This window comes from Artemia sp. Qi Xiang Cuo, chromosome 6 (genome assembly GCF_049724085.1).
Source record: "Artemia sp. Qi Xiang Cuo chromosome 6, ASM4972408v1, whole genome shotgun sequence".
NCBI lineage: Eukaryota > Metazoa > Arthropoda > Branchiopoda > Anostraca > Artemiidae > Artemia > Artemia sp. Qi Xiang Cuo.
The window spans coordinates 70,166,652-70,235,684 of NC_142799.1; the positions used below are offsets into that span (position 1 = coordinate 70,166,652).

At 36.3% G+C, this 69,033-nt stretch overlaps 1 protein-coding gene across 1 annotated transcript; it reads right to left on the bottom strand.

Moving 5' to 3' along the window:
• Window positions 1–30,792: 30,792 nt before the first annotated feature.
• LOC148951558 (phospholipase A and acyltransferase 5-like) lies at window positions 30,793–60,430 on the bottom strand. Its single transcript, XM_089090330.1, has 5 exons — window positions 60,306–60,430; window positions 58,090–58,307; window positions 53,812–53,947; window positions 51,135–51,232; window positions 30,793–30,969 (listed from the first exon to the last, which is right to left on the bottom strand). Exons 1-5 carry the CDS (start codon window positions 60,412–60,414, stop codon window positions 30,874–30,876), a joined length of 657 nt encoding a protein of 218 aa, XP_088946456.1. The 5' UTR covers window positions 60,415–60,430; the 3' UTR covers window positions 30,793–30,873.
• Window positions 60,431–69,033: the final 8,603 nt, after the last annotated feature.

Here is a 69,033-nt window from a genome sequence, read left to right on the forward strand (position 1 = left end):
GAAATAGTGATAAATCACTAGGGGTGGCAATCCTGCATGAGAGGAAATAAAGAATGAAGGTTTGAATAGATTGTGATTGAGGAGGAGCATACATGGGTTTTACTTGCCTCAGGCAGCTCAGTGTTGTAGTGAGTTGTCATTAGCAATATCAATCTTAAATAGCTTTATCTGAACAAACACACAATGAACCATCTGATGTCATTACTTCTCTGCGGGAACTATGTTAAATACAAAATTATCGATGTTATAACTTACTTTTGGGGCCTCCCTCCAAAGGTAATACCCTAGGCAGCCACTCCCATTGTGTAAAAAGTAAATACAAATCTGTGTCTGCATAGTCGGATATTTTCTTTGCGATTTAAGATTGGTTCTTGGAACAATATGTTGCCTTCGACAATTGGATCTATACGGAAAAGCATATCTCACAAAACCAATTCTCTCAGGGGATGGTGTGCTAAGTCTAGGTCAAGGTAATGATTAAACAAAACAATTTGCGGCCATGCATCTACTACTATTACTACTAACAACTCACCGCAGCACCAAACTGCCAGAGTCCAAACACAGCTACACATACTCCTCCTCTATACTAATCTATTCAATGCCTCCCTCTTATCAACTTCCAAGGAAGTTCTCATTTCCCTTAAATCTTTCTTTGCGACTGCCTCCCACCCCAACTTCGGACGAATTGCTTTCGGTTTATCCCTAGACGGTAGGCCGAAAAGGACAATCTTCGGCAATGTGTCATCCTTCATGCATCTAGACTACTATTAGTCAACTAGTGGCGCCTAACGGCTTAACCACAATAGTCAAAGCTGTTGCACCAATCGGGGGGGGGAGGAAGGGCACCGTGTCCTCCTAGTTATTTGCCCCCCCCCCCTAAATTTTTAAAAAAGCCTTTTACAGGAAACTTTTATAGAAAATAACCTTTTTCGGTTTGCGCCCCTTTAGACATAAGGAAATATATTTGCCCCATCCCCCTTAATTCTCATGAATTAATACCACGTATTAAAAGTCACGCCTGGTAGTCGACGAAAGCAAAGCACCCACCTACCTCCTAAATTTTCAAAATTTTTACGGTTGTCCCTTACTTTCCTAAAAACCATACAAATTGCTTTTTATTGTGCGTTTCTTTTTACTGCCTCCCTCCCTCCAAATATCCTCCTTCGTATGTACATAGTTGTCTACTCCCTTATTTAGACTCTTGCATAATAAAAACAAATTCGCAGAATTTTATCGAGTCATTCGGATCCCTTGTTTGAGATCCTAATTGAGATCCATGTTAATAAATCCCTTGTTTGGAATTTCGGATATATCTAATCTTAGTAGAGGAGTGATAGCTTCTAGTTGACTACATACCACTGATAGCATTTAATCTGTAAAAAATAAAAATATCTTTTGGCCAACAGGAACACTATCTTCGAAGAATTTCCGTCTAAAAATACTGCCACAAGGGTACAACAAGTTGAACATTCCTGCATTAGAGATTTTGAACAACACCCAAAATCAAGGATTTTTAAGCCGGATTCTCCAATTACTTATTTTTCTCGTATGATTGAGTGCCTATTTGTGAGGACTGTCAGGCAGGTTTTACACTCCTCGTTGCATTTTGCAAATTGAATTAAAAGAATCATTATGAAATTTGCCTATCTAGGATAAAGATAGAACATTCTATTTGCAAAAGGGATAAAACCTACCAAACTTGCAATTTTGTGTCAGAAAAAATATTTAACTATTAATTAAAGATAAAAAATCCTATAAACCAATGAATTAAAACACCCAAATTATATCGTAGAAAGAAAGGTCAAAATATGGTAAAGAGAACTATTTGATAGAAATAAGATACTCAAAGTTGGGATAAAACTGAACATTTAAAAAAGGAACATAAACACGAGACGAAGGGATAACAAACGGAGTAAATCCCTGGAATCGCTGGGTATTGATGTTTTTAGTAATGGCTTTTATGTTTTTTAGTAATGGCTTTAGTACGAAGCTTTTGCTATGCCTGGATATCCTAGCGTAAACTTGGCTTAAACTTTGGTTATGGCGGAGCTGCATTCTATATGGGCTATAAAGGGGGGTGGGGAGCATTTTTGTACTTGAATTTGACATTAGTTCAGGATCAATTTGCAAAAAAGAGCATTTTGCCCTTTTCTAAGTGTCTATGGAAATATAAGCCTTAGGTATCTGCTTGCGACACAAATTGTGCCACAGTATAAATTTTTAAATTTTTCTGTTTCCACTTATTAAATTCTTAGCGAAATAAATTAATATTTAGAGGTTTCAAGAGATTTTTTTTTATTAAGCCCAAACAAGTTATTTTTTTTTCTTGATATTCCTCTTAAATCCGACTTTTTCATAATTGAGAACACTCCTTTTGTGACCCCCCAACATTACGTTTTTCAGTTTTTCTTGATATTCCAACATTTTAACGTTAATATCGTCTTTTGTCATGTTTTACATCATAGAATACTGCCATAGAATAATTCTTCTTTAATTCACATTTTCTACCATAAATTTTTACAGACTATCAATCCTTAAGATTTTTCTATTCCCACTCATTAAATTCTAAGCAAAATTAATAAACTTTTAGAGGTTTCGCGAGACTTAATTTTATTAAGTTCAAACAAGTTTTCTTTTCTTCTTGACATTAATCCTAAATCCTACTTTTTCCCATTAGAGTACACTCATTTCCACCCCACACGTTAATGTTTGACTTTATGTATACCCCAACAATACTTTTTCGGTTTTTCTTGATATTCCAAAATTTTTACGTTAATATCGTCTTTTGTCATGTTTTACATCATGAAATACTGTTCAGTTAATCAATAACTCACATTTTCTAGCTTAAATATCTACCGAATATCAATTTTTAAGATTTTTCTGTTTCCTCGAATTAACTTCTTAGTAAAATGAGTTCACTTTTAGAGGTTTCGAGAGACTCCATTTTATTAAGTCCAAACAATTTCTTAGTAAAATTAACTAAAAAATCAAGTTTTTCCAACTGAAAGTAAGGAGTAACATTTAAACTTAAAACGTACAGAAATTATTACGTATATGAGGGGGTTGCCCCCAGGGCTTCCACTCTTAAATCTTGAAATTCGGGGACAAGCCTTAAAAACTCGGGGAGTTTTCGGGGACAAGTCTTCAAGATTCGGGGAATTTTCGCGGAAAAAACAAAATGGAATTACGTCGCTAGAATTCGGGAGCAAAAATAGGTTTTAGCTTCGGTTTTAGGCTCAATTAGTTCTTGGATCCGCGTAGTAAATCAAGCCTTTTACAGAGTAGGTTTTAGAGCCAGCGCATAGGATTGGAAACCATAGCTGAAAACGCTTGTTACTGATATTGTAGCACAAACTTCAAAATTGTAAAAAAAAGAAAAAAAAAATAGTGAACACATGTGAACTGTAAATACCAGCAGCAGTTTTTCATTCAGTCATTAATCTCAGCAATTCATTAGTAATATTTCAAAACAAATATTGTTTGCGGTTTCTAGATTTGTAAATTAAATAGACAATATTCAACCTATAAGTATGGGGCAACATTAAAACTTAAAACAAACAAGAACTAAATTAAACAAGTAAATTTAAACTTAAATTAAAAAGGATTTATCCCCCAGAAAATCCCCCTGCGGAAAAAACCGGAAAGTACGCCCCCCCCCTCATAAAAAATACCCTCGTAGAAAATACTCCCCCTCTGAAAATACCCCCGTGGAAAATACCCTCCACGGAAAGTACCCCTTTGGAAAATACCATCGGAAAACACCCCCCCCCCGGCGGAAAATACCCCCTCGACGCATACATTTTTTTTCATTGTTTTTTTCTACTATGCTTTCCTTTCTTTTTTTACCTCATAATTACTATATAGTCACCGATTAACCCCCCACCCCTTCCACCAACCCCCTGACCATCCATTTTTCAAATATAGTGCTTATTGCAGTCTCATTTTTATATTAGCCCATCTAATGCCTGGACATGATAGATATAGGCTACAAATCAGGTAAAAGTTACTTATTCTTTTTTTTCACACTAACATTACTTGGCATTATTAACCGACAGTTCGTGGTAAACAAGTCCGAAAATAATATAAAACTTGACAAGAAGACAATATAAGCCTAATAACCAAATTTGTACTTTAAGCTGATATGGAAATTTTCCTATGAATAATATTTTTGGGGTCACTTCCGTTTAAATCCCCTATTTCCCGACCTTGTACATAGTCTATAGCTAAATTTTGTCTCGTTAGGAGGGGGAGGGGGTTGTGCATTTTTTACGGTAAGAATAAGGTATTAAGGAACAGTTCTTCCGATAAAATAAATTATACCACAATTTCTTTAAGTTGTTTTGTTTTTATCTCAGAATTAGCCTTCATACAGGGTTACTAAAATTGTTCATGCATTAGAAGTTGGAAAGGTAGGCATAGACATTTAAACAAGTTTACTTGGCTATTCCGACTTTGAGCAGAACATATTTTCAGTAAAAATTTCTTTCGCCTAACTAACAGCTTTGCAAAACTGTAAAAAGATCCTAAAACTGCAATTTGAAATATTACGCTCACTGAAAATACGACACAGGTGAATGGGCGAGAGCGATAATTGGGATGGGAGCCCTGAGGATCATAAATCTCTCGCCAAAAAGAAAAGAACATAAAATGTACACATCGAATGAAAGAAAAAATTTAAATGGTAAGAGTTCCTGGCACAAAGATCAATTCCTTCAATATCTTATGCCTTCATTCATTAAGTATTAAACATTAATACAGTATGTTCAAACCCCAAAATAGCAAAAGAAAACAAAAATTAAACTTATGATTCGGCTTTCAAAACAATTCTCCCTCTTTAGAAGTTCAATTTCAAAACCCAAAATCCAACCAAGTGTTAAACAACTTTAAGTAAAATTCTTGTATAATTTTGTCAAGATTGTCTTGACCACGAATGACATAAATATAAGAATCTTAATAGCATTTGGAATACTGTATTAGAAATGGTTTAATCTAAATACAGGAAAATGATAGTTTTGTGGAAATATGAAGAACCGTCTATACTTAAATTGTATCGGTCTGGTTATTATGCAAAGTAACGAAGGAGACGAAAATTAACGAACAAGAGAGTAGTGAAAAACTATTGTATGTAAAGTAATGTTTGCTAGGGATAGTCACTAGGTATGGGGTGACACCCTGATTGGTTGATTTTCGGGAAAATTTCGGGGATTCGGGTAACCAAATTTTTTTTCGGGGAGATACATAGATTTTCGGGGAAATCCCCGAAAATTCGGGGATAGTGGAAGCCCTGGTTGCCCCCTCTTTAACATCTCGCTCTTCACGCTAAAGTTTTTCCTTTATAAATGTTTTTCCTTTAATATAAATGTTTTTACTTTTATAACTTTAATAAATCAAATAATATTAACATTTTGATTACTAAATATTAGTATATGTATATTAAACTGACAATGCACGTTCATTTGTATTTTTTCAGAAATGTGCAAATTTTGTTCTGGCCTTGGGAAGACATAGGGGTTTTGCGCCCAACTTGTGATAATTTCTGCTCGTTTTGAGTTTGTCTCGGTTAATTATTGTAATTTCTGTTCGTTACGGGCTTCATTTATTTATCAATGCTGATTTTTTGTAGATTCACGCTTGTTAGATTATTTGATTTTAGTTTAGCTCATTTTTTGTATAATGGAGTTCTTTACTTTTCTTTGAAAATCTGATTTTGTGGAAAAAGTTTTATTTATTAATTTCTGTTCGTTTTATATTGACATAGTCTTTTCAGGGAAAAAGAAAATAATACTTTAAATCTTTCTGTTTTTTAAGACTTTATAGTTTGGCCTGCTATTTGTATGACGGAGAAAAATTTTCAGCAATTTTTAACAGCACACACCCTTTTAAAAATCTGGAAAATCTGGACACAAATAGTACTGTTTAATTTAGTTTCATAAATCCTCTAGTTGCCCTGTAATGGAAAACTTGATACCATTCGCAAAAAAATCTGTTTACTTTATTTGATAGCTTGAATACACTTACGCTATTTGGTTAAATTTTAAGAGCAGAAGTAGCCCCAAACGCTTGAACATAATACCCACAGTCGGTCTTGGGCACAGTTCATATAATTATCCAGTAAGCATATCGCAGATCATTTCTGGTCTTCGTTCTCGATGCGAACAAAAAGCTCCTCCCACTTCTTTCTGCATTAGCGGGTTAGTGTGTTGACTCAATGAGAAATGGTTACAACGTGCATTATTCATAATTGCGAAAGCAGAAAAAAACTTGGTGAGCCAGCCAAGTGGTTTGCAAGTGTCCCATCTCACAGGTATGACTTAACTTATATAAAAATTATGAGTTAATCTATTATTTACATACAGTGGACTCAAATGATTGGCCTATGTAGGATTTTGTAAAAAAGGAGGCGGGGGGTTGATGAAATTTGTGAAAATAAGGGATTTTTTTTTCTTCTAATAACTGGTGGAATAGGTGTGATGGTTTCAGGGGCGGATCCAGGATTTTTTTAGGGGAGGGGGGCGCAAAGTAGGTTTTCTGATGTTTGTAGTGCTCTATGTCCTAGCGCTTTAGAAATATTTTTCAAAAGCTTCTAAAGTAAAATTTTGGATAATTTGGAGTTTGGGGGGGAGGGGGATTTCAAAAACATCTTCCCATGATATAAATTACCCCCTAAAGTCAATTCTGATGTTTGTAGCGCTCTATGTCTTAGCGCTCCGGAAATATTTAAAAAGCTTCTAAAGTAAAATTTTGGAAAATTTTGAGTTTGGAGGGAAGGGTGTTTTCAAAAAATTAGTCTGCATAAAGAATTTCCCTCTCCCTCTCCCTTACTTTCTATGTGACGAAATAGTTTGTTTTTTCAACTCGCAACGATGGTGTTAGAATTACTCCCCCGTCTTACATTTTTATAAAAGCCTCTTAATCATCAATGAAACCCCATATGCATTCATCAAATAGAATATATCTCCTCGAATTTGGCCGAAAAACAATCTATTTGTGAATGTGTCTTGAATCCCAAAGACATGTTGCATTAATCTTTGCGATAAGACGTGTGAAGTTTCGCTCCAAAAGGACCCTTTTCACTAATTATAAACACATGCGGTCTTAGACCGGAAAAAGACGATAAATCTTAAATACACAATTGGGAAAAGGAACATTTGGAACGAGATAACTAAAACTACATATTTATGCTCGTAAACAGAGCAGTGCGGGATGGGTTTTTGTTTACATAATAGAAAAAAGAGCGTACTTTGCGTTTTCTAACGAGTATACTTATACTATTGTATGGGTTTGTATTGTTGGAGGGGAGGGGGGCCTATGCCCCTGAAATTTGAATTTACTGGTAAAATGATTTTTATTTGGAAATAAATTCAGAAATTCAGTAAACTGTACTCACATTGAAAATTGAAGTATCCACTGTTTCAAAGTTAATAATATTCAGTGTACTATCTATGATACGTTAAATCATAATGAAAATTAAATCGTAAGGTATGAACATTTTATACAAAATCTCAAGGACGAATAAAAAACCAGTCCTTTTATTTTTAACCAATCACCGCTCGAGTTATCGTATATTGAGCAACCTCTAATGTCTCTGATTGGCCTCCTAAAAAACGGATTTTGGCTCGAAAAACAGTCTGCTTGAGTTATATAATGTCGACCATACTCCCAAAACATGTTGGACTACTTTATACCATGCCAGCTTTAAAAAAAAAAAAATTTCCAAGTGAACTTACGACACACATTCCTTGTGCAATTGACAACAATAATGCAATCTTTTGTACCGGGAGTAAAAGGCGATATATTTAAAATACAAGATTCCTTCCTTCTAAAGATGATTCGGGCAGAAATTAAACGTCCCCTAATTGAGTTCAAATAACTCTTCCAAGAGTCTAAAAATTTTAATCAGCAAAAAAAAAATTGCGTTCTAGCTTCAGTCAAACAACGACGCTAGTCGTTCGAATTTCGCTAAGATAATTGTAGCAAAAAAAATGCTATGCACAACATTTCTAAGAAAGTTTAAATGGCAAAAAAACCGTGTGAATGCTTGAATCATCAAAAACATTTAAAAGAGACTATTGGACGAAAGATTTACATCCTTGGTCCTCTTGGGCTAATGGCGGGCATTCCTTACAGCGCAGGACAAAAGGACTGCGTTTGGGAGCGGGGTAAATATGCTTTTTAATTTGAATATTAAGTCAGATCAAAAACAATCAGTACATCAAACCTAGAGAGATTCAGACGAAATTATTGTATTTTGGTCACCGTTATTGTCATAGAAGTGACCCGTTCCTGTGCAATTAAGTATGTAATTTCAATAAATATATTGTCTTTTTTATCTGTGTTTTTTTCATGTATATGTGTGCGCGCATTGTGATAATAAGCAATTAGTCCGTAAATTTCTAAGGCTAATGCTCCCAAAGCAGTCTGCTCTCCAGAGAGCTTATGAAAAAAGAGGCTACATTTAAATGCCTGCATATTCCATTTTCTGTCATTAATTGAGAGCGGCGCTAGCCTAGTTGACACAATCTCCAGCGCTATAAGCGGTGCTATCGGAGAAATTTCTATCGCCACAAATATCAAATCTTTTATCGCTACAAATCTTTTATCGCTACAAATCTTCTATCGCTACAAATGGCGCGGCCTGTAGGATTTGAACCTACGCTCCCAAAGGGAATCTGATTTCCACTCAGATCTTGTGCTCTAATTTTTGTGACATATTTTCGCAAGTCAGTCACGTTATATCTTACCTATACTGACTCAGGTCCCCTCGAATTTCTTATAAAAAATTCGAGGGGACCTGAGTCAGTATAGGTAAGATATAACGTGACTGACTTGCGAAAATATGTCACAAAAATTAGAGCACAAGATATGTCATAGATAAACCAATGAAATTAAAGAATATTTTTGTCACAGAACTATAGAACAATGATCTCTCTGTTATTGTATAAGTCAAAGATATAAACTAATGAAGTTAAATTTTTTCGTCAAGGATCTAAAGACATTAATGTATCTGTTTCTCTTTGGAAGTAATGTTTAACACAGAGCTGTAGGACAGCATACGTCATAGATATAATATAATGAAATTAAAAGGCTTTTCTTTTTTTTTCTTTTTTTTTCGCCTCGGAGCTATAAGAAAGTAAACTCTCTGTTTCTCTTTCAAAGCATTCTGATCTAAAAAACGAAAACTTAACTAGCTCACAGAAGTTTCTATTCAAGCTTTAAGTATTGTTTTGAATGGCCCTGATTGGCATAAAAATACTAATTTCTTACACTTGAAGGACTGAGAAATATCCCTTCCTACGGTCGTTTACAAAAAAATTAAAAAAAACAAACATGGGCCTTGAGTTACTCCCCACGCTTCCCACAAAACGTGGTCCAACGCCAGGTGTGGTTTTCAGTCGACCACGATCTTCCTACCTTTGGTTGTTATCTGTTCCAACCTTTCTCTCTGACCACCAGTGTTTTGAAAGTACTCTTATTATTATTATTTTTTTTCATTAATATTGACTTGGTTAACTTTACTTGCACGCTGTTAAATTTATTATGGTGTTAAATTTATTATCTTTGAAATTTGTCTTTACATTAATTAGGGATATTTCCATCTATCGGGTTTTTTAACCGTTCTACCTGACTGTGTCGTTATTTTCTCATCTGTTTCTTGCGCTTTTTTCTTTTTCGGTTTTTCTAGCGAAATAAGGTCAAACTTTTTGTATTGTTTTTTCAAAAATTCTTGCCCTTTTAATTTCGTTTGTTTCCCGTGTGCGGCTGCTGAGGTCGGCCTTGATTTCTCTATTTCTTTAGCTACTATATGGTCTGATTCACCATCAGACTCTTCGGAACTAGTTTCCGACGAATCCGGATTAGAACTTTTAGAGGTGGCACTTTTTGAGGTGTCACCTGCCCTTCCTTCGTAAATTTCTACTCCTCTGGAAGTAGAAGGTTTATTCCCTAAGTCCTCGTCTTGAGTTCTCAACTCGGGGGATTTGAAAGATTCTTGAGAGCTTTGGGAGGAATCAATAGTTTTTGCAGGGTTCCTCCATTGTTTGAATGCCATGTCCTCAGGGGGATGAGGCATTTTTTGCACTAGGGTTTCCCTCCATGAAGTCCATTGTTTAGGTTTGGCCTTGGATACAGTTATATCATGATATTGACCGTGCTTGTCGTTCTGGGTGGTTTTAGTCTCGGGTAATGTACGTTGGGTCGTTGGAATTGGGATATTTGGGAGATCCATGGATACCCTGATGGGTTGCTAGTTAGATCTGATGGAAGGGTTTTCTTCACCGTAAGAAAGTGGTTGTCCACGGCTATTATTATCTACCCCATCAAGGAAATGGTCATTTCTCACAGTTCTGTAAGGGAAACGATGTAGTCTATAAATCTTTTGGGGGGACATGGGGTAGAGATTCTATCGGGGAAAAATTGGGTTTTTGGAGATATTGTATAATCTAAGTCTCGCGCGCTCACCGATGAGTAACTTTTTGGACTTTTTGGCGTTTTTATTCTTACTGGTATTAGGGATTTTTTCTCTGGAATAACTAGATTTTTCCTTGCCAAAAATTCTTCAAAATTTTCCTGATCACTGTCATTCTCAAAATAGTCTTGCTTGAAATTAAAGGGTTTTAGCTCTGCCAGTCTTGACCTAGGGGGCTCATTTTCCGAATCTGACGAATCAGTAGAGGAGGGCTGTGATGCCCATCTCTCTGGAAATTTGGCTCTTTTTATTCTGCTAACATGCGCCTTGTAAGTTCTTTCACTATCGGGGTTTTCCATTTTAAAGGTATATTCATTATCGTACTTTTTGACTATTCTGTACAGTCCAGAATATTTGTTGGAGAGTTTTTTCCTTCCATTTTTGCCTCGTTCTTTAGGTAAACGAAGTCTCCTACTTTGAAATCCATATTCCTCTTGATTTTGGGCTGGTTTCAAAGCTCTTGGTCTATTTTATATTTTTCCAGCTCTTGCCTAACTATTTATAAGTTTTTCTCATCCTATTTATGGGTTCCCGTTTATAAGCTTCTGAGCTATTATAATGCTGACAAGATTCAATAATCTCATCATACGGGATTTTAAAATATCGACCATAAAGTAAATAAAATGGATTGTCTCTGGTTGCTTCAGAATATGCCGTGTTGATTACGTTGGTTATATAATGTAGGAACTTATCCAAGTCGCTCCTGGCTTCTATTGCGTAAAGACTTAGTACATTTGAAAGAAGTGTGTTTCGAATTCCTATTTTTAAATTAGGTTATTTGTTGTAAGGCGCCGTCACCAATGTCGCTGTATTAATAAAACTAATTTAATCTTTTTTTACTTTTGTAACAAAATTGCTCCCGTTGTCGTTCAAATTTTATTAGGAATGCCAAATTGTAAAAATAATTTTGCTAATGCCTTACTTGTGGCATAAGCACCTTGATTTTTTAATGCTTTTGCAAAAGTAAATCCTGAAAAATTATCTATAACCGAAAGAATACAAGTATTACCTCTGCTATAAACAGGTAAGCCTCCACTTGTCCCGTATAGGTCAAATGAGATAATATCGAAGGGGTACTTTGCTACCGGGACCCTTCCCATTGGAGGATTTGGATAAGCTGGGGGGATTTTTCTCAAATTGTATGCTTCGCATGTACTTACAAATTCTTTAAGTTTTGTCAGTGACGATTGTACGTAAAAGTATTGTTTTAATTTATGGAACGTTTTCATAACTCCTAAATGTCCACCTGTGTCCAAATGAAAATATTCAAATGCAGGCCCTATCAATTTTTGTTGTAACACAGGTATTATCGTGGTTTGGTTTCTATTTGTCTCAGCAGTCACAATCCTATACAGAACTTCTTCATCAAGGTCGTAGTAAAAATTATCTATCTCCTTTCTAAGAGTTTTTAATTTATCCAGTAACGCCTTATCATTCCCAAAATAATCAATTATTGCTACACACACTTCGTCCTTTTTTTGTTTTCTTTTTATATTTTCCAAAGACAAGAGACGATAGTTAATCTTATTTTCTTTTACAGCGTCTTTTACTTTTTTTTTCTTACAACAATGTTTGCTTTTAGCATTAATAGCATTAACTTCATTTTCTTCAGTTTCCGACGGACTATTTTCTGGATATCTACTCAAAAAGTCGCAAGCTGCGTTTTGTTTTCCGTTTTCCGTTTTCGAAATCAGGGAGTGATAAAATTGGTTCAGAAGTGAGTGCCTTTTTGAGACAGTCTAGGGAAGTTTGAGCTTCCTGGGACCAGGTAACATTATGGGAGTTTCCTTTGGTTAATCCCGTGAGGGGTTTCGCAATTTCGGCATAATTGCGTACGAATTTTCTAAAGTAGCCAGTAAGGCCTAAAATTCCTCTTAGTTCTTTCATAGTTCTAGGGGGTTTGAGGTTTTCAACACATTTTATTTTATCAGGGTCTGGGGATATCTCTCCCTGGGTTACTACTACTCCCAAGAATTTAAGTTTAGATTGAAATAAATTTACTTTCTCAGGCCGGCATTTTAAATTGCCTTGCCTGAACTTCTCGAACACCTTAGCTAAAGTTGCTAAGTGTTGCTCAGTGTTTTCCCCCACGCATATAATATCATCAACAAAATGAATTATATTCTTTAATCTTCTTGGCAGGTGCAATAAGGGTCTACATAACGAGCTTGAACTTGTTTTCAGTCCAAATGGTACTCTCAGGTATTCATAAGAACCACATTCGGATGCTGAAAATACAGTTTTATGGACATCTTTTTCGGGTATTTTCACTTGGTGGTAGCCTTGGGTAAGATCCAAAGAAGTAAAAATTTTGTTTTTGCTTGAAATTGAGTCAAGAATTTTGTCTATTCTTGGTAGAGGAAATTTATTGTTAACTACTTATTTGTTGAGAGCCCTATAATCTACTACGAGTCTAAAATCTCCATTCTTTTTTGGTACTAAGATCACTGGTGAACTATACGGGCTTGTACTTGGGCGTATGATTTTGTTTTTTTCTAATTCAGTGATTTTATTTTTTAACCACTCTTTGTGCTTATATGGCACACGATATGGCTGTTTTGCAACGGGATTACCAGTCGTTAAAATTGAATGTTCGTAAAATGGAATTATCCGATATCATCTTCAGATGCAGAGAATACATCCTTAAAATTCCATAATAATTCGCATAATTTTTTCTTAAGTTCCAAGTCTGTAAAATGATCCATATTAAATTTGTTTAAAAATTGTGATTTAGTTAAAGAATATTTGTTATTTGAAGTTTTAATACCGTTAACTAGGTTTCTTTTAGAATTTTCCCATGTACTTAAATCATTTTCCATTAAAACCTGGATTTGGACTAAACACGTCCCCTTTTTAATTGTAATTGTATCATTTTCATGGTTATTGGTTACCAAAATAAAACCTTCACCTTTGTCATAAGATATAATCTGTTCATCGCATAACAGATTTTCGGGTATCTCAGATGTTGTCGCAAACAACATTTCTGATATCCTAATTATTGGCTCGACCATTTGTAAAATTTGGATTTTTCGCATTGTTGAGGGAGATATTTTTGTTTTCCTTATCACAAATCCGCAATATTTTTCATCATTATCCTTGTTTATTAGATTCATGGTGTTGGTATGCTCTGATATTACGATATCTTGTGGTTTCACTTAGGGTTTCATTATGTTCTTCAATAATCATACTATTTTCTTAATTTCAATTGAACAGTACTGTCGCATATTTCCTATATTTATTTTCGCAGCTTCAATACTGTTATTATTTAAATATACTTCATTTCTGCAATATCCCTCAGGGTAATTGTACAAATTTCCAACTATGCCATGTCTTTGCGAGACATGAGGTTCAAAATACTTCGACATTATACCACTAGAAATTTTGTTTACTGTTATGTTATCTTCGTAACCTCTGTTACGATTTCTTAAGGTAGAAATTTCTTCCCCTACCTTAGCTGGGTAAACAAGTTTCTCGTTGGCTATGTCTAATAGTATTCTATTAGACCTTAGAAAATTTGCCCCTATAATAGCTTCATATGGGAAATTATCACACATAATAAAATTTATCATGAACGTTCTATTGTCTCTTTTTAAGTTTAGGCAAATTGACCCTTTTGCATTTAATTTGTGACATGTCACGCTTGTTAAATTGGGATTATTAGGGTTCCTCTGTCGTTTAATGTGCGGAGGCAAGATATTAAATACGCAAGAGTTTATGATATTTACAGTAGCTCCACTGTCAACTAAGGCCGTAAAGTATACGTTTTCTACACAAAAATCTTTAAATATAGGTAACTTGTTAATAATATCACTACAAGAAGGCATTAATATTTTCTGGTGCCTATTAAATGTTTTTTGCACCCTCTGGGTCCAACTGATGCTTCTAAAGGGCCTGAAACGTTTCCCTTGGGATTAATTTCATATGTTGGTGCTCTTAAAAGATATTTAGACATATTAGGCTCCGTAGGCATTTTTAAACCACTTATGTCTGCCTGTCTTCTCCATGTATTATTATGGTAACCTGGATGTCTCGTGTCAGTGCCGTTTGCTGGCGCTGACTGCCAGTGCCGTTGGCTTGTAAAATTTTCATTTCTCATCAGAAAATTTTCATGATTTTTGTATTACATTCTCGCATTATATTGGCCTTGGCGAGTATTTAGGTTTTCAAACCGATAATTAATTGACCTGTTGGGGATAGGGCTATATAAATTTGGTTGGTACGAGTTATAAGGTAGTGATTGGCGCAACCCCCCTGGCTATAGCCTATTGCACGACCGGTGCTAAAATTTGTTCTTCTGAACAAATGGTTATCGTAATTTTGCGTATTACCGACAGCATTTCTTGGTATGGGATTGGGGACATAGTGGCACTCTCTTGCTATGTGGCCAACACTATTGCAGTTATAGCACCTTATTATTGTAGGGTTAATGGGCTAAAAACGTACTGTTTTCTGGCTAGCGGGTTCTGGCGTTTTATATCTATGTGCCACTAGCGAAATATTCCTTGAAAAGAAGTTGGGGGATGCCTGATTGCTTTTGAAGATTAGGTTTAAGTTTGAGTCACCTAGGCTATTTATTTTTGCATTACTATGATTAGAAACCATTTTATCAACTTCGATTAATAGTTCTACCTCCTGAACTGCGAGATCCAGCGTCTGAATATTCTTGGATATTACTGATCTGTATAGTTTTGGCGGTATACCTTGCAAAAAGGTATATAGTGTGACTTTTTCATAGAGTTGCCCCGAACCACTTCTGTATTTTCCTTCTACAGAAATGCGTCTATTGTCCAGGTATTCCTTTAAATTCTGTGTAAAGTCAAAGCTTACTAGTCCATGTTTTAATGTATTTATAGAACTGGTTTCTATAAATCTCTCTTTTAATCCTTTTAACAAGTCACCAACCGTATTTATTGGCAAGTTGGCGTTATTGCCTATGGTATGTTCGATCTGTTTTAGAAAAGTTAAGGCCTGGCCTCTTAATCGTAGTAGAAGCATGTCTTTTAACGCTCCAACGTCTGTTCTTGTTAGTTGTACAAACTGGGTCAATTGGATATTAAATTCGTCAATATCTGACTGACCATTGTACTCTGGTATAGATTTTGCAATCTCTATATTTTTTGCGACTAACTTTTGCACTATTAATAACTCACTGAGTTCTTCCATTTTTGTTTTTTTTTGCGTTTATATCAACTTAAACTTTTACTTAACCTATTTTGGGTTAGGCTATTATCTCCTATGAGATATAAGGGTTTTCCTATCGTAGCTTAGTGCCAATAGGCCTAATCAATTTATTTATATGTCTGTATCTTTCCAATAATCAAATTTAAGTTACAAAGTTTAAATAGCCCAACTAGTTCGCAGTTTTCCTCCAATTTCCGACACGCGCCATTTGTACCATTAAAGTATTTATTGGCACACGATATGGCGAACTAATTAGCTATATAGGCTAAATACAAAAAAAGTCGACCCATGCCCTAACCAAGATTGATATTATCCAAAACAAGAAATTATCAGTACAGAAGCGTCTAATTATATGAAATATTTTGTCTTAGTGCAGATTATAATTTTTTTTTATATGATATAAATATATCATATTTATTTATTTAGTTCTGAAGGATTTGCTCAAACAATAGCCTTCTAAAAAGATATTGATGTCAGTTCTTCATTACGCTTATATTCTTTTCCAAGCATCAACTGGAATCTACGCGGGCATGCTTCGAACCCCGCATCTAATTACCTTATTCGAAAAGCAAAAATGAGGCACCAATGTTGACTTGCAATTAAGGAAAAATCCTGAGACTAAGAACCTCTGCATTTCAGCCGTAAAGCCCGGAGCCCCATGAGAACGTCTAAGCCAAGAAACAGGGAAGACATTAGAAAACGAATGGGTAGAGAGGTCATCATTCGTCCTTGTTATGTCTTGTTCCCTCATTGTAGTACCGTTTGCGTAAAACCGTGTGGTTATGACGCTGCAACATGCGTTTCTTAAACAGCACGGACTTGCGTGAACAATGCAGGCATGAAATAAGTTGTAAAATTAGATCTAAAAAATTAACCATGTAGCATAGACTCTGTTTAAATGATTATTTTAAATCTAATTAACTAAGTGCTGAAAGAAGTTAAAATAAGGTGTATGCAGTATTATATATTAGAAAGTATAAGAAGAAACCATATTTAGAGTTGTAGCATTAATATTTTATAAGAAACTTCTATGTATTGAACTTCCCAATGGGAACAATTATAACCCAATTAATGCGTGAATTATTGTATGTGTATTTACTTAAAAGAACATGTGATTCTGCCGCGTTGTTTTTATTACAGGAAAATAAATGGACACATTGGTCATTGAGTCTTACAATGATCTGCCCAGTACAGATACAACCCAGTAGCATCTATTTTCATCATATCTCAACCAACGAAGAGTACTCACCATAACTCCAGGCAACTTTCATCCCAACTTCGCCTACGAGAACAACAGTTACCCTTGATCGTTGTTTCTTAGACTATGAACCATATTACGTATCAGGTAACACTATATTTGAACCTCAGTATCAAGTGCTTTAACGAACTATATAATCACATAAATGCTGAGAACCCCATCGATCAGAACAAGATAAACAATATTTAATGATATTCGAAGCTAAATGGTATGTAAAGACATTTGAAGATATTTGAAGCTGAAATTAAAGACAATTTTAAGTTTAAGTCTGAGAAAACCATCGAGCAGTACAAGATAACAAAATTTAACGATATTTGAAGTTAAATAATATTTAAATTTGAAGATATTTGAAGCTGAAGTTAGAGACAATTTGAAGTTTAATTCTGAGAATCCCATCGATCAGTACACGATATTTAACAATTTTGAAAGTTAAATGATATTTAAAGATGTTTGAAGTTGAACTTAAATATAATATTTTAAGAGAGTCACCATAATATAACGACTACCCGTTTCAAAAGGCACAAATAAACAGTTTTACGCAAGAATAAATTCTCTACATGCCTCAAAAATCCTAAAAATGATATGCTGACAAGAAAAACACCAACACTTGTGGTGGGAAGAATCATTTTTCAGTTGACTATTAGAACGATATTTAATGATCATTTCCCAGTTGACTATTAGGGAAAACGTACCGTGTAAAGATAACTAGACTCGAACTGTTCCATGAAGAAACCATAACATAAGTGCTTCGAAATTTTTGCCAGGACAAAAGGAGTGAAGGACAGTAATTTACAACAAAAGGGTGTAGTACACTAAGGACACGAAAGGTGATGAATAGATGTGAAGCTACATGTGTTACTTCCTAATAACTTTGACAATTCAAAAATCCCAATAGTGAAAGTGCATTAATGTTATCAGTGAATATGATGAACCCAATATTGTATGTTATAAATCATTCATGTATGTACCACAAGTAGAATTAGGTGTAATATTATCATGTTATTCATTTAACGTAGTGTAGATAGTATGTAGTACGTCATATAGACAGCAAAATAAAAAAAAACTAATGTAAAAGTAGAATAGCCCCAACTTTATAGGAAATGTAAAAGTAATCAGTGCTAGATATAGAAAAAAAAATCCTTAGTATAGTAGCTAACCTAGAACCATAAATAATCTTATTCCGATAGATGAATTTTAGATAGGGATGTAGAATAAAATAAGAAAAAAAATAATTGAAAAATTTTAAGCACTCCTAATAAGCAGTTACTAATGACGGGACGTCATTACTTGATAGGAAGGGTGATGTGTACCAGGATTAAAAGGCGATATATTTAAAATAAAAGATTCCTTCCTTCTAAAGATGATTTGGGCAGAAATTAAACGTCCCCTAATTGAGTTCAAATACCGCTTCCTAGAGTCTAAAAATTTTAATCAACAAAAAGATAAATTGCATTCTAGCTTCAGTCAAACAACGACAGTAGTCGTTTGAATTTCGCTAAGATAATTGTAGCAAAAAAAATGCTATGCACAACATTTCTAAGAAAGTTTAAATGGCCAAAAAACCGTGTGAATGCTTGAATCATCAAAAACATTTAAAAGAGACTATTGGACGAAAGATTTACATCCTTGGCCCTCTTGGGCCAATGGCGGGCAGTCCTTACAGCGCAGGATGAAAGAACTGCGTATGAGAGCGGGGTAAATGTGCTTTTTAATTTGAATCTCATGTCAGATCTAAAACAATCATTACATCAAACCTAGAGAGATTCAGACGAAATTATTGTATTTTGGTCACCGTTATTGTCATAGAAGTGACCCGTTCCTGTGCAACTAAGCATGTAAGTTCAATAAATCTATTGTCTTTTTATCTGTGTTTATTTCATTTATATGTCTGCGTCCAGTCCAATAATAGGTAATTAGTTCTTAAGTCTCCAAGGTAAATGCTCCCAAAGGAATCTGATCTCCAGAGAGCTCGAGAAAAAAGAGGCCACATTTATATGTCTACATATTCAATTTTCTCCCATTAATTGCGAGCGGCGCTAGCCTATTTGACAGAATCTCCAGCGCTATAAGTGGAGCTATCGGAGAAATTTCTATCGCCACAAATATCAAATCTTTTATCGCTACAAATCATATATCGCTACAAATCTTCTATCGCTACACTTTGCCAGCTTTTTAGAATGTTCACGTGTAAGTGTAGTGTCTCAGGCATGGGTTTTTCATGTATAGTTCTTGTGTAACTGTATATGTAATTAGGATCAGCACCTAGATTACTACTGTTGCTGCTGTTGCAGTTGAAAAACTTGTTTTTTTTATATTTAATTTTTGATCTTTATTTAAATAATGCTGGGAAGTCCGGCGTCCCCTTCATAGCAATGTCCCTTCCCCCATGAAAACTTCCTTCATGGAAAGATCCTCCTACATAACCCCCGACCCCAGGCAAACACACAGGAATTTGTTTCGGGGGGGGGGGCAATTTGTTTCGGGGGGGGGGGGCCAAATCCTTCAAACCCATTATTCTGTGAGAAAAATCAGAAAATTGTGGGAAAATGAAAAAAAATCGTGAGATTTCGGGGGGCCCGGGCCCGGAGGCCCCTCTCCCTGCGTAAGTCCATCACTAGTGACTATCCCTGCCAAATATCACTTTGTATACCATAATTCTTCACTACTTTCTTGTTCGTTAATTTTCGTCTCTTGTGTTACTCTGCATATAAACCAGACAGATACAATTGCAGTATACACGATTATTCACATATTTACAAATGTATCATCTTAATGATATTAAATAATAAAAACAAGTTTTTTTGACTGAAAATAGGGAGCGATATTAAAACTTAAACGAACAGCAATTATTCCATATGTGAAAAGGATTGTCTCCACCTCAATACTTCGCTCCTTACGCGAAGGTTTCTTATTGTTTTAAGAAGTAGAATGATGAAAAAAAGTCAAACTTTAGCGTCAAGAGTGAGGCGTTGAGGAGGGGCGACCCCTTTCATATACGGAATACTTGCTGTTAGTTTTAATGCGGCTTCTTACTTTCGGTTAAAAAAACAAACTAGTTTTTCATTTAATCTATGAACGTTTTTCAAATAATTCGGCTTAGATTTCGGCTAACCCTGCATGAAAAATTCAAAAACAAATTGTACATTAGTTTTGGCAAATTTATTCTGGGTATGAAGGTTTACTCCCCCCCCTCAATGCTTTGCTCTTTAGGCTAAAGCAGTTAGCATTTTAAAAAAAGCTTCCTTTTCTAATAAAACAGCCCCTGTGAGTAGTATCCCCTCAATCTATTCTGCAACACACATAAGGAAAATAACACAGGAAACTTAACTTATGTTTGATGGTTATATTTGACAGTTATGATGTTTGTTAGTTATGTTTTGTTGGATGTGATTTGGTGGTTATGTGTGTTGGTTATGCCATTTGATGTTTATGTTGGTTATGTTATGACGGTTATGTTATTTAATGGTTATGTTGTTTGATGTTATTTGTTGGTTATGTGATTTGATGGTTATTTTGTTTGGGGGTTATGATGGTTATGTTATGATGGTATTGTTGTTTGTTGGTTATGTGGTTTGATGGTTATGTTGTGATGCCTATGCCATTTGATGGTTATGTTGTTTGTTGGTTATGAGTTTTTTGATGTTATTTGTCGGTTATGTGACTTGATGGTTATGTTTGATGGTTACGGCATTTGATAGTTATGCTGGTCGTGTTGTTTGGTTGTTATGGTGGCTTTATTATGATGCTTATGTTCTTTGTTGGCTATATGGTTTGATGGTTTTGAAATGATGGATAAGTTTCAGGGTTATGTTGTTGGTTGTTATGTTATCGGGATACATTTGAAATAAATGCTGTTACTATCCAATGCCACCTCCTTTTGTTTTTCTGTGACATAATGGCAGCGATAGTATTGGATTTATAATGGTACCCTATGACACCCCCCTTTGTTTTTCTATGAAAAGATCTCTGACGTCATGTGACAAGCACCCGATTGAAGTGCATGTTATATCACGAAACACCCTCGCCTTTAAAGGGTCAGATAAGAGAAGCTACCAGCCCCTCATGCCGTCACACCTACGCAATGTGGTTAGCGGTTCAATTAAACGGGACACAGTTGCCAAGTTTTCCTATACTTTTTGCACCCCAAAGGGGTTTTTCATTAACTTAACGGCATGACACACTTTATAAGGTCATGTGATGATTGCGCATCCATCACTGCCAGGTAATACCATTTTTACATTTTTCGCCCAAAAACCTCAAGACATATTCTATTTTCGGCGTTTCATTTTTCCGCTCGAAACACATTTCAAGTTTTTCTTTTTGTTCTATAGTTCTTGACCCCATGACTCGAAAGGTTATTCCCTTCCAATGGAACGCGCTATAACCAAAAGAACTAAGAAACCATTCCTAATGTTGTGCATTAGAGAAATACTTTTAGTGAACAAGACGAGCCCCTTCGAAGTTATAGAAGCCATAGCAAGTGCTGTAATTTCTCAATGCACCTGAATTATTAGACGCGAATCTCGGAGAGTATTGATTTTCAGAGACAATTTCTAACGAAGTGTTTATACAGCGGGATAAAATATCCTTTCTTCAAGAGGGATATTAGATTTCACGAGCTGGGTATCTTAGTCTTTCATAGGTGTGTCGTCTGAATTTATGATTTGGGATGTTTGGTTTACTATTTTGGACTTTTCCGAGACAGGTTTTTAGCCTTTCGGAGGTGTGTGTTGAATGAAACTTATAATTTGAGATGTGTTGTTTGCTACTTCGAGTTTTTCTGAGCTAGGTTTCTTAGTCTATTGTAGGTATGTGTTGTCTAAAACATATGATTTGAAGTGTTTGGCTTAATATTTTCGACTTTTCTGAGCTAGGTTCCTTAACCTTTTGTAGGTATGTGTTTAATCAAACCTATGATTTGGGATATTTGGTTTAATATTTTGGACTTTTCTGAGCGAGATGTCTTAGCGTTTTGTAGGTGTTTGTTATATGGGACAAATGATTCAGGATATGTAGTTTGACATTTCGGGCCTTCTGAGCTAGGTTTCTTAGTCTTTTGTTGGTGTGTGTTGTCTGAAACCTAAGGTTTGGGATGTTTGGTTTACTATTTTGGACTTTTCTGAGCTAGGTTTCTTAGTCTTTCGTAAGTATGTTTTCTGAAACTTATGATTTTGGGTGTTTGGCTTACTATTTCAGACAATTCTGAGCTGGGTTTCTTAGTCTTCTGCAGGTGTGTGTTGTCTGAAACTTGTGATTCAGGATGTGTTTCTTGCTATTAGGGCTTTTCTAAGCTAGATTTATTGGTCTTTCGTAGGTATTTTATTTCTGAAACCTATGATTTGGGGTGTTTGGTTTACTATTTGGGACTTTTCTGAACTAGGTTTCTTGACCTTTCATAGGTGTGTTGCATGAAACTTATAAGTTGGGATGTGTAGTTTGCTATTTCAGGCTTTTCTGAGCTATGTTTCTTAGTCTTTCGTTGGTGTGTGTTGTCTGAAACCTAAGGTTTGGGATGTTTGGTCTATTATTTTGGACTTTTCTGAGCTAGTTTTCTTGGCCTTTTGTAGGTGTGTGTTATTGAAACCCATGATTTGAGAAGTTTGGTTTACTATTTTGGACTTTTCTGGGCTAGGTTTATTAGTCTTTCGTTGGTTTGTGTTGTATGAAACTTATGATTTGGTATGTGTAGTGTGCAATTTGGGCTTTTCTGAGCTAGGTTTCATAGTCTTCCGTAGGCCTGTTGTCTGAGACATATGATTTGGGATGCATAGTTTATGGGTAGTTTGTACACTCCCTTTGTTTTTCTGTGACACACCCCTTTGTTTTTGTGTGACATCATGACAGCCATAGTATTGGTTTTCTAATGGCACCCTATGACACCCTCCTTTTTTTCTATGACAAGCTCTCCTACGTCATGTGCACCCCCGTTTGAAGTGCAAGTTAAATCACGCGAAAATACCCTCACCTTTAAAGGGTCAGATAAGAGAAGCTACCAACCCCTCATGCCGTCACACCTACGCAATGTAGTTAGCGGTTCTATTAAAGGGGACAAAGCTGCCAAGTTTTTCCATACTTTTTTTTGCACCCCTAAACTCCTAAACGGTTTTTCATTAGCTTAATTGCGGCACCTACTTTATAAGGTACTGTAATGATTGCGCATTCACCACTACCAGGTAATACCATTTTGAAATTTTTCGCCCAAAAGCATCAAGACATATTCTTTTTTCGGCGTTTCATTTTTCCATTCCAAGTTCCTTTCAAGTTTTTTTCTTTTTGTCTATAGTTCTTGACCCTGCGATGACTCTAAAGGTTATTCCCTTCCAATGAAATGCGTTCTAACCAAAAGAACAAGGAGAGCATTCCTAATGTTCTGCATTAAAGAAATGCTTTCAGTGAACAATACAAGCCCCTTCGATGTTATGGAAGCCATAGCAATTGCCGTAATTTCTCATTGTACCTGCATCATTAGACACGAATCTCGGAGAGTATTGATTTTCAGACACAATTTCTATCGAGGTATTTATACAAAGGGAAAATATGTTCTTTCTTTATTCGGGATATTAGATTTCATGAGCTCCGTATCTTAGTCTTTCATAGGTGTGTGTTGTCTAAAATCATGATTTGGGATGTTTTGTTTTCTATTTTGGCCTTTTCTAAGATAGGTTTTTAGCCTTTCGGAGGTGTGTGTTGTATGAAATTTATGATTTGGGATGTGTTGTTTGCTATTTCGAGCTTTTCTGAGCTATTTTTCTTAGTCTTTCGTAGGTATGTGTTGTGTGAAACATATGATTGGAGACGTCTGGTTTACTATTTTGGATTTTTCTGAGCTAGGCTTCATAGCGTTTCGTAGGTGGGTGTTGTATGAGACTTATTATTTGGGACATGTGTTTTGCTATTTCGTACTTTTCTTTACCAGGTTTCTAAGTCTGTCGTAGGTGTTTTGTCTGAAACTTATTATTTGCGATGTTTGGCTTACTATTTTAGAGTTTTCTGAGCTAGGTTTCCTAGCCTTTCCTAGTTGTGTGTTGTATGAAAATTATGATTTATGATGTGTAGTTTGCTATTTGGGCTTTTTTGAGCTAGATTTCTTAGTCTTTCGTAGGTGTGTATTGTCTGAAACTTATGATTTGGGGTGTTTGGTTTACTATTTTGGACTTTTCTGAGCTAGGTTCCTTAGCTTTTCTTAGGTGTGTGTTTTCTGAAACCTATTTTAGCCTTTCGTTGGTGTGTGTTGTTACCAGTTGTATGAAACTTGTGATTTTGGATGTGTATTTTGCTATTTCGGGCTTTTCTGATCTAGATTTCTTAGTCTTTAGTAGGTGTGTGTTATCTGAAACCTATGATTTGGGATATTTTATTTACTATTTTGGGCTTTTCTTAGCTAGGATTCTACCCTTTTGTAGGTATGTGTTGTATGAAATTTATGATTTGGGATGCGTAGTTTCCTATTTTGGGATTTTCTGAGCAAGGTTTCTTAGCCCTTCATAGGTGTGTGTAGTGTGAAACTTATGATTTGGGAGGGTTAGTTTGCTGTTTTAGGCTTTTCTGAGCTAGATTTCTTGGTCTTTCGTAGTTGTGTGTTGTCTAAAACCTATGATTTGGGATGTTTGCTTTACTATTTTTGACTTTTTTGAGCTATGCTTCATAGCCTTTCGTATGTGCTTTCTGTGTGAAACTTATCATTTGGGATTTGTAGTTTGCTATTTCGGGCTTTTCTGAGCTAGGTTTCTCAATCTTTCGTAGGTGTATTGTCTGAAACCTATGATTTGGGATGCCTGGCTTACTATTTTGGACTTTTAAGAGCTATATCTCTTAGTAATTCGTAGGTGAGTTGTCTGAAATCTATGTTTTTGGACTTTTCTGAGCTACTTTTCTTAGACTTTTGTCGGTATGTGTTGTATGAAATCTTATGAATTAGAATGTATAATTTTCTATTTGGGCTTTTCTAAGCTAGATTTCTTCGTCTTTCGTAGGTGTTTGTTGTCTGAAACCTATGATTTGGGATGTTGGTTTATTATTTTGGACTTTTCTGAGCTAGGTTTTTCAGCTTTTCATAGGTGTTTGTTGCATGAAACTTATGATTTGGGATGTGGTTTGCTATTTCGGGCTTTTTCGAGCTAGGTTTATTAGTCTTTCGTAGGTGTCTGTTGTCTGAAACCTATGATTTGGGATGTGGGTTTATTATTTTGGGCTTTTCTGAGCTAGGTTTCTCAGCCTTTTGTAGGTGTGTGTTGCTACCTTTTTTGCATAAAACTTGTGATTTAGGATTTTTAGTTTGCTGTTTCGGGCTTTTCTGAGCTAGATTTCTTAGTCTTTCGTAAATGTGTGTTATAAGAAACCTAAGATTTGGGATGTTTGGTTTACTATTTTGGACTTATCATAGCTAGGTGTCTTAGCCTTTCGTATGTGTTCTTTGTATGATACTTATGATTTGGGTTTGCTATATGGTTTGTCGTTTGCTATTTCGGGCTTTTCATGGCTAGGTTTCTTAGCCATGATTTGGGATGTCTGGCTTACTATTTTGGACTTTTTCTGGGCTACGTTTGTTAGCCGCTCAGACGTTTGTGTTGTCTGATACATATGATTTGGGATGTTTGGTTTATTATTTTGGACTTTTCTGGGCTAGGTTTCTTAGCCGTTCAGACGTTTGTGTTGTGTAAAACATATGATTTGGGATGTTTGGTTTACTATTATGGACTTTTCTAAGCCAGGTTTCTTAACCTTTTGAAGGTGTGTGTTGTATGATAATTATGATTTGAGATGTGTAGTTTGCTATTTCAGGGTTTTCTGAGCTAGGTTTCTTAGCCTTTCAGACGTGTGTGTTGTCTGAAACTTATGACTTGGGATATGTAGTTTGCTATTTCGGGCTTTTATGAGTGAAGTTTCTTAGTCTTTCGTCGGTATGTCATGTTCAAAACCTATGATTTGGGATATTTGGTTTACTATTTTGGACTTTTCTGAGGTAGGTGGCTTAGCCTTTCGTAGGTGTGTGTTGACTGAAACCTATCATATGGAATGTAGGTTTACTATTTTGAACTTTTCTGAGCTTGGTTTCTTAGCATTTCGTAGGTGTTTGTTGTCTGAAAACTCTGATCTGGGATGTTTGTTATACTATTTTGGACTTTTCTGGATCTAGGTTTCTTAGGCTTTCGTAGGTGCGTGTTGCATGAAACTTATGACTTGGGATGTTTGGTTTGCTATTTTGGGCTTTTCTAAACTATATCTCTTAGTTTTTCGCACTTGTCTATATTCTCAAACCTATGATTTAGGATTTTTGGTTTTCCATTTTTGAATTTTCTGAGCTAAGCTCAGAAAAGCCCAATAAAGCAAACTATACATCCCAAATCATATGTTCTATATTGTACAAACATAAGAAAGGCTAAGAAACCTAGCTGAGAAAAATCCGAAATAGTAAATACAAACATCCCAAATCGCAGGTTTTAGATAACACACCTACGAAAGACTGAGAATCCTAGCAAAAAAAGACCAAAATAGTAAGCCATTCATCCCAAATCCTAGGTTTCAGACAACACACCTACGAAAGACCAAGAAACCCTTCTCAGAAACTCCCGAAATAGCAAGCTGCACCTCCCAAATCATAAGCTTCAGACAACACACACCTACAAAAGACTAAAAAATCTAGCTCAGAAAAGCACGAGGTATTAAACCAAGCGTCCCAAGTCACAAGTTTCGTACAACACACACCTACGAAAGCCTAAGAAACCTAGATCAGAAAAGTCCGAAATAGTAAAACAAACATCACAAATCAAATGTTTCTGACAACACAAACCTACAAATGGCTGGAAAACCTAACTGAGAAAAGTCCAAAATAGTAAACCAAACATCCCAAATCATAGCTCACAAGCAAGACACGCCTGCAAAAGGCTAAGAAACCAAGCTCAGAAAAGTGCAAAACAGTAAACCAAACTTCCCAAATTATAGGTTTCAGACAAGACATACCTACGAAAGACTAAGAAACCTAGTTCAGAAAAGTCAAAAATAGTAAACACAAACATCCCAAATCATATGTTTCAGACAACACACCTACCAAAGACTAAGAAACCTAGCTCAGAAAACCCCGAAATAGCAAAATACACATCCCAAATCAAAAGTTTCATGCAGCATACACCTACAAAAGGCTAGGAAACCAAGCTCAGAGAAGTCCAAAATAGTAAACCAAACATCATATATCTTAGGTTTCAGACAACACAAACCTACGAAAGACTAAGAAATCTAACTCAAAAAGCCCGAAACAGCAAACCAAACACGCCAAGTCATAAGTTTGATGACACAAACCAATGAAAGACTAACAAACCTGGCTCAGAAAAGTCCAAAATAGTAAACCAAAACATCTCAGATATTAGGTTCCAGACAGCAAATACCTACGAAAGACTAAGAAACCTAGCTCAGAAGGCCCAAAATAGCAAACTATACATCCAAAATCATAAGTTTCATGCAACACATACGCACAAAAGGCTAAGAAACCTAGCTCAGAAAAGTCCAAAATAGTAAGACAAACATTCCAAATCATAGACTTCTGACAACACACACCTACAAATGGCTGGGAACCATAGTTCAGAAAAGTCAAAAATAGTAAACCTAACATCTCAAATCATAGGCTTCAGGCAAGACACGCCTACGAAAGGCTATGAAACCTAGCTCAGAAAAGTCTAAAATAGTAAACCAAACATCCCAAATCATAGGTTTCAGATAAGACATACCTACGAAAGACTAAGAAACCTATCTCAGAGAAGCTCGAAATAGCAAACTATACATCCGAAATCATAAGTTCAATACAACACAAATATACGAAAGGCTAACAAAACTAACTCAGAAAAGTCCGAAATTGTAAACATAAACTTACCAAATCATAGGTTTCAGACAACACACCTAAGAAAAACTATGAAACCTAGCTCAGAAAACCCTGATATAGAAAAATGCACATCCCAAATCATAAGTTTCTTACAGTACACACCTACAAAAGACAACACACCTACGAAAGAATAAAAAACCTAGCTCAGAATCTCCCAAAATAGCAAACTCCACATCCCAAATCATAAGCTTCATACAGCGCACACCTACAAAAGACCACAAAACCTAGCTCAGAAAAGTCCAAAATAGTAGACTAAACATCATAAATCACAGGTTTCAGACAACACACACCTACAAAAGACTAAGGAATCTGGTTCAGAGAAGCCCGAGGTAGTAAACCAAGCATCCCAAGTCATAAGTCACAACACAAACATCACAAAAGACTAAAATATTTAGCTAAAAAGCTCGAAATAGCAAACCAAACATCCCAATTCATAAGTTTGATGACAAAGACCTATGAAAGACTACAAAATCTAGCTCATAAATGTCCAAAATAGTAAAATAAACATCCCAGATATTAGGTTTCAGACAACACATACCTACGAAAGACTAAGAAACTTAGCTCACAAAAGCCTAAAATAGCAAACTATACATCCAAAATCATAGGTTTCATACAGTACACACCTACAAAAGGCTAAGACACCTAGGTCAAAATAGTCCAAAATATTAAACCAAACATTCCAAATCATAGGTTTCAGACAACTAACACCAGCGAAAGACTAAAAAACCTAACTCAGAAAAGCCCGAAAAAGCAAACTACTCATCCCAAGTCATAAGTTTCAAGCTTAAATACATTGAAGAACTTCATATAAAAGAAAATTATTACCATTGAAAATTGCTGAAAAATAAGTTCCTAGCAGTATTTGCCACCCCACAGAAATTTCATGGCCGGGCTGATTATGACCTGCCTTGCCCTTTTCACCTCTGTGCTGGTAGATATGGGAGTATAACATATTAGATGTATGGACAAACATTTTAATTAATTCCTACTCCCCGTTCCTCTCTCAACATTTATCTGAAACACCATGGGGAGTAAGCAGTTTTTCCATTAAAATGTACTTTTGTACCCTACCTCCACCTAAACAATGACTGACACCCCCCTCATTATAGCTGATACACAATTACAGATCACCAAACGCAGCACAATTTCATTACAAATAAAGCTAATCAACTTGATTGAATCCAGTACTACCACCGGGTGGCTTTTGCAACTGGGAAGCCTAAAATATAGTTATTGATACTTTTAAGTCAATTAGCTTCTCGGGATTTTAAATTGATTGCAAAGTCGTCCTCTTCAGGGTAAAGTCATAGTTTGGTGCCCTAAACCACCTAAACTGTTATCCAACCACCACTGCAGCTTTGGCGTCTGCCCCCCCACCCCCTTGGAAAATTTTCTGCCGGCGCCCTTGCTTGGTTTGATTCCTATGTTACCTTATTAACTAGTAATTAACAGGCTCAGAAAGCCCATACAAACGTGGTGGAAATTGAATATCGCTTATGAAAAATTTAGGCTACTGCCTGGACTTTGTTTTGAGATGTTAAAATTGTAATAGTGTACAAAAATTCGGGTTTTGATACACATTAGTAATTATTTATGATTTTGACTGATTAAGAGTTGTGTGTCAAGAACCTTTAAGACGGGAGTTATGGAACATAAACTACGTTAGGGAATTTCGAAAGAAAGTTGCTTCGTAGGAGGTTTTGTGGCTGAAACATGGGCGCTCCGAAAGACAAAGGAGGATTTATTGGTCGTTTTCTACAGGAATTGTCTACAGATTATTGGACTGACCATATTTCAAAAAATAAGCTGCACAAAAATACGATTCTATCCGGCTTTCTAAGGCTATAATGAGAGAAAGGTCGAGATGGCTAGACATGGTCTGCGAACCAAAGATTGCAGTTTGCCGAAGATCGTCCTTTTCGGCGAACCATCTAGGGCCAAACGAAAAGCAGTTCACCCCCGAATTTTATGGGAGGTGCTCGTAAGGAAGTGTTGAACGAAAATCGGAACTTCTTGGGGGTGTAAAGAGGGAGGCTTTAAATAGAATGGAATGGAGGATGAATCTTTTTAGATGTGTTGGCCTCAGGTAGCTTGGTGTTACTGTGAGTCTTTAGTAGTAGTAGTAGTAATCGAATTGGGAGTTGTGGAGTGAAAGGCTATATGGCTACCGGGTTTCGGTGTTGTGAGTGAATGACTAAAATCGTGCCATAGTTTTATCCTGTTGATTGTTTTAACATTTCTTTCCATGTTTCAATTCAAAAATCAACGATTTTAGATAATCCAGATTTTGGATTATTTGAGTTTAATTTTTTTGTTTCATCATCTTTCTTTTTTTTTCCAGCTTAGATGTATGTGTAGTCAGATTTTAGTTCCAGGAGGGGAGATTTTGAGGATCGTTCGTTTGAAGAGGATGGGGTCCAGAAATACCTGTTCTACCCAATATAGAAAAGTTTCACCATGTATTTAATAAATATTCAATATCAAGGAAGCCCCTGCCTATTTCTTTATTCAGGCATTTTTTTTTCTTCGTTTTAGAATTGGGAACTGAAAACCCTTTTATTGTGTTTTGCAATCTTCTGTTCAGCATTATTTAGGCAACAAAGCCTTTGTTACTTGTTACTTGCCGAAATTCTAATTTTTGGTTTATTGATAAGTGTTATTTTTAGTAGAATGAAGTCCCTTCTTGTTGCTATGGATGCTCATATAATCAAAATCTATTTCATTTCCAGCCCATTAGCAACTGAGATTGGGACAGTTGATAAACAGCCACATAGAGACATGGTGGAAAATTTAGTTTTTTCAGTTTGCAAAAATTAGATTAATTTTATTACTATTACTACTACTACAGAAGTCTCGCAATTTCAAGCCAGAAAAATAAAGCCGATGCCAAAAAATGGAGCATTATGCCAATGCCAGAAAATTGCTATTTACTCCTCCTCCGTCTTGTCAAGTTTTGAGCTTTTGCTTTGATACCTCTGAAAAATATTGGAAAGATTGTAAGATTCAGATTTCAGATTCAGACAATTCTATTAATACAAAAACAACTCAATATGACAATAAGTCGCATTAAAGCAAACAGAAGCTTGAAAAAGCGACTCAATTTTCTTCAGCCCCTTTAATTTTCTTCAAACCCCAATCAATCCTTAAACGGCCACTGGCTTCTGTTATGCCTTCTAAAACTGCTCTAAGAGCCTGAAAGAAAAAATACAAAAATTATTGTTTAAGTCATTATTTAAAGGATTTTAGATAATTTATGGTAACAAACGGTGAGCAAATAACAAACACGCTAATATGTGTCGGTGCCTATTTTGATATTGTTGGTATTATATGCAGTTTTGTTTTGTCATCATTATATGGATATTTGTAAGTTGTTTTATTTGTGCCCCATTTGTCAATAAAAAAAAGTCTGAAGAAGGTTAAAATTGCGAAAAAGGAGAAAGAATGTAAACAATGAACTAGCCGTTGGTGTAACTAATGCCAGGATAAGCCACTCGCATGTCCAATAATTCTGTTTTGCCTTGAGTTTGAACAGCCCATGATTAAAAATCTTTGCAAAATGTGAAAATAAAATTGTTCCTCTCGAAAAAACCTCGTACCACTATCTTATTGTAAACGGAAAGGAGGAACATAAAACGGCAAATACAAAAGGAGAAAAAAATAGATCCGATCAACAAGCAGAAATTAGATCATGGTAATGGTTTGTATTTGAATTTCTTTTAACCAAAAGAGTCAGTTATATTATAATACCTAAGATAAGAGGAATCTGGTATACCATCACTGGTCTCTAATGAAAAAAAAAGTCATACTAAATTTGCATACTAAAATGCTAAAATTTTCGTCATATGTTGAAACATTTGAATAGTAGGACCACAAAAAAAGTAAAATATTACAAAAATATTTGTAAAATATTACTACAAAAAGTAGTCTGTATGGACTTATGTCAGTTAAAAATAAGAACAGGGTCTCAATTAGTGGAAATATAAGTGGGCAACGCGCAATCCAAATGAAAACCAGAGTTTAGTATGATTTTTAACGGCCTTAAGACAAGGGTCTTTTTCCTAAGCCGGCTTTCAGGTTTGGAGTTTGACCCGGACAAGGGGGACAGACACATTCTCAGCTTGTTTCATACACTCAACTAAGTGAAGGTAATAAACATTCAATTCCACTCTGGTTTCTGGCGAAAAACACTCGCATAGTAAATCAAATGGGATCTTCATACAGAATAACAGAACTGTTAGGATAGAAATATATAAAGGCCAATTGGCTTTACTCCATTCTCGTTGCATACACCATTTATTAAAAGGCGTAACACAATTATCAGTGGTTAATGTCACAGTAAGAGGGGAAAAAATGGTCAAAATAATGTTCATCTTCATCAACATGCACGACAGAGTAGAGAACATCAAAGGATCAAACACAATGGAAAATGTTTGTGACAGTACTGCCATTATGAATAACTAAAATTAAGAGCTTTACGTGCTATACAGTAACCAATTGGCAAATATAATTTCTAAAACCACATTGGCCTGCCATAACATAAGAAAAGAAAACGATCAAAAGTGGAGTTTTTAAAGCATAGACGGAATACTGAAGAAACAAACAAAGCAAAAAAAACGCAGAAAGTCAACAAAACCAATTAAATTGTCTTTTATTGAATTTCATTTATCTTTAAATTTCTTAGCTGGTTTTTTCATTGATTTTTCATCAGTTTTGTTGACTATCCGCGTTCTTTTTTTCTTCGGCATTTTGCTTGTTTATATTTTTTTTTGGTTCGCATTGAAGAAGAAAGGCGGTTGTTCTCTCAAAATATTCGCTTTGTTTGTTTCTTCAGTATTTTTGTTTGGCCTTTCAAAACCCCATTTTTGATCGTTTTCTTTTTTCTACCAATTGATTACTAATCTAAAACTAAATTAGCACGACTAGAGGACTTATGAACATCACAATTAAAGTCCCCTATTACCAGAGAACTATACCTAGATCCCGGCGCCACGCCGGCGCATCGACCAAACGCCGCCAAGGAGAGGTCCGGTTGACCCCCATCAATGCATCGCAACGTCACTGGCGCACCGCCGTCAAAAGAGGCTGTGGCGTTCAGTTGAATTTGAATTAATTTTGTGATGATTCTTTATTGCGTCAACGGCAAAGTCCAAGCTTTTCTTTTCTCGTGAGGTTAAGTACTTTGATTTTCGTAATTAGAAATCAAGCAGGGCTTGCACCATTCCCGAATTTTCGGGGATTTACAAAAAAACCTATGTGCAACCCCGAAAAAAAATTTGGTTCCCCGAAAATCCCCCAATGATGCTGCCACCCCTAGTGATTTATCGCTAGTGACTATCCCTGCCAAATATCACTTTGTATACCATAATTCTTTACTACTTTCTTGTTCGTTAATTTTCGTCTCTTGTGTTACTCTGCATATAAACCAGACAGATACAAGTGCAGTATACACGATTATTCACATATTTACAAATGTATCATCTTAATGATATTAAATAATAAAAACAAGTTTTTTTGACTGAAAATAGGGAGCGACATTAAAACTTAAAACGAACAGCAATTATTCCATATGTGAAAGGGACTGTCTCCAGCTCAATACCTCACTCTTTACGCTAAGGTTTCTTATTGTTTTAAAAAGTAGAATGATGAAAAAAGTCAAACTTTAGCGTCAAGAGTGAGGCGTTGAGGAGGGGCGACCCCTTGTATATACGGAATAATTGCTGTTAGTTTTAATGTGGCTTCTTACTTTCGGTTAAAAAAAAACTTGTTTTTCATTTAATCTATGAACGTTTTTCAAATAATTCAGCTTAGATTTTGACTCACCCTGCATGAAAAATTAAAAAACAAATTGTACATTAGTTTTGGCAGATTTATTCTGGGTATGAAGGTTCGCTCCCCCCCCCCTCAATGTCTTGTTATTTAGGCTAAAGCAGTTAGCATTTTAAAAAAAGCTTCCTTTTCTAATAAAACAGCCCCTGTGAGTAGTATCCCCTCAATCCATTCTGCAACACACACAAGGAAAATAACACAGGGAAATTAACATATATTTGACGGTTATGTTTGACGGTTATGCTGTTTGTTGGTTATGTTTTGTTGGATGTGATTTTCTGGTTATGTCTGTTGGTTATGCCATTTGATGGTTATGTTGGTTATGTAATGACGGTTATGTTAATTAATGGTTATGTTGTTTGATGTTATTTGTTGGTTATGTGATTTGATGGTTATTTTGTTTGGTGGTTATGATGGTTATGTTATGATGGTAATGTTGTTTGTTGGTAGTGTGGTTTGATGGCAATGTTATGATGGCTATGCCATTTGATGGTTATGTTGTTTGTTGGTTATGAGTTGTTTGATGTTATTTGTCGGTTATGTGACTTGATGGTTATGTTTGATGGTTAGGGCATTTGATAGTTATGTTGGTCGTGTTGTTTGGTGGTTATGATGGTTATATTATGATGGTTATGTTCTTTGTTGGCTATATGGTTTGATGGTTATGCTATGATGGTTAAATTTCAAAATTATGTTGTTTGTTGGTTATGTTAGCGGGATATATTTGAAATAAATGCTGTTACTATCCAATGCCACCTCCTTTTCAAAGCACCCCTTTGTTTTCTGTGAAGTCACGACAGCCATAGTATTGGATTTCTAACAGTACCATATGACACACCCCTTTTTTCTGTGATACACTTTCTTTTTTTCTGTGACATCACGACAGCCATAGTATTAAATTTCTAAAGGTACCCTATGACACACCCCTTTGTTGTTCTGTGTCACATTCACTTTGTTTTTCTGGGACATATCCATTTGTTTTTCTGTGACATAATGGCAGCCATAGTATTGGATTTATAATGGTACCCTATGACACCCCCCTTTGTTTTTTCTATGAAAAGATCTCTGACGTCATGTGACAAGCACCCGTTTGAAGTGCATGTTATATCACGAAACACCCTCGCCTTTAAAGGGTCAGATAAGAGAAGCTACCAGCCCCTCATGACGTCACACCTACGCAATGTGGTTAGCGGTTCTATTAAACGGGACACAGTTGCAAAGTTTTCCTATACTTTTTTTGCACCCCAAAAGGGTTTTTCATTAACTTAACGGCATGACACACTTTATAAGGTCATGTGATGATTGCGCATCCATCACTGTCAGGTAATACCATTTTTAAATTTTTCGTCATATTCTATATGACTTTCGTCATAAGTCATATTCTATTTTCGGCGTTTCATTTTTCCGCTCGAAACACATTTCAAGTTTTTCTTTTTGTTCTATAGTGCTTGACCCCATGACTCGAAAGGTTATTCCCTTCCAATGGAATGCGCTCTAACTAAAAGAACTAAGAAACCATTCCTAATGTTGTGCATTAGAGAAATACTTTTAGTGAAAAAAAACGAGCCCCTTCGAAGTTATAGAAGCCATAGCAAGTGCTGTAATTTCTCAATGCACCTGAAGTATTAGATGCGAATCTCGGAGAGTATTGATTTTGAGAGGCAATTTGTAACGAGGTGTTTATACAGCAGGATAATATATTCTTTCTTCAAGAAGGATTAGATTTCACGAGCTAGTTATCTTAGTCTTTCATAGGTGTGTCGTCTGAATTTATGATTTGGGATGTTTGGTTTACTATTTTGGACTTTTTTGAGACAAGCTTTTAGCCTATAGGAGGTGTGTGTTGTATGAAACTTATAATTTGGGATGTGTTGTTTGCTACTTGGAGCTTTTCTGAGCTAGGTTTCTTAGTCTTTCGTAGGTATGTGTTGTCTAAAACTTATGATTTGAAATGTTTGGCTTAATACTTTCGACTTTTCTGAGCTATATTCCTTCACCTTTTGTAGGTGCGTGTTTTATCAAACCTATGATTTTGGATATTTGGTTTAATATTTTGGACTTTTCTGAGCGAGGTTTCTTAGCCTTTTGTAGGTGTTTGTTATATGGGACTTATGATTTAGGATATGTAGTTTGATATTTCGAGCTTTTCTGAGCTAGGTTTCTTAGTCTTTCGTATGTGCGTTGTCTGAAACTTATGATTTGGGGTGTTTTGCTTACTATTTCAGACAATTCTGAGCTGGGTTTTTTAGTCTTCCGTAGGTGTGTGTTGTCTGAAACCTATGATTTGTCATGTTTGGTTTACTTTTTTTAACTTTACTAAGCTAGGTTTCTTAGCTTTTTGTAGTTGTGTGTTGTATGAAACTTGTGATTCAGGATGTGTAGCTTGCTATTAGGGCTTTTCTGAGCTAGATTTATTGGTCTTTCGTAGGTATTTTATTTCTGAAACCTATGATTTGGGGTGTTTGGTTTACTATTTGGGACTTTTCTGAACTAGGTTTCTTGACCTTTCATAGGTGTTTGTTGCATGAAACTTATAAGTTGGGATGTGTAGTTTGCTATTTCAGGCTTTTCTGAGCTATGTTTCTTAGTCTTACGTTGGTGTGTGCTGTCTGAAACCTAAGGTTTGGGATGTTTGGTTTACTATTTTGGACTTTTCTGAGCTTGTTTTCTTAGCCTTTTGTAGGTGCGTGTTATTTGAAACCTATGATTTGAGAAGTTTGGTTTACTATTTTGGACTTTTATGGGCTAGGTTTCTTAGTCTTTCGTTGGTGTGTTGTCTGAGACATATGATTTGGAATGCATAGCTTATGGGTAGTTTGTGCACTCCCTTTGGTTTTCTGTTACTCACCCCTTTGTTTTTCTGTGACATCATAACAGCCATAGTATTGGTTTTCTAATGGCACCCTATAACACCCTCTTTTCTTTTTCTATGACAAGCTCTCTAACGTCATGTTCACCCCCGTTTGAAGTGCATGTTATATCACGCTCAAATACCCTCACCTTTAAAGGGTCAGATAAGAGAAGCTACAAACCCCTCATGCCGTCACACCTACGCAATGTGGTTAACGGTTCTATTAAAGGAGACACAGTTGTAAAGTTTTCCCATGCTTTTTTTCGCGCCCCAAAACTCCCAAACGGTTTTTCATTAACTCAATTGCGGCACCTACTTTATAAGGTAACGTAATGATTGCGCATTCAGCACTACCAGCCTCAAAAAGCCCAAAAGCCTCAAGACATTCTTTTTTCGGCGTTTCATTTTCCATTCCAGATTCCTTTCAAGTTTTTTCTTCTTTTTGTCTATAGTTCTTGACCCTGCGATGACTCGAAAGGTTATTACTTTCCAACAAAATGCGTTCTAACCAAAAGAACTAGGAAAGCATTCCTAATGTTCTGCATTAAAGAAATGCTTTCAGTGAACAAGACAAGCCCCTTCGATGCTGTGGATGCCACAGCAATCGCCGTAATTTCTCATTGCACCTGCATCATTAGACGCGAATCTCAGAGAGTATTGATTTTCAGACACAATTTCTATCGAGGTATTTATAAAAAGGGAAAATACGTTCTTTCTTTATTCGGGATATTAGATTTCACGAGCTAGGTATCTTAGCCTTTCATAGGTGTGTGTTGTCTGAAACTATGATTTGGGATGTTTGGTTTACTATTTTGGGCTTTTCTAAGATAGGTTTTTAGCCTTTCGGAGGTGTGTGTTGTATGAAACTTATGATTTGTGATGTGTTGTTTGCTATTTCGAGCTTTTCTGAGCTAGGTTTCTTAGTCTTTCGTAGGTATGTGTTGTGTGAAACATATGATTTGGGATGTTTGGTTTACTATTTTGGATTTTTCTGAGCTAGGTTTCATAGCCTTTCGTAGGTGGGTGTTGTATGAGACTTATTATTTGGGACGTGTGTTTTGCTATTTCGTACTTTTCTGAAACAGGTTTCATAGTCTGTCGTGTGTTGTCTGAAACTTATGATTTGCGATGTTTGGCTAACTATGTTAGACTTTTCTGAGCTAGGTTTCCTAGCCTTTCGTAGTTGTGTGTTGTATGAAACTTATGATTGATGGTGTGTAGTTTGCTATCTGGGCTTTTTTTAGCTAGATTTCTTAGTCTTTCGTAGGTGTGTGTTGTCTGAAACCTATGATTTGGGGTGTTAAGTTTACTATTTTGGACTTTTCTTAGCTAGGTTCATTAGATTTTCTTAGGTGTGTGTTATCAGAAACCTATGCTGTGGGATATTGGGTTAACTATTTTGGACTTTTATAAGCTAGGTTTCTTAGCTTTTTGTAGGTGTGCGTTGTATGAAACTTATGCCTTGGGATGTGTAGTTTGCTATTTTGGGCTTTTCTGAGGTAGGATTCTTAGCCTTTATTAGATGTTTGTAGCATGCAACTTATAGTTTGAAATGTATAGCTTACTATTCTGGACTCTTGTAAGCTAGATTTCTTAGCCTTTCAAATATTTGTGTTCCCTGAAACCAATGATATGGGATGTTTGGTTTACTATTATGGACTTGTCTGAGCTAAGTTTCTAGGGCTTTCGAAGGTGTATTGCGTGAAATTTATGGTTTGGCAAGGATGGTTTTCTATTTCGGGCTTTTCTGAGCGAGGTTTTTTCGGCTTTTGTAGGTGTGTGTTGTTACCAGTTTTATGAAACTTGTGATTTTGGATGTGTAGTTTGCTATTTTGGGCTTTTCTGATCTAGATTTCTTAGTGTTTAGTAGGTGTGTGTTATCTGAAACCTATGATTTAGGATGTTTGATTTACTATTTTGCGCCTTCCTTAGCAAGGTTTCTACCCTTTTGTAGGTATGTGTTGTATGAAATTTATGATTTGGAATGCGTAGTTTTCTATTTTGGGATTTTCTGAGCTAGGTTTGTTAGCCCTTCATAGGTGTGTGTAGTGTGAAACTTATGATTTGGGAGGTTTAGTTTGCTGTTATAGGCTTTTCTGAGCTAGATTTCTTGGTCTTCGTAGGTGTGTTGTCTAAAACCTATGATTTGGGATGTTTGCTTTACTGTTTTTGACTTTATTGAGCTATGCTTCTTAGCCTTTCGTATGTGTTTGTTTCTGTGAAACATATCATTTGGGATTTGTAATTTGTTATTTCGGGTTTTTCTGAACTATGTTTCTCAATCTTTCGTAGGTGTGTTGTCTGAAACCTATGATTTCGGATGCCTGGCTTACTATTTTGGACTTTTCAGAGCTAGCTTTCTTAGTAATTCGTAGGAGTGTTGTCTGAAACCTATGATTTGGGATGTTTGGTTTACTATTTTGGACTTTTCTGAGCTAAGTTTCTTTGACTTATGTCGGTGTGTGTTGTATGAAATCTTATGATTTAGAATGTATAGTTTGCTATTTGGGCTTTTCCAAGCTAGATTTCTTGATCTTTCGTAGGATTTTGTTGTCTGAAACCTATGATTTGGGATGTTGATTTATTATTTTGGACTTTTCTGAGCTAAGTTTCTTTGACTTATGTCGGTGTTTGTTGTATGAAATCTTATGATTTAGAATGTATAGTTTGCTATTTGGGCTTTTCTAAGCTAGATTTCTTGATCTTTCGTAGGATTTTGTTGTCTAAAACCTATGATTTGGGATGTTGGTTTACTATTTTGGACTTTTCTGAGCTACGTTTTTCAGCTTTTCATAGGTGTTTGTTGCATGAAACTTATGATTTGGGATGTGTAGTTTGCAATTTCGGGCTTTTTCGAGCTAGGTTTATTAGTCTTTCGTAGGTGTCTGTTGTCTGAAACCTATGATTTGGGATGTTTGGTTTACTATTTTGGACTTTTCTGAGCTAGGTTTCTTAGCCTTTTGTAGGTGTATGTTGCTACCTTTTGTGCATAAAACTTGTGATTTTTAGTTTGCTGTTTTGGGATTTTCTGAGCTAGATTTCTTAGTCTTTCGTAAGTGTGTGTTATATGAAACCTAAGATTTGGGATGTTTGGTTTACTATTTTGGACTTTTCTGAGCTAGGTGTCTTAGCCTTTCGTATGTGTTTGTTGTATGATACTTATTAATTGGGTTCGCTATATGGTGTGTCATTTGCTATTTCGGGCTTTTCTGAGCAAGGTTTCTTAGCCATGATTTGGGATGTCTGGCTTACTATTTTGGACTTTTCTGGGCTAGGTTTCTTAGCCGCTCAGACGTTTGTGTTGTCTGATACATATGTTTTGGGATGTTTGGTTTACTATTTTGGACTTTTCTGACTTTTCTTTGCCTTTCGTATGTGTTTGTTGCATGATACTTATGATTTGGTTTTTCTATATGGTGTACTGTTTGCTATTTTGGGCTTTTCCAAGATAGGTTTCTTAGCCTTTCAGACGTGTGTGTTGTCTGAAACTTATGATTTGGGATATGTAGTTTGCTATTTCGGGGTTTTATGAGTGAAGTTTCCCAGTGTTTCGTCATTATGTGATGTCCAAAACCAATGATTTGGGATATTTTGTTTAGTATTTTGGACTTTTCTGAGCTAGGTTTAAAAGTCTTTCATAGGTGTGTATTGTCTGAAACCTATGATATGGAATGTTAGTTTACTATTTTGGACTTTTCTGAGCTTGGTTTCTTAGCATTTCGTAGGTGTTTGTTGTCTGAAAACTCTGATCTGGGATGTTTGTTATACTATTTTGGACTTTTCTGGAGCTAGGTTTCTTTGGCTTTTGTAGGTGTGTTTTGTATGAAACTTATGACTTGGTATGTATGGTTTGTTATTTTGGGATTTTCTAAACTATATCTCTTAGTGTTTCGCACTTGTGTATATTCTCAAACCTATGATTTAGGATTTTTGGTTTACCAGTTTTGACTTTTCTGGGCTAAGCTCAGAACAGCCCGATAAAGCAAACTATACATCCCAAATCATATGTTCCATACAGAACAAACATAAGAAAGGCTAAGAAACCTAGCTGAGAAAAATACGAAATATTAAATACAAACATCCCAAATCGCAGGTTTCAGACAACACACCTACGAAAACTAAGAAACCTAGCTAAAAAAAGACCAAAATAATAAGCCAATCATCTCAAATCCTAGGTTTCAGACAAAACACCTAAGAAACACTAGGAAACCCTTCTCAGAGACTCCCGAAATAGCAAACTGCACGTCTCAAATCATAAGCTTCATACAGCATACACCTACAAAAGACCACAAAACCTAGCTCAGAAAAGTCCAAAATAGCAAACTAAACATCATAAATAATAGGTTTCAGACAAAACACACCAACAAAAGACTAAAAAATGTGGCTCAGAAAAGTACGAGGTAGTAAACCAAGCATCCCAAGTCATAAGTTTCGTACAACACACACCTACAAAAGCCTAAGAAACCTAGCAGAGAAAAGTCCAAAATAGTAAACCCAACAACTCAGCTCAAAAGTTTCAGACAACATAGACTTACGAAAGAATAAGAAACCTAGCTCAGAAAAGTTCAAAATAGTAAAACAAACATCCCAAATCATAGGTTTCTGACAACACACACCTACAAATGGCTGGGAAACCTAACTAACAGAAGTCCAAAATAGTAAACCAAACATCCCAAATCATAGCTTACAGGCAAGACACGCCTGCAAAAGGCTAAGAAATATAGCTCAAAAAATTCCAAAATAGTTAACCGAACATCAAATATCATAGGTTTCAGATAAGACACACCTACGAAAGACTAAGAAACCTAGCTCAGAAAAGCTCGAAATAGCAAACTAAACATCCTAAATCATAAGTTTCATACATCACACACATAAAAAAGGCTAAGAAAACAAGCTTAGAGAAGTCAAAAATAGTAAACCAAACATCATATATCATAGGTTTCAGAAAACAGAAACCTACGTAAGACTGAAATCTAGATCAAAAATGCCGAAATAGCAAACCAAACATCCCAAGTCATAAGTTTGACGACACAAACCTATAAAGACTAAAAAACCTAGCTCAGAAATGTCCAAAGTAGTAAGCCAAACATCCCAGATATTAGGTTTCAGACAACACATACCTACGAAAGACTAAGAAACCTAGCTCAGAAAAACCCAAAATAGCAAACTATACATCCAAAATCAAAAGTTTCATACAACACACACATACGAAAGGCTGAAAAACCTAGTTCAGAAAAGACTAAGAAACCTAGCTCAGAAAAGCTCGAAATAGCAAACTAAACATCCTAAATCATAAGTTCAATACAACAAACACATACGAAAGGCTAACAAACCTAGCTCAGAAGTCCAAAATAGTAAACACAAAGATCCCGAATCACATGTTTCAGACAGCACACCTACGAAAGACTAAAAAAACCTAGCTCAGAAAACCCCGAAATAGCAAAATACACATCCCAAATCAAAAGTTTCATACAGCACACATCTACAAAAGGCTAGGAAACCAAGCTCAGAGAAATCCAAAATAGTAAACCAAACATCATAAATCTTAGGTTTCAGACCACCCAAACCTACGAAAGACTAAGAAATCTAGCTCAAAAATCCCGAAACAGCAAACCAAAGATCCCAAGTCATAAGTTTGATGAAAAACACAACAAACCTATGAAAGACTAGAAAACCTAGCTGAGAAAAGTCCAAAATAGTAAACCAAAACATGTCAAATATTAGGTTCCAAACAGCAAATACCTACAAAAGACTAAGAAACCTAGCTCAGAAGGCCCAAAATAGCACACTACACGTCCAAAATCATAAGTTTCATACAAGACACACCTACAAAAGGCTAAGAAACCTAGCTCAGAAAAGTCCAAAATAGTAAGAGCAACAATCCAAATCATAGACTTTTGACAACACACACGTACAAATGGCTGGGAAACATAGCTCAGAAAAGTCAAAAATAATAAACCACACATCCTAAATCATAGGTTTCAGGCAAGACATACCTACGAAAGAGTGAGAAACCTTGCTCAGAGAATCTCAAAATAACAAACTATACATCCTAAATCATAAGTTCAATAAAACACAAATATACGAAAGGCTAACAAACCTAAGTCAGAAAAGTCCGAAATTGTAAAAATAAACATCCCAAATCATACAAAAGACACACACCTAAAAAAGACAACACACCTACGAAAGAATAAGAAACCCAGCTCAGAATCTCCCAAAATAGCAAACTGTACATCATAAATCATAAGCTTCATACAGCGCACACCTACAAAAGACCACAAAACCTAGCTCAGAAAAGTATAAAATTGTAGACTAAACATCATAAATCATAGGTTCCAGACAACACACACCTAAAAAAAGACGAAGAAATCTAGCTCAGAAAAGCCCGAAGCAGTAAACCAAACATTCCAAGTCATAAGTCACAACACAAACATTACAAAAGACTAAAACATTTAGCTAAAAAAGCTCGAAATAGCAAACCAAACATCCCAATTCATAAGTTTTATGAGACAAACCTATGAAAGACTAAAAAATCTAGCTCAGAAAAGTCCAAAATAGTAAAACAAACATCCCAGATATTAGGTTTCAGACAACACACACCTACGAAAGACTAAGAAACTTAGCTCACAAAAGCCTAAAATAGAAAACTATACCTCCAAAATCATAGGTTTCATACAGTACACACCTACGAAAGGCTAAGACACCTAGGTCAAAATAGTCCAAAATATTAAACCAAACATCCCAAATCTTAGGTTTCAGACAACAGACATCACAGACATATAAGCTAACTCAGAAAAACCCTAAATAGCAAACTACACAACCCAAATCACAATTTTCAAACAACACACACCTACGAAAGACTAAGAAACCTAGCTCAGAAAAGTCGGAAATAGTTAGCCAAACATCCCAAATCATAGGTTTAAGATAACACACCTAAGAAAGACAAAGAAACCTAGCTCAGAAAAGCCCAATATAGCAACCTAAACATCCCAAATCAAAAGTTTCATACAACAAACGCCTACAAAAGGCTAAGAAACTTAGCTCTGAAAAGTCAAAATCAGTAAACCAAACATCCTAAATCAAATTTTTCAGACAAAACGAAAGGATATGTTTCCTCTTTGTCTATACATTTCGTTGGAAATTGTCTATGAAAATCAATACTCCCCGGAATTCACGTCTAATGATGAATGTGCATTGAGAAATTACGGCCCTTGCTATGGCTTCCATGACGTCGAAGGGGCTTGTGTTATTCACTGAAAGTAATTCTCTAATCCAGAACATTAGGAACGTTTTTTTAGCTATTTCGATTAGACAGCGTTCCATTAAAAGGAAGTGTTTGTTGTCTGAAAACTCTGATCTGGGTTGTTTGTTATACTATTTTGGACTTTTCTGGAGCTAAGTTTCTTAGGCTTTCGTATGTGTGTTGTATGAAACTTATGACTTGGGACGTTTAGTTTGCTATTTTGGGCTTTTCTAAACTATATCTCTTAGTGTTTCGCACTTGTGTATATTCTCAAACCTATGATTTAGGATTTTTGGTTTACCATTTTTGACTTTTCCGAGCTAAGCTTAGAAAATCCCGATAAAGCAGACTATACATCCCAAATCCTATGTTCCATACAGAACAAACATAAGAAAGGCTAAGAAACCTAGCTGAGAAAAATCCGAAATATTAAATACAAACATCCCAAATTGCAGGTTTCAGACAACACAGCTACGAAAACTAAGAAACCTAGCTAAAAAAAGACCAAAATAGAAAGCCAATCATCCCAAATCCTAGTTTTCAGACGACACACCTACGAAAGACTAGGAAACCCTTCTCAGAAACTCCCGAAATAGCAAACTGCACGTCCCAAATCATAAGCTTCATACAGCGCATACCTACAAAAGACCACAAAACCTAGCTCAGAAAAGTCCAAAATAGCAAACTAAACATCATAAATCATAGGTTTCAGACAACACACACCAACAAAAGACTAAAAAATCTGGCTCAGAAAAGCCTAAGAAACCTAGCTGAGAAAAGTCCAAAATAGTAAACCCAACATCTCAGCTCAAAAGTTTCAGACAACATAGACCTACGAAAGAATAAGAAACCTAGCTCAGAAAAGCCCAAAATAGCAAACTATACATCCCAAATCATAAGTTTCATAAAACGCACACCTACAAAGGCTATGAAACCTAGCTCAGAAAAGTCCAAAATAGTAAACCAAACATCCCAAATCATAGCTTTCAGGCAAGACACGCCTGCTAAAGGCTAAGAAACCAAGCTCAGAAAATTGCAAAATAGTAAACCAAACATCCCAAATCATAGGTTTCAGACAAGACAAACCTACGAAAGACTAAGAAACCTAGCTCATAAAAGCTCGAAATAGTAAACTAAACATCCTAAATCATAAGTTTCATATAGCACACACCTAAAAAAGGCTAAGAAGCATAGCTGAGAAAAGTCCAAAATAGTAAATCCAACATCCCAGCTCAAAGATTTCAGACAACATTGACCTATGAAAGAATAAGAAACCTAGCTCAGAAATGCCCAAAATAGCAAACTATACATCCTAAATCATAAGTTTTCATACAACACACACCTACAAAAGGCTAAGAAACCTAGCTCAGAAGAGTCCAAAATAGTAAGACAAACATTCCAAATCATAGACTTCTGACAACACACACCTACAAAAGGCTGGGAAACATAACTCAGAAAAGTCCAAAATAGTAAACCAAACATCCCAAATCATAGCTCTCAAGCAAGACACGCCTGCAAAAGGCTAAGAAACCAAGCTCAGAAAAGTCCAAAACAGTAAACCAAACATCCCAAATCATAGGTTTCAGATAAGACATACCTACAAAAGAGTAAGAAACCTTGCTCAGAGAATCTCGAAATAGCAAACTATACATCGCAAATCATAAGTTCAATACAACAAAAATATACGAAAGGCTAAAAAAACTAACTAAGAAAAGTCCAAAATTGTAAACATAAACATCCCAAATCATAGGTTTCAGACAACACACTTAAGAAAGACTAAGAAACCTAGCTTAGAAAACCCTGAAATAGAAAAATACACATCCCAAATCATAAGTGTCTTACAGCACACACCTACAAAAGAATAAGAAACCCAGCTCAGAATCTCCCAAAATAGCAAACTGCACATCCCAAAGCATAAGCTTCATACAGCGCACACCTACAAAAGAACACAAAACCTAGCTCAGAAAAGTCCAAAATAGTAGACTAAACATCATAAATCATAGGTTTCAGACAACACACACCTACAAAAGACTAAGAAATCTAGCTCAGAAAAGCCCGAGGTAGTAAATCAAGTATCCCAAGTCATAAGTCACAACACAAACACAACAAAAGACTAAAATATTTAGCTAAAAAAGCTCGAAATAGCAAACCAAACATCCCAATTCCTAAATTTGATGAACCAAACCTATGAAAGACTACAAAATCTAGCTCAGAAAAGTCCAAAAAAGTAAAATAAACATCCCAGATATTAGGTTTCAGACAAAACACACCTAAGAAAAACTAAGAAACTTAGCTCACAAAAGCCTAAAATAGCAAACTATATCTCCAAAATCATAGGTTTCATACAGTACACACCTACGAAAGGCTAAGACACCTAGGTCAAAATAGTCCAAAATATTAAAACAAACATCCCAAATCATAGGTTTCAGACAACAAATACCAGCGAAAGACTAAAAAACCTAATTCAGAAAAGCCCGAAATAGCAAACTACTCATCCCAACTCATACGTTTCAAGCAATACACACCACTTAAAGGCTAAGAAAGCTAACTCAGAAAAGTCCAAAATAGTAAACCAAACACCCCAAATCATAGGTTTCAGAAAACACGCAACTACGAAAGACTAAGACATATAGCTCTAAGAAGCCTGAAATATTAAACTAAACAGCCCAAATACCAAGTTTTATACAACAAACACCTACGAAAGGCTAAGAGAACCTAGCTCAGAAAAGTCCAAAATAGTAAACCAAACATCCCAAATCATAGGTATCAGGAAATACAGAACTACGAAAGACTAAGAAGCCTAGCTCAGAAAAGTCGAAAATAGTTAGCCAAACATCCCAAATCATAGGTTTAAGACAACACACCTACGAAAGACTAAGAAACCTAGCTCAGAAAAGCCCAATATAGCAACCTAAACATCCCAAATCAAAAGTTTCATACAACAAACGCCTACAAAAGGCTAAGAAACTTAGCTCTGAAAAGTCCAAATGAGTAAACAAAACATCCCAAATCATATTTTTCAGACAAATCACACGTACGAAAGACTACGAAATCCAGCTCAGAAAAGTCCAAAAGGGTAAACCAAACATCCCTCACCATAATTAAAGACAACATACACCTTTGAAAGACCTAGAAACATAGCTTGAAAAATTTAATATCCCGCATGAAGAAAGGATATGTTTCCCCTTTGTATTAACACCGCGTTAGAAATTGTCTATGAAGATCAATACTCCCTGGGATTCACGTCTAATGATGCAGGTGCATTGAGAAAGTAGGACGCTTGCTATGACTTCCATGACGTCGAAGGGGCTTGTGTTATTCACTGAAAGTAATTCTCTAATGCAGGACATTAGGATCGTTTTCTTAACTCTTTCGATTAGACTGCGTTCCTTTGAAAGAAATAGCCTTTGGAGTCCTAGCGGGGTCAAGAACTATAGAAAAAAGGAAAAACATGAAAGGTGTTTCGAACGAAAAAATGAAACACCGAAAAAATAAAATGTCTTGAGGCTTTTGGAAGATTTTGTCGAAATGGTATTCTCTGGCAGTGACGGATGCGCGATCATTATGTTACCATACATAAATAGTGTGCTGCCATTAAGTTAATGAAAATACGGTTTGGGGGTTTCGGGCGCAAAAAAAAGTATGGGAACACTTGGCACGTTCCCTTTCATAGAATTGCTAACAGCATTGCGTAGGTGTGATAGCTTGAGGGGTTTGTTGCCCCTCTTATCTGATCCTTTAAAGGCGAGGGTATGTCGCATGATATAACATACGCTTCTAACGGGGGTGTGTCGAATGACTTGAGAGGGTTTGTTATAGAAAAACAAATGGCTGTGACATTGGGTACCGTTAGAAATTCAATAGTATGGCCATCATCATGTTTCAGAAAAACAAAGGGATGTGTTACAGAAAAACAAAAGGATGTATCACAAAAAAACAAAGGGGGTGTGTGATAGGATACCGTTAGAAATCCAATACTATGGCTGTCATAATATCACAAAAAAACAAAGCTGGTGCTCGGAAAAAGGGATGGCATTGGCTAGTAACTATATTTATTTCAAATATATCCTGGAAACATAACCAACAAACAACATAACCATGAAACTTGACCGTTATAACAGAACCATCAAACCACAAAACCAACAAACAACATAAACGTCATAACATAACCAACATAACCATCAAACAACATAACCAACATAACCATCAAAAACCATCCCTCCCACCAACTACTGCCCTTAACCCCCCTCCCGAACCCACTGCTAGCCTCCCCCCTCACTCTGACCCCCCCCCCCAAATCCCCAACCCCCTGCTAACGAATTGCATTTGAACGCTGGCATTTGAACAAGAAAAAAAAAATCAAAAATGAACTTTGAAAAATTAAGAGAATATAACAGTGATTCTAGATAAACCACAACAAACACTACTGAAATATTCCAACTCTTACAGTTCAAGGAATGAAATATCTAAAATGAACTTTGAAACATCTTCAGAATGTAACAGTGCCAAACACACACAGACAAACACACACACACACAAACAGAAACATACACACACAAATACACACATAAAAACACACACACACACACAAAAACACACAAACAAACGCACACACACATACAAATAAACACACACACACACAAACAAACACACACACACACACACGCCACACGCATTTGAACGAAAAAAAAAATCCAAAATGAACTTTGAAACATCTTCAGAATGTAACAGTGACAAGGTAAACCACGACAAAACACTACTGACATATTCCAACTCTTACATTTCAACAAAAAAAAAAATTCATATGAACTTTGAAACATCAAGAGAATGTAACAGTGACAAGGTAACCCACGACAAAACACTACTGAAATATTCCAACTCTTAAATTTCAACGAAAAATAAAATAAAAAATGAACTTAGAAACATCTTCAGAATGTCACATGCAAACACACACACACACAAACACACACACACACACAAATATACACAAACACAAACTCACACAAGCACACACACAAACATACACATACACAAACACCCACACACAAAAACACACACACACAAAAACACGCACACAAAGACCCACACACACACACACACACACACACACACAACCACACAAACTCACACACAAACACTTCAACTCTTGAAGTTGGAATATTTCAGTAGTGTTTCGTCATGGTTTACCATGTCCCTATTACATTCTGAAGATGTTTCAAAGTTCATTTTGGATTTTTTTTCGTTGAAATATTAGAGTTGGAATATTTCAGCAGTGTTTTGTCGTGGTTTACCATTTCACTGTAATATTCTGAAGATGTTTCAAAATTCATTTTAATTTTTTTTTTCGTTTAGATGCAAGAGTTGGAATATTTCAATAGTGTTTTGTCGTGGTTTATCTTGTCTCTGTTTCATTCTTAATATGTTTCAAAGTTCATTTTGGATGTTTTTCATTCAAATATAAGAGTTGGAATATCTGTTATAACGGTCAAGTTTCATGGTTATGTCGGTTGTTGGTTATGTTTCCAGGATATATTTGAAATAATTCACATTTTTCAATGGAATAAGACTTTAATCTATAACACTGGGTAACAGCCAAAAAATCACCGGAGGTTTCTCAGCTGATTCAGAATAATTTTGATATTCTAAGTCTGAATATCGCAGTAATTTTGCTGTATCAGTTCAACGTTTTGAGATACAGCCATAGACCTACCTGACGAGCTATACATATGCTAATATTAGGGGTTTTGAGTTCAATCATAATTTTCTTGAAGAATATTTGATTACAACATTATATCATTTCTCTAAAGTAGCTGCATACGTGTATGTGTGATTGAAAGGTTATTTGATTAACCCTTAGCCAATCAAATTGTCTCTAAATTTCATTGCCTGACATTAACGTCTTTTTTTCTCTATCTTTCACTTTACTGATATTGCTTCGATGTGACAATCATGCAGGAATGATCCTGACGTTTTCTGCAACATCTGCGGAGATAACACGCTGTCAACAGACAAGATAGCATCGCAGGATTTGCAAAGTGTACCTACAGGTCTAATGTTGAACGTCAAATTGGGTGACCAAGATAAGTCTTGTGTAGCGCACATGGTGTATAAGACAGACGTGGAATGCCTCCAGCGGTGGACAAAGAGTGCAAAAACTTCACTGATGGTTGGGATTCCGATCGTTGGAAGGCGTCGTTAGACCATACATCGGATTGTTACTTCAACATCATCAATATTACTGGGATCAGCCAGAAGATTCGAAACGGCCTTCAGTACCCTGATCTTCCATCTGCCCAACATCTAGTTGCTCACTGTGACAGCGTTCACAGAGCTTCCCGAAAGCGACAACAAGGCCACCAGTGCAGACGAGGGAGGATATACAGAAAAGGAGTACAATGCGCATAATGGTCTGCAGCCCTTTTCATAATTTGAGCTTGATGATCTGGTTTGGGATGTCAGCTTGTCGAAGACTTCCTTCAAAATGTTGGCATTCAGATACAAAGAACAACATTTTTTTGGTGAGGACGTTCGTGTTAATTTCTATCGTATAAGACATAACGACTATACGGGATATTTCTGGCAGGAGGAGGACCATGTGTGGCATCAAGATTTCGCCGGTCTTTATGGTAAACTCGAAGCTTCTCTACCATCTGAGAGACTGGCAGCTCTTCATTGACAGCAACTAGCGCTTTTTGAAGAATTTACTTCTCCATAACGGGGCCAGTTCGCCTCAATCCCTCTTGTGCATTCCACTACTGTCAGAATAAAAATATATAAAGCAGTGAAGTACATGCTCGACAAAATTCAATATGCCGCATCATTGGATCATCTGCGTCGACTTCAAGACGGTACACTTTCCACTTGGCCAGTAGTCGGACTTCACGAAGAACCCATGCTTTATATGTATGCGGGACAGTCAAGAAAGATCACAGCACTATGTAAAGAAAGAGTGGCTGGCACCAGAGAAGCTAGTACCTGAGCGAGAATATCATTAACGAACCTCCTGTTGACTGAGAGAAGTTATTGATCCCACCGCTTCACATGAAGCTTGGATTACATAAGCAGTTCACGCACGCTCTGGACAAGGATGGGATGTGCTTCAACTACCTGTGCTGATACTTTCCTAGACTGACCATTGAGAAGTTGAAGGCGGGCATTTACGAAGACCCGCAGATACGACAGCTCATAATGGACACAGAGTTCGAAAAGACAATGAATACGGTAGAGTACTCCTCGCGGAATTCGGCTGTGCAGGTGGTGAACGACCTGAATCCCTAAGATAAACTGATGGTATAGTTTTCAGGATTTTATAATGGATTGCAAAAAAAAGGTAAGCAGGAAACCATGTTAGATATGAGATCGAAAATAAAAAGCTAAGAAAGTAACCCGGCTTATAAGGATCAAAAAGAAAATATTTTAAATAAGAAAATTACTTACATTTCCGATTTGTGCTTGATCTGATCTCTTCATCCCAAATCCACACCAGTTTTTGAAATGCTCGCAGTTTGTCCCCACGAAATTGTATTTTTTTAATTCTAAATTAAAAAAGAAAAACCTGATTCAACGTTTTCGTTGCATCGTTTCATTTTATAAATAGGACACTGGAACTTAAAGTAAAACCAAGTAGCACGGAAACGATAAATAAAAGCTAGTGGCGTTAAGATATTCTTAACAGCTACAACAGACAATAAAATGCTTCTCATATTGAATTGCGAACATATTCTTTGTAAAGCTGCAAAGTAGGCTATCTTTTGTTCCAATTTTAAACCCTCAAAAAATTACTTTCTAGAATATTTAAAACATCTTGATACTAGGGTGTCTCCGTTGAATAAAAAGGGCAGACCAAGAGTGGGACCAATCTCCTGGGGTCAATAAATTGAAGCCATCATCTGAAACCCATGAATAGAGGGGAAGGAGGAAGGAAACCCTGTAACTCTAACCAGTGTGTTGCCCACCAGCGTGTGGACAAATCCGTGAGCTGCAAACCATCTCCCATCATTGGAGTCTATCCTCTTCAGCAGGACAACTGTGAAAAGAGGGATATACACATGAGAGTGTTTAGGGTCCCTGCTAGAGGCAAAGAGGATTGGATTGTCGTTCCATCAAAAGTCACCGAAAAAACATTTCTCCTTTATGAGTTAAGATTGGGCACCTAATGAGATCACGAACTAGGGCTACTACACTAAGGGAAGCGGTGAAGGGTCAATCTATTTAAGCATATCCATAGGGGGTATACAATTGGAGTTACTAGCCCCTCAAAACGTTATTACGCTCACCTGGGTCTTACAAAATACTATAATACATCTCTACGTTACGTAAGAGGGATTGTTTGTTTACTTATGCAAATATTTTCTTCAAGATGCGGATGTTTGTTACACAGTCTTGCAGGACTTTTTAGATATGACAAGTTTTTTTTTATCCGTTTTCCAATTTTTTACTTATGAAGATGAAATAATCTCGCGTGACTTGTTTTGGTTCTTGTTTTGGTCTTTATAGTCCAGCAGAAACTGGTAACATTGACTCTCGATATCTCAACAAAGGACGCATAATGAAATATACAATTGTCCAATGAGGAGCCGGGTGGATACTCTGCGAAATTACACGGTGCATCCCCCTGATGGTGCCAGCACTTTTACCCTCGATTATATTCTGTTCAAAACCAAGAATATCTCTCGGTTTATCGTTGAGATGAATCATTTCATTCTCGATAGGGGAGCTACGTTAGACCCTACCATGTTCTATTGGACAGTTAAAGTAGAACGGTTCATTCTTATGAGTAGAGATTTTCCATTGATTGCACGACAAAAATCAGTCACACTACCATATTCTTTGTATTTTAGAGTGAGATATGGGTATATATCAGAATTAAGTGATTTTATCCCTTCCTCTTCGGTGATTTTTTGATTCCTTTGCCACTTTTATTGGACTATGACTATGATAGACTATTGTATTATATTTCAGTATAATCTTTTTACAAGTGGTTTAACAAATTCACTTCTCTGATCTGTTTGAATTTTTCTATAACAATCTTGTTCAAGGATAGATTCAAGGGCTCCAGCAACTTAATTGCATCTCTTGGAGGGCAATGGAACGGAATTTACAAGGAGATTAAAAACACTGATAGCAAGTAAAAAAATACTTCTTTTGATAATTATGACGTCTTTTAATCTCGTTTAGAGTCAAAATGTCTGCTTATAATAAATGTAACAGGAAAACGGCCTTAATTTTTCGACAATCACTACCGCGAACTCTATAATTTCGATGAAGAATGAATATGGGTTCTTTCAGTTAATATTCCTTTACGAACGTTTTTATAAGTAATAAATGCACGTAAGTTACGAATTAACTTGCGTAACCAACTTCTATACTCATATATTTTTAATACGTATATTAGAGGGCTCGACCCCTATTCTATACCTTGCTCTTTAAGCTGAAGTTCAAATTTGGTTCCAATTCTTTAAAAATGACCCCTTAATAACAAACGCCATTAATTAGAATAATAGCTCTTATGAAAGAACTTAAAACCTTTGGTTTAAATAGCGAGGTACTGACTAGGGAATGAACCCAATAATATACGTAATATTTTCTGTTCGTTTTAAGTTTTGATGTTGCTCCTTACTTTTAGTTGAAAAACTTTTTTTTTATTTGATTTCTGATCTTTTTTTAAATAATACTGGGAAATCCGGTGCCCACTTTATAGCAATGTCCCTTCCCCCATGAAAACTTCATTCATGGAAAGATCCTCCCAAATAACCCCTGACCCCCCCCCCCACTACCAGAAAATATCCCCCTTGAAAACGTCTATATACTTCATTATCGGAGGGACTATAGTAAATTGATTTTCTCTTAGAAATGGTGTAAATTAGTATCTATTAGTGTAAATCAATATTGTAAATATGTTGAATTTTTAGAATTTTTATCTTTTAAATTTTTGTCCTTTCTTCCAGCCCAGGATAAACTCGGCTTAGAACTAAAGCCTATAACTGTTAGTTACAATTTTGCTTCTAAGTGCTTCACGCCACAAAATAGTAGCATGTTAATTTGAAGGAAATGAAAAAAAGCATTTAGGAATGTATTATACAATTATTGTTCCTTGAATAGCATATATTAATACCTTCAAATTCAATGTCTACAGCTAAAAGGGCTCTTAAAACGATGTCTGGGCGAGCGAAAGTTTCATATACATCTTCATTTGGTGAGGAATTATTAATTCTCCAAACAGCAGTGTTTGGCATTTGATCCTCCAAGCTCTGAAAGACAAGAAATCTTATAAAGAGGATAGTATATATTAATATATATTTATTTAGTTTGGTGTACAGAAAACAAAAATGTTCAGGAATCTCGGAGAAGGGGAGGGAAGTCTGAAATGCATAAAAAGCTGCTAATTATAATTATCAAATTTAAATTTGGATAATATTTTTAATACTAAATCCCTTTGTGTGTGTGTGTGTGTGTGTGTGTATGTGTGTATGTGTGTTTTTTAATACTAAATCCCTTTGTGTGTGTGTGTGTGTATGTGTGTATGTATGTATGTGTGTGTGTGTATGTGTGTGTATGTATGTGTATGTGTATATGTGTGTGTGTTTGTGTATATGTATATATGTTTGTGTGTGTCTGTGTATCTGTGTATTTGTGTTTGTGTGTTTGTGTGTGTGTATGTATGTGTGTATGTTTGTATGTGTGTGTGTGTGTGTATGTGTGTATGTATGTGGGTATCTGTGTATGTGTGTTTATGTGTATGTGTATATATGTGTGTTTGTGTTTTTGTCTGTGTGTGTATGTTTGTGTTTATGTGTGTTTATGTGTTTGTGTGTGTTGTGTGTATTTTTGTGCGTGTGTATGTGTTTTTGTGTGTGTGTATATATGTGTATTTGTTTATGTGTGTGTATGTGTGTGTCTGTGTGTGTGTGTGTGTGTGTGTGTGTGTGTGTGTGTGTGTGTGTGTGTGTGTGTGTGTGTGTGTGTGTGTGTGTGTGTGTGTGTGTGTGTGTGTGTGTGTGTGTGTGTGTGTGTGTGTGTGTGTGTGTGTGTGTGTGTGTGTGTGTGTGTGTGTGTGTGTGTGTGTGTGTGTGTGTGTGTGTGTGTGTGTGTGTGTGTGTGTGTGTGTGTGTGTGTGTGTGTGTGTGTGTGTGTGTGTGTGTGTGTGTGTGTGTGTGTGTGTGTGTGTGTGTGTGTGTGTGTGTGTGTGTGTGTGTGTGTGTGTGTGTGTGTGTGTGTGTGTGTGTGTGTGTGTGTGCGTCATAACTACTGCATACGATAAAAACCTGTCCGCTGAAGAAACTCAGACAGACACTAAAAATGCCGAGAAAACCGTGGGTTGCTGAAGAGCTATTTGACTTATTTGAACAGCGGGACAGTGCGTTTCAAGATTATCTGAGATCTTGAAAGGAAGAGGATAACGCTTATTTTAAACATATTCGGAACAGGGCGAACTCCCTGAAAAAGAAAAAAAGTGACAGTATTACTCGGCACTTTTCGTGGAAAGTAAAGCAGATCCGAGAAGAACTTGGAAAGCTATCAATAAACTAGTTAGTGGGCCTCGAAGAGCTCAAGACCCTCGAGTCAAAATCGAAGGAGTGGTTAATAAATTTATCAATGAAGAAGGGAGTTTTTTTCTATATTATTGAAAACAGCAAATATTCTCCCTCTCTAAACGGGGGGCATTCAAATTTATATCGAACTGGAGTCCTATTTCTTTTTTGCCAGTGTTTTCGAAAGTTTATGAAAAAGCAATCCGTGGAAGACTTTATGATCACATCACGAGTCTGCCTGCATTGTATGATGGTCAGTTGGGATTCTGAAATGCTGTACAGAACTCGTATTTTACTACGTATGATGTAGAGCATCTTTTAGAAAACGTTAAATTCGCTTTAGAAAAGGGTGAGTATTGTATTAATAGTTTTACAGATTTTAAAAACACCGTTTGATATAATTGATTTCAGTATTTTATTGGATAGAATAAGATATTTAGGTGTAAAAGGGAGATGTTTTGATTGGTTTGGTTCGTATTTAAATGGTAGGTCAGTGAGGGTAAATCTAGAAGAGAAGTTTTCTACGTTTTTTCCTATTTCATTTGGAGTTCCTCAGGGTTTCGTCTTGGGATCCCTGTTGAATTTTGTGTATGTCAACAGTATACGATTCTATTCCTGGTGCGTCTATGACATCTTTCTATGATAATACAACACATGATATGGCCGTTAAGACTTTTGAAGCATTGGTCCAGAAATCAAACCTGCAATTGTTAAGTGAGTTCGTAGGGACTAGCTTACTTAGCATTGACGCGGCAAAGATAAATTATATCCTGTTTAATCGGACTGGTGTATTTCCAAATTTCCCCTGTGAAATAGATATAAATGTTTCTTTATTAAAGTAGGTTGAGGAAGTGGGGTACCTAGGATTCATTCTCGATCAGAGCCCCAGCTGGAGAAAAACACTAATGTGGTTGCGTGTAAGGTAGTGCGTGGCCTTGGGATTTTAAGACGTTTTCAACATTTCTCACCTTCTCATATTTTAGTTCTTTTATATGAATAAAATATTTTAGTCTCATATTTTAGTTCTTCGATTGATTCGTATAAAAATTAGGGATTTATGATTTGGGCTAGTAATTTTATATGCAATTTTAAACGAGTGCAGATTCAGCGAAATGAAGCAGTGTGGTTAATTGATAAAAAGATACAGGATTTTTAAGCACAGAGTCGATTCTTAAGATTTTTAATGTTGGTCAAATTAGCTATTTTCAGATTGGTATTTTTGTGTTTCAGAGTTTGAATGGTTTCGTTTCTTGTGTTTTTAATAATATTATTCGGTTTAATTTATTGTATCACAGATATACTACGAGAAATGCTGAAGACCTGGTAAGTGAGCCAAGAAGTACTGTTTGTTCTAGCCATGTGGCAAAGCACACGGGTTCAGTGGTCTGGAATACCTTTCCATACTCAATTTAGGAGGTGGAAAGTGTACCGCAATTTAAAAACCAGTTAAAGAGGCATCTCCATGCGGGCAGTTGGTGATTCTTAAACTGGATTAAGAGAGAAGAGAATTTAAGTATTTTTGTCCTCTTTCTGTTATAAGTATATAATTACTCTTTTTTATTTATAATTCGGTGATTATTATTAATATCAAGAAATTATTGTTCATTATTTATGTTTATTTCATTGATGATTTGATAAGTTTTATAATATATTCTAAGTACATTCTAACTCGAGAGCCTATTTGCACATCAAATGAAGACGGAATCTGTAGACCAGCTAAAGCTATAGCAAAACAAAGGATTATTGCTCAATCATCTTGGTAAATTTCTTTTTCATTGATGCCAACCTGGTTCTTTTAGTTATTGTTCTGTCGTTGTCAAGTAAACTTTGAAAGGTTCGATTTTTGTTGGATTTTTTTTTCTTTTCTTTCTTTTTTGTTTAGCACTGAGGACGACATGGCGGAGGTCTTTGTCGAAATATTTGCTCGTTTCTTCATCTCTATGGTTCACCACTAGCTGACAAAATCCTCGTTTTTCACCCTTTTTTTATTTATTTTTAATTTTGTTATTGCCATTCCTCTCTGAGTTTCATTTGTCAATTTAGTAAATGTGTATTGGTTGCGTTTTTCATGCGTATTTGTGCTTTGTTATGCAACCAGTCGTCAAGCCGGCATGAATTTTTTTTAATAAACATGTTGTTGAATCATATAAAAAAAAGCCAGAAGAAAAATATGACCAGGGTCAGTCCTCGTAAATGTCACAAAACTTATATTTGATACATTAATACTGTGTAGCCTAGTTTAAGCAAACCTCGTGTCAACCAGCAATCGGTTCATTGGTCCTTGATAGGAGTTCTTGCAGTGGCTTTGATGCAACCCCAAAAGTTGTGTAGTCACTATACACCGCTACTGAACATATCAAGCTGTTAATGAACAATATGATAATGAACAATATGACTAAGTTTTTAGTCTGGAGTAAATCCAAAATTTAGTTTCTCTTTATTTTAGATGAGTAATAGGCCACTATATAAAAAAAAGCCAAAAGAAAAATGTGACCAGGGCCAGTCCTCGTAAATGTTGTAAAATTTATTTTTTGATATATTAATGCTGAGTAGTCGAGCTTAAACAAACCTCGTGTCAACCAGCAATCGACTTATTAGTATTTACTAAGAGCTCTTGCAGTGGCTTTGATGCACCCACAAAAGTTGTGTAGTCAGTATATTAAGTTACCTAAGGCACTGGAAGGTAGTCTCCTTTTGTCTATGAATGTGAGGCATGACAGAGGACCTAAACCAAGGAATAGGTTTCACTAAACATTTCTATCCGGCCTATTCAGAGCCTATCCGGCGTTTTCACCCTAATACGCTCAAAAGTTACCCTAAAAACCTGCTTGCGCTACCGTAAAAAAAACACAGATACTCACGCCTATAGAGGCGGACCTTCCTGGTTGGAATATACAATCTCCATTTAAATCAGGTTGCTCTTTGCCATGCAGATGTGCAATAGCGTCCTCTATTGTTCTAGTTCGGTGTGGCCGACCTTGGGGGTCCCAAGTGTTGATACTTCCAATGTAAACTGCCCAATGGTTTATTGGTAGCAAATGCAAATATTTTCCCTCTCTACTAAACTCGAGTAGATCTCCTGAAACAATTTAAGTTTGGTCAGGCAGTTTTCGGTCAAATTACTAAAGTTTGAGTGTACAGGTGTATTTTTAAGTATTTTCTGTGTGAACATAAATGCACAACGAAAGATTATGTCAAAAAAGTAAATTTATTTTCAGTAAGTGCACACTTTATTCAAATTTTTTTATATAGCTACCATAGTTTCTTCAAACACTTATCATACTTCTTAACTAATTTTAAAGTTAAGTCTTCATAAAAACGTGTCACCAGCTCCAATAAAAGAGTTCACTGCTGTTTTTATGTCATCATCCTTATACAGGTTGTCACTGAAACTTGAAGTTTGAAAAGACTCTTTCCCAGCACAAAATCATGGTGTCGGTGTTTTGGAATAGGCAAGGTGTTTTTTTGGTCGACTTCATGCAACGAGGAGCCACTATCAATCCAGAAACACACTGCCTAACCCTCAGAAAGCTGTGCAGAGCGATTAAAAAAAATTGCAATGCTGACAAAGTAAATTGTCCTTCTTCATGACAACCCAAGACCTCACACTGCTGGTCAGACCTGCAATTTGTTGAGCAGTTATGGCTGTTTTAGACCACTCACAATGAAGTCCTGATTTTGCACCGGGTGATTACTATCGTTTTCTCACCTCAAGCAACACCTCAGTGGTAACCGTTACAATGATGATAAAAATGTAAAAAGGGAAGTGAACTCCTGGTTACCAGAACAGGCAGCAAGTCTTTATGCAGAGGTTACTTTAAAATTAGTTGAGAAGAATGATAAGTGTTGCAAAAAACATGGCAACTAAGCTGTTAAATAGAGTACTTCTCCAGAGTCTGTACTTTTTGGAAATAAATTCATTATTGCTTAATAGTCTTTCACTATGTACAAGTGTACATATTACCCTACTTAGATAAAAAACACGCCTCGTATATTAAACAATAAGTGATTTTACACTCTTTTTAATGAATTATTTCACACCAGAGATAGACAAATAATATGACAGTGAAAGAGAGAGAGGGGGACAAGGAGAAATTGAGATTTTCAGAGAGAAAGAAACAAAGGAGAAAGACAGCGATAGAAACACAAATATGCGCCAGTGATTGAGAGGAGAGTGATAAAAAAAATAGAGAGACAGAGAAAGTGAAAGAGAGAAATGCAGAGGCAAAGGCGCTGCAGCTATTATGTCCCAGTGACATTTCCAACAACTTTTTAGTCCGTAATAAATCCAAAATTTAGTTTCGTTTCAACTTAGATGAGTAATAGCCTATTATATAAACAGACCCAGAAGAAAAATGTGACCAGGGTCAGTCCCTGTAAATGTTGTAAAATGTATTTTGATATATTAATGCTGGGCAGCCTAGTTTAGGCAAACCTCCTATCAACCAGCCATCACTTTATTGGTCCTTAATAAAGGCTCTTGCAGTGGTTATGATGCAACCACAAAAGTTGTTTAGTCACTATATCCAGTTACTGAACATATCAAGCTGTTAATGAACAATATGATACAAATATTATTCACCTAACCTGATATTCCTGAAACCTAAAATTTGTTTTGGAACACCTATTCAGCCTTCTTTTTTTCTACACAATTTTCTTAAGGATATCTCGAAACTGTAGCTGTCTGGAAGGATAAAGTTAAATTTTAGCTATAGAATTGATATCAAAATTATCTTCTGTAGTTGAAACAAGAAGAAAGTATAGTGGGTGAGAAAAAAATTATATCTGAAAAAAAAATACCAAGTAAGCAACTAAGGTCATAAAAGGAATTCAGTGTTTTTTTGACTACCTGCATGGTTAAGAGCCAATAAATTGATTAAAAGACAGCGGCTTTCTCTCTTTAACCCTCAATCTTTATCATACTTAAATTAGTAAATAGCTAATTCTTTTAAGTTGTGATGAAATTTGCATTTATTTCGTTATTTTTGCCACTTAACAACAATCCCCTCCTCCCTTCTCAAGACAAAAGAAATTCCAGACCATGTGCAAATACAAATAATCCTAAACTAAAACTTACCCGGCCTAATCGTTCCATTAGCTGCTGGCAAACAATCACTAAACCATTCCGAAATTTTTGGTTGGTTAGGTTGGGGCACCCCACAGCTTGCAATGTCGTCAAAGACCATCTCAAATGTTTAAAAATTCCCCTAAGATTGACACAGAAATTAGTCGTTAAGAAGCATAAGAACAATGAAAATTGGCAAGAGGTTTAAAAGTTTATATATATATATATATATATATATATATATATATATATATATATATATATATATATATATATATATATATATATATATATATATATATATATATATATATATATATATATATATATATATATATATATATATATATATATCATTGTTTACAGAGGATGAAGCACAATTAAAGTTTAAAAACAGAATCAACTGCACTTAGAGAAACGAGCTATATATATATATATATATATATATATATATATATATATATATATATATATATATATATATATATATATATATATATCATCACACACTACATATATATATATATATATATATATATATATATATATACATATACATATATATATATATATATATATATATATATATATATATATATATATATATATATATATATATATATATATATATATATATATATATATATATATATATATACACACACAATATATATATATATATATATATATATATATATATATATATATATATATATATATATATATATATATATATATATATATATATATATATATATATATATATATATATATATATATATATATATATATATATATATATATATATATATATATATATATATATATATATATATATATATATATATATATATATATATATCATTGTTTACAGAGGATGAAGCACAATTAAAGTTTAAAAAACAGAATCAACTGCACTTAGAGCAACGAAAGACAACCTACCCTCTCACAGTAATAGTCCAGGAAGTGTGTGAAAAAAAAGGGCCTGACCCGGAAAAAATTGCAATAGAAATGATTCTTTGACTACCCGAATCAGAAAAATGTGCTGATTCCGAATATGGAAAGTTTGCTCATTTAGCTGTTTCACAAATACGTTTTTTGGGGGTTGAGGTAAATAACGAGGAGGAGAAATATGTCTTTTCCAGAAATGCGTAGAACCACGAAAAACAATATGCATTTAGGGGTAATAAAGTACGCTGAATCTGAAAATGATCTCTAACTGCAAGGATAAACAACGGTTATCAATATTTAAAGGGGAAGTATGCGGGAGGAAGGTGAATTTTCTCATCTAGTGTTAAACCACGCCGAATCTGAAAGAAACCGGTCTTAAAATGTAGAATGACAACTATCACCCATTTTGATGGTTTAATTAACGATTAAAGTATTCTCAACTTTTTCAGTTATATAATATACAAATGTGATAAAAAAACGAAATATCAATATTCATAGATCTTTGTTATCTTTGAGATCATCAACTCCAAGAAACTCAGTTGTAACACAGTTCGCAAAACTTGTTCCCTTGCAAGCTCCACAGGCCCAGGTGCATTTCCTGCCATTTCTTTTGCAATTGCATCGCATATTTGAGCAGTCGGTTTTGCAGTTACAGCAAAAAACTGCAAGGAGAGAGTTGGGGGCAGCGGGGAGTTCACCAAAAATAGGGCGATATAATCCATTCTGAATTACCCAACCAAACTGGCCAGGGTCGAGCTTATATCCCAGGGTTTTCCAAAATTCAACTTGCAAATAAACTCGAAATGAGTGGAAGCTGCAAGCATCACTGGTGGGAGGGAGAACTTTAGACTCAACATACGAAGCAGATGCTGCAACTTTCTCGATGAATTTGAGATGACGCAACTGATTGATTGTTGAAATTGAGCCTGGACAGTTAAACAAAAGCATCATTGCTTTCTCCTCAGCTGCTGAAATATTGTGCTTGGTGGATGGTGGGTCCATTAAAACTTAAACGGATTCATAAAACTCGTTGTTTTTTATCAGAAGCTTTAGTCCCGCTGACTTCCCAATGCCACAGACACGAGAAGCTGAATCGCACCCAAGGAAGGCGTGGACACACAGAATTGTGCTGCATATACGAGCTCCAAGTTTGAGTTTCGTTGCATTTATATCCCAAATTCTATTCTTTGAGATTTCAGCTCGAGGTTCAGAGTAAAAGTAGATCGCTTGAATATCTGTCTGCAGCGTGATAACAGAGGAGTATAAGCAGATCTGTGTCGTCTCCAACCAGGACCTTAGGCATAAGAAAAGCAGATCAAACTGCGGTTAGAACAATGAGAAGATCAGTGTCCCCTTCTGCTTGGTATACCTGACACCCAGCTTTGGTCAGGTACTCACTGGTCATGGCCATGATTGCTTGCTTATTCTTGAAGTTGCTTAGGAACACTTCTTTCTTTGTAGAACAGACAATATTCCTGCTCAAATTGATCTGCAGGCACGATCATTTCCCTTTCCGTCTCAAATGGGTGATGTCTTTGATTCAAGGTGCTTGGTAGTATCCGTCGAAAATCACCGAGGTTCTTTGCGCCCCGTATTTCCGTGCCACGTAGTCAACGTATTTCTGGCAGATACTATCATACGTTGAGTTTCTTTCCGAAGGAATTTGCTGAAGCAGTGCCCCACCATCGAGAATTATATGCTTGTCACTGAAATCTTTGACGAAGTCTTCAGTTTTCGGCTGCTGATCTGCAACTAGACACCACATCGCATTGACGAGGGCAGGCTTATCGGCTGTTCGTCGAAGTCCGTTTGCTTCAAAAAGTGACGGAGGCGGTGAACACAATTCATACTTAAAGTATGATTCCAAATAATCTTCGCTGTTTCCAGCAACTGTCACCAGCCGCTGAAACATGAATGCTGGATCAACGGCAACTGACTGTCCGTCAATAACTGGTGCACCTTTATTAGCAAGCGTTACGGCCACAGACTTTTTCTTGAATGTTTACGTGTTGACGTTTTCCCCTGTCATGCTATCCATGATTTCTTGTCCGACGGATCTAGCTGTGTCGACGTTGACTTTTTCATCAGCCGTAACTTCAGAGGTAATTTTTCGCAAGCTCGGGTCTTCTGCGAAAGGGGTGTTCTCAGCAAGAAAGCAAAGGAGCTTGCTAGTGTCATGGGTGTCGCGTTCAATCCTTCACTCTCTAACGTCTTTGTGCTGTTCGCTCGTCCCATATTGGACCTTAGCAAAAGTTTGCATCGACGAATTAATTGCACTACAATTTGGTGCTGAGAGTAAACAAGTCAGCCTCTGCAACTCAGTCATGCAGGTTTCCCCTGTAAGACCACCGTTAGTTTTCAACCAGTGCATGAGGACCTACTGAATGACCAGATCTGACGACAGGCCCGTCTAAATTTTTTTGGATCTGCGGATAACATGGCTCCGGTTCTGAAAATTGTCAAACACGTCGGGATTGGTAATTTCCAGCTGTTTTATATTTTGCAGGTACAGCCTGGCAGACTTCGCATATAGGAAGTGGTTGAACATTGCGAAATACGGCAACATAGCTTCAACTGCCTGAAGGTGAAGATCCCAGTTCCCCGTACGCTCTGCTTGGATGAACTTCTTCAGTATGTCTATCATTTCCATGTATTGTATCCACAGTTTCGCCGTACGCGACTTTTCCGAAAGTGACTGTTTAAGAGAAGAAAATTTCTTGGCGACTTCTGCCAGGGACAGATTTTCCTCTATACTTCTCATGTCTGTGTGACCTTCCAATGCACCGAGATAAACAGTGAAGAACTCCATAAGTTCGTCGGAGGCACTGAATATTTTTGCCGTGTCTGCTGAATCAGCGCCATCTTCAGTGCCGTAAAGTTCAGTGCAGAGAAGTGTGTTCAGTGTCCAGTCAGTGAGTATGTGTCCTCGTATAGCTCTGGAATAGGCTTTCCCAGAAATGATTTGTAGAACAGTATTTGGCGCATATATTATTAAAAACGTGTCTTGAAGTCCAAAGCCTTCCATAATCTGTCCAATGGCCCCAATGTAACTCATGAGTGTGTGGAAGCCACCCAGCCGCAGGATAATTTTTTTTATAGGTCTTGCATCCGTCTCGGCAGCAATAATGGTAAGAGCTTTCCAGTAAAGTGGCTGATCGAAGGTCAGTACTGGAGTCGCACCGTATCTGGAACACTGTTCGCAAACGAAGCTGAGTGTGGAGTAGATACAAATGGGATCACTTGGGCTCATATCTATCATGGGGTATGAAGAGAATGGAGGATTTCCCTGTGTAAGAGCCTGACAGCGTATCAACATACAGCTCGCTAACCTAAAAAGATAAATAAAAGTTTTAATTTTACGTTCAAATAAAGGTGATTTTCATACTCACCGTGATTTAGTACCCTATTCTAGACATCAATTCTGTTCTTGTACGCCTTTATATGGAAGCACAAATTTCACCTCCTCAAAACCAACCCCAACATAAAAAAAACATTTGTGAAACAGCTGGACGAGCAAACTTTGCATATTTGGAATCAGCTCATTTTTCTGAGTCGGGTAGTGAAAGAATCATTTCTATTGCAATTTGTTCCAGGTCAAACCGTTCCCTTCCTGGACTATAACGGCCGCCGTTCTTTTTTGGCTGCAAATCGATCAAAAACTTGGTCAGCATCGACCTGGATATTGTGGTTCGGGGTCATGTGAGCTAGTCCGTTCAGACGCTCCTCGCCCGTTGAGCTCCGCAGATAGGTTTATAATCGCTTAAGACAGCTAAAGCTCCTCTCCGCAGAAGTGGTAGTCACTGGTAATGTCTGAAAAATCGTCAAAAGCCTTTGAATGCATGGGAAAAACTTTGCATCGCATGACGCAAGAGTCAAAGCAACCGTTGATGGTTTCTCAGACATTCCGAGCCACTTCATTTTCCAAAAGACTAACTCACATTCGAGCACACGTCTACCCCCGTGAAATCCCTCGTAAACAGCAACAGCGTTCACAAATTCAATAATTTTTAATGACTTGCTGTTAGCTGGCAAAAGCCTTCCGATTTTGAAAGATGCCTCCTGATGGCGCAAAAATTTTTGATCAAATCCTTTAATAAGTGAAGCAAAGTAAGGTTTGAACAATGACTCGCGATAAAAAGCCTTGATGGACCCAATATCGTTGATGGACTTTCGGCAGATAGACCTTGGAACAGCCGGAGCCACATTTAACTCTTGTACAAGGTCATAGGCCTTCTGAAAAATTGTTTCAAAATTATTTTGTTTTGACTGCAGTAAAGTATCAGAACATAGCTTAACATGTCGACAGCACTCAACTAAGTCTAAATCTTCGGCTTACAGCGCCTTAGAGACAGAGAGTATTATGGCACTTACAAACTCTATCATAGCCATCATGAACATAAAACTAAATTCGGTTGCTGCTGAAACCAACGCATTTGCTTTTGAAATAACTTCTGTATCGCACCGTATGCTACCAACTATTTCCTCAAGTACGGACATAATCGCACAATACAAAGACATAAAAACTAAAATGGAATCGTGACACTCCACCCATCTCATTTCGCACAACTTCTCAAGCTTCCTCAAAGGACTATCGGGACAAACGACAGCAACCGCTACTCCAAACATATTCGTTCTTTTTGGTGAGGATGATAAAAAATGATATAATCTGCTGCATATATTTATCATATTATTTTATTTTTGTTATTCTTCTTGGTCTTAGACCAGGGCACTTCGTATCAAAGGAGTTGTCGTAGTAACTTCAAAAACGGCTCATTCAATTGGATATTGGAGTAGCTAGTGCCCTTTTTAATAGTCGAAAGTGATTGGAGGGCAACTAACCCCTCCCCCACGCATATCATTCCCCAAAACACATCCAATCAAAATTTTGAGATAGCAATTTTTCCGCGTAGCTGATTTCCAGATAGAAAATATGTTTTTGAGGAGGTCACTCCCCAACAACCCACAGGGCAAGGGTTTTATGTTATGCCCAGGGGGCATGGAAGAATATTGTTGGCACAATGTATTATTTACTAATTTTTTTTCCCTTCAGACCAGGGTACTTCGTATCGAAGAAGCTGTCGTAAAAACTTCAAAAAGAGCTCATTAAATGGGATATTGGAGTAGCTTGTGCCCTTTTTAGTTGTCGAAAATGACTAGAAGGCAACTAATACCTTTCCACGCACACCATTTCCCAAAACACATCCAATCAAAATTTTGAAATAGCCATTTTGCTCAGCGTAGTTGATTTCCAGATGCAAATTATGTTTTTGAAGAGGACACTCTCCCACAACCCTCAGGGCAAGGGTTGTAAGTTATACCCTGGAGGCATATAAGGTTTTTATAGAAAGCGTTGTCGTAGAAACTGTAAAAAAGGCTTATTCGATTGGAAATTCAAAAGGGCTAGTGGCCTTTTTGATAGTCAAAAGGGGATGGACGGCAACTAACCCGTCTTTCGCACCCACCTTTTCCCCAAACACATACAATCAAAATTTTAAGATGGCCATTTTGTCCAAAGTAATTGAAAGTTATGGAAATAAGGTCTTTGAGGATGACAAACCCCCACAGCCCTCAGAGCAAGGGTTGTAAGCTATAGCCCGAGGGCATATAAGGCTTTTATAGAACGTGTTGTCGTGGAAACTTCAAAAAGGGTTCATTCGATTGGAAATTGAAATGGCTAGTGCCCTTTTTAATAGTCGCAAGTGATTGGGGGGCAACAAAACCCCCTCTCACGCCCACTTTTTCCCAAACACATCCAATCAAAATTTTAAGATAGCCATTTTTTTCAGTGTAGTTGAAAGTTCTGGAAATTATGTCTTTGAGGATGACCACCCCCCCCCCCCCCAAACCCTCAGGAAAAGGTTGTAAGTTATGCCCTTGGGGCATATAAGATTCTTATAGAACGCGTTGTCGGAGAAACTTAAAAAATAGTTCATTCGATTGGAAATTAAAATGGCTAATGCCCTTTTTAAGAGTTGAAAGTGATTGGAAGGCAGCTAACACCCCTTCCACGCTCAGCATTTCCCAAAAAACGTCCAATCAGAGTTTTTGATATAGCCATTTTGTTCCATGCAGCCTTAAGCTCAGGAAATTACACCTTTGATTAGAACATTCCCCCCACAGTCTTCAGGGCAAGGGTTATAAGTTATTTCCTTGGGGCATATAAGTTTTTATTGAAATCTTGGTCGTAGAAATTTGAAAAAAGGGCTACTTCTATTGGAAATTTAAAGGACTGGTGCCCTTTTTAATAGGCTCAAAAGTGATTTGAGGGCAACTAACCCCCCTTTCACGCCTACCTTTTCCCCAAACACATCCAATCAAATTTCTTAGATAGCTATTTTAATAAACGTAGTGGAAAGTTTTGGAAATTAGGTCTTTAAGGATGACAACCCCTCCAATCCCACAGCCCTTAGGGCAAGGATCGTAAGTTATGCCCTGGGGGCATATGAGGTTTTTATCGGAAGCGATGTTGTAGAAGCTTCAACAAGGGCTTATTTGATTAGAAATTGAAAGGGCTAGTGCCCTTTTAACAGTCGAAAGTGATTGAAGGGCAACTAACCCCCCTCTTACGCTATTTCCCCAAACACATCCAATCACAATTTTGAGACATCCATTTTATTCAACGTAGCCTAAAGTTCTGGAAATCAGATCTTTTAGGATGACAAGCATCCCCCCCCCCTCCCCAAAAAAAAGCCCTCAGGGAAAAGGTTGTAAGTTATACCCTTGGGGCATATAAGGTTCTTATAAAACGCGTTGTCGTAGAAACTTTAAAATAGTTCATTCGATTGGAAATTAAAATGGCTAATGCCCTTTTAAATAGTTGAAAAAGATTGGAAGGCAGCTAACACCCCTTCAACGCCCAACATTTCCCCAAAAACGTCCAATCAAAGTTTTTGAGATAGCTATTTTGTTTCATGCAGTTTAAAGCTCAGGAAATTATACATTTGAATAGAACACTCCCCCCCCCACAGTCTCCAGGGCAAGGGTTATAAGTTATGCCCTGGGGGCATATAAGTTTTTATTGAAATTTTTGTAGTAGAAACTTGAAAAAGGGCTAATTCTATTGGAAATTCAAAGGGCTAGTGCTCTTTTTAAAATTCTCGAAAGTGATTTGAGGGCAACTACCCCCCCCCCCCTGTCGCACCCACCTTTTCCTTAAACATATCAAATCAAATTTCTTATATAGCCATTTTGTTTAACGTTGTTGAAAGTTCTGGAAATTAGGTTAGAGCATGATAAACCATCCTCACAGCCCTTAGGGTAAGGGTTGTAATTTATGCCCTCGGGGCACATAAGGCGCATATAGAAAGTTCTTCCAATCAAAATTTTCAGATAGCCATTTAGTTCAACGTTACAGATAGTTCTGGAAATTAAAATTTGAGGATGACACCCCCCCAGCCCTCAGGGCAAGGGTTGTAAGTTATACCCAGGGGGCATTTAAGATTTTTATTGAAAGTGTCAGTAGTAGAGAGCTATCTTATACTCCGGACGGGGCTCCATATTTGGGCATAGAGTCATTAGGGAGAAAGATTACGTAATGGGGTCAATGACCTAAATTTCCAAGTGTGTCAACAACAACAACAACGACCTTGGAACACCTGTGCTGTCGACCTCAATTCACCTATCGTGAATCAATAATTCCCCTTAGAAACAACAAATTAATTCCCCTTTCTTGACAGATCAATCAATCAATGACATCATCTGTCAGACTTTAAAAATTTTCGCCTAGAAACATTTCTCCAGGAATAGATCCAAGTCATTAATGTCTTTGCCTCGGGAACAGTTCTACTGG

Coding starts and splice junctions, on each gene's coding strand:
- LOC148951558 (XM_089090330.1), bottom strand. CDS start 60,414: ATGGTCTTTGACGACATTGCAAGCTGTGGGGTGCCCCAACCTAACCAA. Junction 53,948..58,089: donor GAAGGTCCGCCTCTATAGGC/GTGAGTATCTGT, acceptor CTTGTCTTTCAG/AGCTTGGAGGATCAAATGCC. Junction 30,970..51,134: donor ATCAAGCACAAATCGGAAAT/GTAAGTAATTTT, acceptor TTTTTCTTTCAG/GCTCTTAGAGCAGTTTTAGA.